General features: G+C 46.8%; 4 protein-coding genes across 8 annotated transcripts; 3 read left to right on the top strand and 1 right to left on the bottom strand.

The window, feature by feature from the left end:
* Window positions 1-18160: 18160 nt before the first annotated feature.
* LOC134492126 (zinc finger protein OZF-like) lies at window positions 18161-27539 on the bottom strand. Of its 2 annotated transcripts, none has more exons than XM_063296292.1 (5): window positions 27358-27539; window positions 25526-25642; window positions 24459-24589; window positions 21930-22029; window positions 18161-19745 (listed from the first exon to the last, which is right to left on the bottom strand). In XM_063296292.1, exons 3-5 carry the CDS (start codon window positions 24564-24566, stop codon window positions 18556-18558), a joined length of 1398 nt encoding a protein of 465 aa, XP_063152362.1. In that variant the 5' UTR covers window positions 24567-24589; window positions 25526-25642; window positions 27358-27539; the 3' UTR covers window positions 18161-18555. The 2 variants fall into 2 exon arrangements, with proteins under 2 accessions (XP_063152362.1, XP_063152363.1); XM_063296293.1 differs by having other exon boundaries at window positions 25579-25642.
* Window positions 27540-33645: 6106 nt separating this feature from the next.
* On the top strand, window positions 33646-41307 carry LOC134492069 (zinc finger protein OZF-like). 3 transcript variants are annotated; one of them, XM_063296191.1, is made up of 4 exons: window positions 33646-33729; window positions 35075-35847; window positions 38030-38159; window positions 39417-41307. In XM_063296191.1, exons 2-4 carry the CDS (start codon window positions 35098-35100, stop codon window positions 40790-40792), a joined length of 2256 nt encoding a protein of 751 aa, XP_063152261.1. In that variant the 5' UTR covers window positions 33646-33729; window positions 35075-35097; the 3' UTR covers window positions 40793-41307. The 3 variants fall into 3 exon arrangements, with proteins under 3 accessions (XP_063152261.1, XP_063152264.1, XP_063152262.1); XM_063296194.1 differs by having other exon boundaries at window positions 35075-35151; window positions 39417-41306; XM_063296192.1 differs by lacking the exons at window positions 33646-33729; window positions 35075-35847 and adding an exon at window positions 36403-36872 and having other exon boundaries at window positions 39417-41306.
* A 4295-nt stretch (window positions 41308-45602) lies between these two features.
* Window positions 45603-56639, top strand: LOC134492079 (zinc finger protein 397-like). 2 transcript variants are annotated; one of them, XM_063296213.1, is made up of 4 exons: window positions 45603-45751; window positions 49378-50123; window positions 53401-53515; window positions 55403-56639. In XM_063296213.1, the coding sequence occupies exons 1-4, from the start codon at window positions 45655-45657 to the stop codon at window positions 56515-56517; spliced, it is 2073 nt and encodes a 690-aa protein (XP_063152283.1). In that variant the 5' UTR covers window positions 45603-45654; the 3' UTR covers window positions 56518-56639. The 2 variants fall into 2 exon arrangements, with proteins under 2 accessions (XP_063152283.1, XP_063152284.1); XM_063296214.1 differs by having other exon boundaries at window positions 45607-45751; window positions 49383-50123.
* A 1841-nt stretch (window positions 56640-58480) lies between these two features.
* LOC134492061 (tigger transposable element-derived protein 1-like) lies at window positions 58481-66181 on the top strand. Its single transcript, XM_063296181.1, has 5 exons — window positions 58481-58539; window positions 59271-59765; window positions 60363-62274; window positions 63439-63558; window positions 65034-66181. The coding sequence occupies exons 2-4, from the start codon at window positions 59283-59285 to the stop codon at window positions 63552-63554; spliced, it is 2511 nt and encodes an 836-aa protein (XP_063152251.1). The 5' UTR covers window positions 58481-58539; window positions 59271-59282; the 3' UTR covers window positions 63555-63558; window positions 65034-66181.
* The last annotated feature ends 2585 nt before the right edge of the window (window positions 66182-68766 follow it).

Below are 68766 nucleotides of genomic sequence, written 5' to 3'. Positions count from 1 at the left end.
CAGCAAGGCCTCTATTAAGTCCAGCAAAGGACTTTAATGTCTTTTTCTATCACTCAAGTACTGCTCAAATGGCACACCGAGGAATTTGGGTCTCTCCTGCTCTATTACACTGAATAGTGACTAGTTAGATTTTTTTTTAATGATCAAGTTGGGATCTAGATTCCTTAAGGGGTTGGAAATGAAGGGGGCTTGGTAGCTTCTTAGGAAGTTTAGGAACAATTGAGAAATATTCCTTGATAAGGAAGCGCCATTCAGAATGTGTTAGCAACACTGTATGATGTAGCTGCCTTTGTTAGCCTGTGTCCTTGCCTATGTGTGTCTGCAAATCCAAATGTATTTTGGTGTTTAGGTTTTGAACAAAAAATTGTAGGGTGCCATGAGAAAATTGGGCACCTTCCCTGTAGTATGGCGACGCCCTCAGAAGGGTGCTAGGAGGCGGAGTGATCAGATGGTTTATTACTAAAAGAGTGGATATTTTATACAATGGTCGTGTTTGAATAAATGAACTCTTTGCTTATAGTAGACAATGAAGCAATTTGAAGGGAGGGCAACTTCTCTGGGGGACTGCAAGGCGAAAGAGAAGTCAAAAGTGGGAGATTCAGAGGTAACATGCGATCGCAGTCAGCACAGAGCAGGGTTTCTCTGCCAGGGTTCCGTGGCACCCTCAGGTTCCGCGGGAGGTCACTAGGGGTTCCCTGGGAGATCACGATGTATTTAAAAAAATATTTTAAATCCAGGCAAGTTCACATGAAAGAGGTAAGTTTCATTCTTTATTTTCAGTTTAAGATCACTGTTCGTGCATCTGTGCAGGCCTACCTATGAAATGAATAGAATAATTTTGCAACTTCTGGCCCATATTTGAGCCTGAATGTGCAGGGGTTCCCCGAGGCCTGAAAAAATATTTCAAGGCTTCCTCCAGGGTCAAAAGGTTGAGAAAGGCTGGCTTGGAGGATAGGACAGATAATGGGAAACCGTCAAGAGAACCAGAGCACAAAATTTAGAGATGTATGCTTGTGTCTTCCTTCAGCATCTCACTGTTAGTAGAGAGGTGTTCAGTTTTGTTTTTTTTAAGTGTAAAACAGAAGAATCCTTGATTTAGTTTCACACTCCACCCATTTGGCTCTGAGCCTTCTCCCCTCCACGGACTTCAGTTTATTTCGCCCTGATTTCAGCAGGGAAAAGGTTCATCATTTCTGGCCTAAAAGAGCCTAAACATGGTTTCTTTTTCTAAGCCTGACCTCCTGAAGGTGGAATTCAACGCACAAGTATTCCCTCTTCACAAAGTGGCTGCCGTGGGGTGTCCCAGTCGGTCCCTTTGAACCATGGTTAGACTAAACATAAAAATAATAAAGTCAATGTGTGGAACAAAGCTAGCCAAGGTGAGTTCTCAGCTGAGCCCATGTAATCTGAGCACACAGTGTGAACACGGGAAAGCTTTCTTAAACTTCCCATTCCATTAGAATTCAGTTCTAGATCAAAAGAAGAGAAACCACTAGCCACCAATAATTAGTTTTCCCGTTAAAGATGAAGGGGTTATGGGGAAATAGGGGAGAGAATATTTTGCACATCCATGAATAATTGTGGGATAATGCAGGGTGAGTAAGCTTGAAGTGTATGAGAGAGCTTTTGTTCTTGTTTTAAGCTATCCCTAAAAGCAAAAGGTACCGCTTCGGTGGGCAGGTAACGGCGTTCCGTTTAGTCATGCCGGCCACATGACCATGGAGGAAGTGTCTTCGGACAAACGCCGACTCTTCGGCTTTGACACAGAGATGAGCACCGCCCCCTAGAGTCGGACACGACTGGACTTAACGTCAAGGGAAACCTTTACCTAAAACCAAAATGCAGAAACTCTGAATTGTTGCAGTCAGTTTAGAATTAAAGATGTATGAGTGTGCTCATCATTTTATAAGGAAACGATAAACTAGAATTTAGATAGAATCGTAAGGTTGGAAGGGAGATCACCTATGGGCCTGAATCCTCAGACCATCCCAGACAAATGGCTGTCCAGCCTTTGCTTGGACATCTCCCGTGATGGAGCACCCTGGAGTTGCCGAAAGTTGGTTTAGAAGCTCCACTTTAGAGGGGGGGGAATCAAGCAGGGTGCATTTTCCCACTACTTTTGAATGATACTGTATTCCATAGCTCTTAGCAATTCTGGCTTATTGTAAAATCTTACTTATCCACTGTAAAAAGGCATAAAAAGCTATCTTTGTCATGAGACTAAGGAAAGGGAGTCCAACTTTCACAGCTGGGGGGATGGAGAATTCCAAAATTAAGACAAGGTCTGTGGTTCAAAGCCAGTCCCAAGATAGAATTGGTGGAGTGATGCCACCTATATTTCCCCCCAATATTTTCCTTAATGCCTTTTCCCCTAATCTTCCAGAATTTGTGGCTGTGCTCCCCTGCTTTGAATACTCAAAAGACCATCACCTACAATTTGTGGCACTTCCACACCCGCTATTATTTCCATAGCCCTGTCCTTCCCCAGGCAGATTAAAACTGACGGGTCATCTTCTGCCTATCTCAAAACACTGAACCCCATCAGCCAATCAGCACTCCCTCTCTCCCTCCAACTGGCCAGTAGTAGAGACCAAAGGATCAGCATCTCATCTTCTGAACGTCCACTGCTTCTGGAGTAATGAAACATCTCCCCCTTGATGAGGATGGCCGCCAGGAAAGTGGATAGGGCTGAAGGTCTGGATGGCTTTTTTGCCACTCTGGAACTGTGAGTGCAATGTCACTTGAATGTCACTGCTAGGGGACAACAGGGATACAGGAACGTCCTTCCCGTCCATATTTGCAAGCTCTCTGGGCACTTGGGGCCAGTTTCTGTGGGACACAGAGGACCTGATCCAGCAGAGTTCCTCTGTGGTTCTTCATCTGAAGTTTGTACTTTCAGAAACACGAGAGTCTGCCCACAGGGAAAAAATGCGAAGGGTGGGTGGGTGGAGAACCCACGTGCAGATACTGTAGGAAGCTCAACGTCAATTCAAGCTTCTCACCCATAGGGGTCTGCCTCTGAGCTAGGTATGGCCCCTGGCCCCAACAGCGGCTTTGCAGTCAGAAGCTCGCCAGGTCTGGAAACTCCTGTTCAAAAGAGCTGTAATGGCAAAGCGAGGTAACTGCAAGAAGCATAAGCTTCAGGGATCTTTCCCTTCAAGGAAACGGGGAGAGGAATATCAAGTTTGGCTTCTTCAGTGACCAGCCTCGGCCCAAATCATCTCAGGAATACGATGGAAGAAAACCCACACCTGTGTTATGCTTTTTGGGATGGGCCTGAGAAACAAATTGGTCTTTTTTACCCTTGATAGACTCATTTTAGCAAAACCCAGCTGGAAAATTGGAGATCACATTACTCCGCATTAGGACATCATCTTCTTCCCTATGTAAAGAAAAGTTCCAGCTCAGACTGAGTTCCCCAGCAGCAGCTTTGCTCCACTGAAAACCCTGACCCTATTCCAAGTCAATGATTGCTAATAAATGTCCTGTCTATATCTCCCATATAGACTACTGCAATGCGCTCTACATGGGGCTACCCTTGAAGAGTATCCGGAAGCTTCAGCTGGTCCAGAATGCGGCCGTGCGGGCTATTTTTGGTGCCCCTAGAAGGGCGCACATAACACCTCTGCTATGTCAGCTGTATTGGGTGCCAGTTTGCTTCCAGGTCCAATTCAAGGTGTTGGTTATCACCTTTAAAGCCCTACTTAGCACGGGTCCAGGCTACCTAAGGGACCTTCTCATCCCCGTCACATCAACCTGTCCCACCCGGTCATGCAGAGAAGGCATGCTACAGACCCCGTCTGCAAGAGAATTCCATCTGGCGGGGTCCAGGAGGCGGGCCTTCTCTGCAACAGCCCCTGCCCTTTGGAACATCCTGCCCCCGGAGGTGAGGTTAGTCCCATCGCTCCTGGCCTTCCGGAGGAAGTTGAAGACCTGGCTCTACCATCGGGCCTGGGGCAGGGAGGAGAATAGTCATACTTCGGGCTGGCTAGTGCCTTGAAGTGCCCCTCCTACGCAAGGACTGAATGAGACCACAGCCATCTGGATCTTATTAGATTTGGTAGCTCTGTGAAATTGTTTTATAGTCTATTTTATATTGGAATTTTATTATATATTTTTTGTTTTATATTGTAAACCGCCCAGAGTTCCTCCAGTCGGAGGAGATGGGTGGTGACAAATTTGATAAATAAATAAAATGTCCTGATTTTTAAAAATTATTTCCGGAGATTTCTTCTCTTAATCATCTTGATTATGTGGTATCAAGTTGGTGTCAGCCCTTAGTGACCGCGTAGAGAGACTTTCTCCAGGACAAGCTGTCCCCAACCTCATCTTTCAGATCTTCCAGTGGCCTTAATCACCTTGACTGATGGTTGGATTATGTGCCAACAGGTCAGTGTTGCCACCTCACAATGTAGATAGATTATCTCCATGATTTCTGCCCCCAACCTGGTCCTTCAGCTCTTCCAACAGTGCCCCCATCACCACCGTAACTGAGTCCAACCACCTTGCTGCTGGTCGTCCTCCTCTTCTCTTTCCTTCCACCTTTGCCAGCATTAGAGCCTCCTCCAGAGAGCGGGGTCTTCGCATCATTGTCCAAAGTGTGATAATTTGAAGTCAGTCTCTAAAAGACTTTAGAAAAAAAAAAGATGGATTGGATTGGAATTATATAGCTGCCCATCTCACATAACTGCCCAGAGTCCCTCTTTTGGGGGAGATGGGCGATAGCAAAATTTGAATAATAAATAAATAATAAATAAGTTCTAGTTTAGTTTTGTTCTGCAAAGAGCAGCACGCTGAATCCAATTTGATGTGTTACAACCAACCAACCCTGTTTTCACTTAGTGTGTTGTGCAAACTCTAGGTCAGTATTTCTCAACCTCAGCAACTTTAAGATATGTGGACTTCAACTCCCAGAATTCCCTAGCAGCATGGTGGCTAAGGAATTCTGGGAGTTGAAGTCCACATCTCTTAAAGTTGCTGCGGCCGAGCACCACTGCTCTAGGCCATCTTGACTTCCCTCAGATATTACTCGTGCTAAAAGCCCAGCATCAGCTCTTATCCCCACCACAAACTAAAACCAACTCAACTATGTTATGGTTAACATGTTGCACCATCTCTGCCACTGTGTTTTGTAAGCCATGGGGCACAGCTTGTACCAATTATAGCTTATGCCTTGCATGACATCAAGATACCACCATCCCACCTATACAGCCAATGAAAATGAGGCAAAAGTCCCAACAGAGTCACTCTTGGTCACCCAAAGGACTTGTCCATGTTAATTATAAACACTGGGAGGGAATTATATCCTACCTGCCCTGCACCCTCACCCAAATTCTCCTTTCCAGCACTTAATTTCCTCCTACATTTGCACGCTGACTCTTGACCATTCTGCTCCCATTCGGATGTTCTGGACTAGAAATCATCTCAGCTTCCCCCATCAGGACGACCTTCTCCTGCATCACTGTGCCCCCCATCCCCGCCCTGCTACAGGAGGGGGAGACCACTCTGGCTGGAAATTGGGAAGAGCTGCTTTTGCCCAAAAGACACAATTTGCTCTCGGGTTGACTATGTACCGGGAGCCTCGGCCATGCTGGAGATGCTGGGGAAATCCTGCCCTGGTGCCTGGAGGCCGTGATAGTGGGGAAAGTTGAACCCAAGTAAGGCTGAGCTACTGTTTCTTCATTGCAGCTCTTGGTCTCTGATGGGGAAGCCCGACCTCTGAAGGAGCAGTGTTGCCCCTGAGATCCTGCTGGACTCACGGCTCTGCTTAAGCAGTGGGTGGGGGCCACGGCCAGGGGAGCCTTTCCCCAGCTTTCACTGGTGCACCAGTTGTGGCCCTACCTGGGGCAGGAGAGCTCACCACAGTGGCTCCTACCCTGTTTGGACTACTGTAACCCAGTTGACTTGGGGCTGCCCTTCAAAATCCCATGGAAGCTGCAAATGGTTCAGAACTACTGGAGTCTGAGTGGGCTAACGCTACAGTGACCATATGTCCTTTATTATAAAGGGCAATTCTTTATTTCAGAAAGCTGTCCTTTATTAAAATACAGGTAGTCCTCGATTTACGACCATTCATTTCGCTACCATTCAAAGTTACGATGGTGCTGAACAAAGTGACTTGCGACCAGCCCTCACACTTGTGACCATCGCAGCATCCCTGCGGTCATGCAATCAAAATTCAGGCACTTGGCAACCACCATGTATTTATGACAGTTGCAGTGTCCCAGGGTCACATGATCGCCATTTGCGACCTTCCCAGCCAACTTCCGACAAGCAAAATCAATGAGGGAAGCTGGATTTGCTTAATGACTATGTGATTCACTTAATGACCATGGTAATTTGCTTAATGGCTGTGGCAAAAATGGTCGAAAAATCGAGTGTGACTCACTTAATGACCGCCTCACCTAGCAATGGAAGTTTTAGTCCCAATTGCGGTCGTAAGCTGAGGACTACCTGTGTTTTTGTAAAGTTTTTCTTGGTTTTGCTCTTGAATTTTCCTTTGTAAAGCAAAATTATAACCATAAGCAATTAAAATGTTTTATCCTTATGAACCTCTTTCAGATGTGCCCCTTTTTCAGGTTTCTCCTTTATTTTTTCCAAGAAAATATTGTCACCGTAGCTAACACCCATTTGCTTCAACAAGTTTCCAAATGCAATTTAAAGTTCTGGTTTTAATCTATTACTTGGAACCAGGTTTCTTTCAGGAATTAATTCTCCAGCTTCACAATTCTTCCAGGAGAAACAGGTCTTGGTTTGTCACCATCAGGAGGTGACTGGGCCGAGGCCAGGTGACACCTCCTTGGGGCCAGCACTGGCCCTTTGGAATGGCTTCCCAGCTGAAATTTGATTGGCTGCCTCTCTAACTACCTTCCAGAAAAAACTTGTGTGTGGAGACTAACATTTTCTATTATTTCATTGTTTTTTTCGACTGTGATTTTATTTTTTAATTTTTATCATGGACATTTTCACTGTATATGTCTGTGCTTTGTGAATTGCTAAGAGTCCTTAGCAGATGATATTGCAGATGGCTATGAAAGTAATAAATAAATAAACAAAATAGTGGCTCTCAGCTGTTTTCTGTGTGAGTATATGAGACAAAACCTCTGGCTTTGTGTATACAGGCCAATATTTCTGGGACCTGAGAATTAAATGTGAAAGCAAACACTCCCCCCTCCCCTAATTCTAATTCAGAGCACTTAAACAAACTTAGCTTCTGTAAATTTAAAATCTGTAAGGGTTATTCATCGAAACTTTCTATGCAACCAATCTCATCTAATCCAGGCAGGGACTAGCAGGGTTGTTTTAAAGAGCAAGAAAAAGATAAAATTGTTCAAAAGTTATGCAATAATTTTAATAATTGTATACCTTCCAGAAGATTGGAAACAGCATTTCAAATTCTTTTGTTATCAATGGCATGCTGGCTGGGGAATTCTGGGAGTTGAAGTCCACCCGTCTTAAAATTGCCAAGGTTGAGAAACACCAATGTAGAGGTAGCTCAAACCAAAGTGTGCGCTGCTATCCCTAGAAATAGGGTGGGGAACATGTTCCCACTTGGGAGCCAACCGGACTCCCACTTCCATCAGCCCCAGCCCAAATGAGAGGAGAGGAGCTGCAGTACAGCAACATCTGAAAGCCATTACGTTGCCACAAGGCAGGCTAAAAAATATTGCCGTTTCTATCAAAAACATGGAGGGCTTTCCTTTTCTTGTGTTGTTTATTTGTTTAGTCGCTTCCGACTCTTCGTGACTTCATGGACCAGCCCACGCCAGAGCTCCCTGTCGGTCGTCAACACCCCCAGCTCCCCCAGGGACGAGTCCGTCACCTCTAGAATATCATCCATCCACCTTGCCCTTGGTCGGCCCCTCTTCCTTTTGCCCTCCACTCCCTAGCATCAACATCTTCTCCGGGCTGTCCTGTCTTCTCATTATGTGGCCAAAGTGTTTCAGTTTTGCCTTTAATATCATTCCCTCAAGTGAGCAGTCTGGCTTTATTTCCTGGAGGATGGACTGGTTTGATCTTCTGGCAGTCCAAGGCACTCTCAGAATTTTCCTCCAACACCACAGTTCCAAAGCATCGATCTTCCTTCTCTCAGCCTTCCTTATGGTCCAGCTCTCGCAGCCATATGTTACTCCGGGGAACACCATTGCTTTAACTATGCGGACCTTTGTTGTCAGTGCGATGTCTCTGCTCTTAACTATTTTATCGAGATTTGTCATTGCTCTTCTCCCAAGGATTAAGCGTCTTCTGATTTCCTGACTGCAGTCAGCATCTGCAGTAATATTTGCACCTAGAAATGCAAAGTCTTTGACTGCTTCTACATTTTCTCCGTCTATTTGCCAGTTATCAATCAGGCTGGTTGCCATAATCTTGGTTTTTTTGAGGTTTAGCTGCAAGCCAGCTTTTGCACTTTCTTCTTTCACCTTCATCATAAGGCTCCTCAGTTCCTCTTCGCTTTCAGCCATCAAAGTGGCCTCATCTGCATATCTGAGATTGTTAATGTTTCTTCCAGCGATTTTAACTCCAGCCTTGGATTCCTCAAGCCCAGCATGTCGCATGATGTGTTCTGCATAGAAGTTGAATAGGTAGGGTGAGAGTATACAGCCCTGCCGTACTCCTTTCCCAATCTTAAACCAGTCCGTTGTTCCGTGGTCTGTTCTTACTGTTGCTACTTGGTCGTTATACAGATTCCTCAGGAGGCAGACAAGATGACTTGGTATCCCCATACTGCTAAGAACTTGCCACAATTTGTTATGGTCCACACAGTCAAAGTCTTTAGAATAGTCAATAAAACAGAAATAGATCTTTTTCTGAAACTCCCTGGCTTTTTCCATTATCCAGCAGATATTGGCAATTTGGTCCCTAGTTCCTCTGCCTTTTCTAAACCCAGCTTGCACATCTGGCAATTCTCGCTCCATGAATTGCTGAAGTCTACCTTGCAGGATCTTGAACATTACCTTACTGGCATGTGAAATGAGTGCCGCTGTTCAATAGTTTGAACATTCTTGAGTGTTTACCTTTTTTGGTATGGTGTCATGCGCTGCCTACCTCCGAGTAACACACAGACACTGATTCCGTTGAAGCAGGCTCTGGTTTATTCGTAGTGTAGATACAGTGGTAGAAAAAAGCTGAGAGTGACAGGAGCGCGCCGGTCAGCGCCCCCTCACTCGCGGTTACGTCACCCCCCCTTTGTCCAACATGCTGTCTTGCCGGTAGGTGAGGGGTTGCGAGGCCCCGCTGGCGCTCCGGGATCGCCCATCATCGGTTTCCCTATTCCTCCGGTGATTGCTGTCAGCTGGGCGATCTCCGTTGCGTTAGCGCTAACAGCTTGGGTGTGCCTCGCGACCCGCTTAGCCATTGTATCTTGTTCTTTAGTCTTTGTAAGTTGATGGCTACTTATCTTGAGCCCCTTCCCCTGTTTCCTTGTTATTGTCATGTGTGCCATTGCGCTGATGTCTTCAGCTCAACGGCACTCATGACATACTGCCCCCTGTCCGAATAGTGCCCCCCCCCGGCTTTCTGGTTTTTTGTTTTTTTTTTCAGGAGAGCTGTCAAAATGGTTTTTTTTTTTTTTTTTGAATTTCCCGCCGGAGTGTTTTCGCCCCTCCCTTTGTTCCGCCCTCTCCCACGTGTCCCTCTAGGGTGTGTTCTTAGTGCGCATGCCCTGGTCACACCCTGGGCGTGCGCATGCTCCGGCCACACCCTGTTTGTTTGGCTCAGTTCGACGAGGAGAGAGGCGTGGCTGGTCGGGTGCGTATCAGCTCCAGGTAGGGCCCTTATTTTTATTCTAAGTGCGTCGCCTTTGTTATGTGTGCTCCTGGGCGTTGCCCCCAGGATGCACTGTTGACTTGATTGCCACTCCCCCGTGGGCCCGGGGCGGGGGGAGGGTGCTGGCGACCGCTTGTCACTGCCTCGTGGGCCCGGGGCGGGGGGGGGGTGAGTCCCGGGGGGGGGAGGTCCACCCAAGTCGCGGGCTTGGGGGGGCCCTTTCCCTTGGGGCACGGTAGGCGGGGGGGGCCGCGGGGGAGGGGTTATGCAGGTGTTGGTTTGCTAGTCTTGCTTTAGGCTTGTCGGGGTACGCCCGGTGAAAAGCCCGGGTCAGGTCAGGCGCGTTAACGTTGTGCGCCGCCACCCATTCTGGGTGGGGGAAGTGTTTCCACCTGACCAAATAGTGTAAAGTTCCCCGTTGCCTGCGGGAGTCGAGTATGTCCCTTACGTCAAAGTGATGTTGGCCGTCGATCATCACCGGTGAGGGCAGTGGCGTGCTTGGGTGCCATCGAGAGGTGGTTGCCGGTTTCAGGAGGCTGGTGTGGAATACCGGGTGGAGTCTCCGTAGGTTGTGTGGCAGGTCCAAGCGTATTGCCACTGGGTTCACTATCTGCGTGACTCGGAACGGCCCGATGTACTTAGGCCCCAGTTTTTTCGAGGGTTGGGGCGACTTTAGGAATTTGGTGGATAGGTAGACCATATCCCCCGCCTGGAACGTCGGTTGTTGGCGCCGGTGCTTGTCGGCCTGCTCTTTGTAGGCCGCCTGTGCTTCCTTCAGCGCTGCCGTGATTATTGGCCACGATTCCGCAATCTTCCGTCCCCAGTCGCTAGCGTCCACCTGGGGTTCCGGGGGTTGTGGTAGCTCCGGTATGGGAATGAAGTCGCGCCCCGAGACTACCTCGAACGGAGTTTTCCCCGTGCTCGTGTGAACGGCGTTGTTGTATGCGACTTCGGCGAACGGGAGCAGTTCGGCCCAGTCGTCTTGATGGTAGTTGGTGTATGAGCGTATGAATTGTTCTAGGGTGGCATTGAGGACCTCTGTGGCTCCGTCCGTCTGGGGGTGCCAGGCAGTGGATAGGGCCTGTTGGGTCCCCGTCAGCTTTAGGAAGGCCCGCCGGAATTTAGAAGTGAATTGTGTGCCCCTGTCGGTCACCACACGTGCGGGACATCCGTGTAACCTGTACACGTGGATGAGAAAGAGTTTGGCTAGTTGTTGTGCGGACGGGACCGATGTGCAGGGGATGAAGTGGGCCTGTTTCGAAAAATAGTCTTTCACCACCCAAATGGCCGTTTTCTTCTGGCTGGGTGGGAGGTCCACTATAAAATCCATGGAGATTTCCTCCCATGGGCAGGAGGGTTCTGCCACCTGTTGTAAAAGCCCCGCGGGTTTGCCTGGTGCCCGTTTGGCTCTGGCGCACGTTGGGCAGGACGCTACGTAAGCTTTCACGTCCCGTCTTAGCGCGGGCCACCAGAATTGACACCTTGTTAGGTGCAGGGTCTTGAGGAACCCAAAGTGTCCCGCTTGCTTGGTGTCGTGGGATCTATGCAAGATCACTTGGCGTTGCGAGTCCGGGACATAGATTCTGCCTTCCCCCCATGCCAGGTCCTGTGCCATCGTTACCTTGTCGGGGTTTGCCAGGAACCAGGGGTCGGTTTTGAGGGCGGCGGCTAGGTCCGTGCGTATCCCCCCTGGTAGTTGCGGTTGGCATCGTCTGGTCACAGGTTGTCCCGCCGTCGGCTGCGCCGTAGAGTCGAGCTGCCTCCGAGCGCCGCTCCGGGTGGTCACGGCCATCCCCAGTTGAGAAGCGGATAGGACCGTCCCAATGGTGTCTGGGGCGGGCTCTTCGTCTTGGGGCAGTTGGGAAAGGGCGTCAGCCAGGAAGTTCTTTTTACCCGGCATGAACTTCAGCTGGAAGTTGAAGCGGCTGAAGAATTGGGCCCATCGGACCTGTTTTGGGCTGAGGCGTCTGGGCGTTCGGAGGGCCTCGAGGTTCCGGTGGTCGGTCCAGACCTCGAATGGTTGGGCGGCTCCTTCGAGTAGGTGTCTCCATGTTTCCAGCGCCGATTTTACCGCGAAGGCTTCCTTCTCCCAGACGTGCCATCGCCTTTCTGTCTCGGAGAATTTCCTCGACAGGTAGGCGCATGGTTTCAGGAGTCCTGTGGGGTCCTTTTGGAGTAGGATGGCCCCCAGGGAGAAGTCTGAGGCGTCGGCTTGGACCACGAACGGCCGTTCTGGGTCCGGGTGCGCGAGGATTGGCTCTGTGGTGAACAGCGCTTTCAACTTATTGAATGCGGTCTGGCACGCGGGAGTCCAATTCAATACTGTGCCCGGGTTCTTGGCGCGTCGGGTGTCCCCCACCCCTTTGGTTTTGAGGAGGTCCGTTAGGGGGAGGGCTATCTCTGCGAACCCCCAGGCGAATGATCTGTAAAAATTCGCGAAGCCGAGGAAGCTCTGGAGTTGGCGTCTGTTGCGGGGGTGTTCCCAGTTCAGCACCGTCTCGACTTTTGCGGGGTCCATTTCTATGCCGTCTCCGGAGATTCGGTACCCCAGGTAGTCTAGGCGCGCTTTATGGAATTCGCACTTTGCGGGTTTGGCATAGAGCTGCGCCCTTCTGAGCTTATCGAGGACTTGTCTGACTAGGGTCACATGTTCCTCGTGCGTTTTAGTGTAGATAAGGACGTCGTCTATGTAGACGAGGACCCCTTTGAACAGGTGTTCATGCAGGACCTCATTGATGAGCTGCATAAACACCCCTGGGGCCCCCGCGAGTCCGAACGGCAGCACTTTGTACTGGAAGGCGCCTAGGGGGCAGTTGAACGCAGTCTTCCATTCGTCCCCCTCCCTGATTCGGATGCGGTAGTATGCCTCGCGAAGGTCCAGCTTGGAGAAGACCTTGCCCGTGGACAGGTGGGCGAGCATATCTTTCACCAGGGGTAAGGGGTATTTGTTGGACAGGGAAGCCGCGTTTAGGCCCCGGTAGTCGGTGCAGAGCCGTAGGGTGCCGTCTTTCTTCTCCCGGAATAAGACGGGGGCTCCGACCGGTGAGCATGCTGGCTCTATAAATCCCCTCTCTAGGTTTTTATCGATGAACTCCCGGAGGGTTGCCATCTCCTTCGGGGTCATCGAGTAGATCTTCGGTCTAGGTAAGGGGACGTCGGGCAGCAGGTCAATCCGACAGTCCGTCTTGCGGTGGGGGGGTAGTTGGTCAGCTTCCGCCTCTCCGAAGACCTCGGAGAAGTCGGCGTATTGTTCCGGTAGGTCTGCTGTGGTAGCTGCGTTGTCCTGTGTAGTCGCCTCTGCTCGTCCCACAGTGGGGTTGGCTCTGCCCGCCGGAACTGGCGCCCGGTACTCGCCGTCGCCAAATGTGAAGGTGCGGGTCTCCCAGTCGATGCGCGGGTTGTTTGTCGCGAGCCATGGCATTCCCAAGACTGCAATGGGTCGTCCGATGTGGGTGACAATGAACAATGTGCGTTCGGTGTGAGTGCCCATTTGCAGGGTGACCGGCTCGGTCTGCATCGTGGCTGGTTTCCCTCCCGCTGTTGAGCCGTCCAGCTGGTGGAATGCCAGCGGCGTGGGGAGGGGGGAGCAGCGGAGGTCGAGTTTGGCGACTAAGTCGGGGTGGATGAGGTTTTTCGAGCACCCCGAGTCCACTAGTGCCGCGGCCGTGGTGGCTCCGTTGCCGGCAGAAAGTTTGATTGCCGCCATTATAACGGAGCTTTCGCCGTTCCGTCGAGGTGGTCCGCGCTGCTGTCCCACCACCTGCCTCGCAACGCGTTTCAGGGCAGGCGGGGAGCGTTTCCCGCCGGCTGGTCTGGGTCTACGGCGTCCTCTTCCCCCCAGTAGGCGTCCCAGCCTTCCTCTGGTGTCGCTGTGGCTCCGGTCATTCGGCGGTGAGGGGGCGGCGGCGGGTTAGGTGGTTTTAGGCTAGTTTTCGGGGCGGGTTTAGGCACACTGGCCAGCGGTTGGTTGGCGAAGCAATCTGCCGTCTTGTGCCCCAGTTTTCCACACCTCCCGCAGGGCCCGCGATTAAATTTCTTCCTTGGGTATGTGGGACCGGCCGTTCCCACGTGTGGTGCGGGTACCTTTTGGCAGGTGTTGGTCATGTCTTCCGTAGTTGTCATGAGGAAGGTGCGGTGCGCGTGTTCTGCTTTCCCCGCGAGGTGGATCCACCCGTGTAGAGTCTCTGGGTCGTCGCGGTAGAGGGCCCATTGAAGTACGTCGCGGTTGAGCCCCCTTTTGAACATTTCCAGCAGGGTGGTCTCAGACCAGTCGTTGACCTTCCCCGCGAGGGCTTTGAACTCGAGGGCGTAGTCCGGGACAGTGCGTGCGCCCTGTTTAAGTCTTTGGAGTGCGCTTTTCGCCCTCACTTTGGCTAGTGGGTCCTCAAAGTAGCTCTTCATCTCGTTGATGAAGGCGGGGAAGTTGGCGAGGGCAGGGGAGCTGGACTCGTACAGTTGGACGTACCAGTCCGCCGCCCGGTCTTGTAGTTTGATCGCCACGGCTGCGATCTTGTCCACTTCGGAGTCATAGGAGTGTCCGTGCCTCCCCATGAACTCCCTGGCGTTCGTGATGAAGAACGACAGTTTCGCGGGGTTTCCATCAAAGAAGATGGGGAAGTCCTTTGGGGCCCGGGCGTTTTGTGAGCCCCTTCCTCTCACTTCCCGGCCTGTGGCGTCGTCCGCCTGAGCCGTTTGTTGGCCGTCATCTGGCCCGTGTGAGTTCGGCGCCTCGCTCGGGGTGTGGACCTGTGCGGGGACGTCGTTGGGAGGCGCGGGGGACATCAACGACTGAAGCATGGTCCGGAGTTCCTTCAGTTGGGTCTCCATGGCCGCGAGTCTAGCTTGTGCGTCCCCGTCCGCGATCCGCGCCGCCGCTGGGGCCGGTTCCATCGGTGTGTCGGCGGGGGTGGGTCGCCGGTGGGGTTCAGGCCCTCCCGACCGTTGGTCCACTTCCTCTGCCGTCGGCTGGGTTGCTTCTTCGTCCTCCCCCGTGCTTACCGCCGTTGGGCTGCCGCTCCACGCCCGTGGCTGGGGTGCGATGTGGGGCGCGGGGTTCTCCGCTGGTCTCGGGAGGTATGTTGCTCCCTCACGTGGCTGGGTTGCCTCCGTCGCCATCTCCCCTTGGGGTTGGAGCTGAGGCTCAGGTTGGGCCGGGTGGGCGTCCATGGCTCCGGGAGTCCGCGGTGCCTCTGGCCTCGATCAGTCCTCCTCTGCTTCTTGCCGTGCGGCTCGCCCCCCTTGTCCGCATCGCGCCAGCCTCATGGTTCCTGGTCTTCTCGCCGTCTACTCCTCCCGCGGCTCGTTGTCGTCCGGTGGGGCTCGGCGAAGCTGAGTTTATGACTCTCAGCTTTATGTCATGTGCTGCCTACCTCCGAGTAACACACAGACACTGATTCCGTTGAAGCAGGCTCTGGTTTATTCGTAGTGTAGATACAGTGGTAGAAAAAAGCTGAGAGTGACAGGAGCGCGCCGGTGCGGGGTTTAAATACCCCACGCCGGTCAGCGCCCCCTCACTCACGGTTACGTCACCCCCCCTTTGTCCAACATGCTGTCTTGCTGGTAGGTGAGGGGTTGCGAGGCCCCGCTGGCGCTCCGGGATCGCCCATCATCGGTTTCCCTATTCCTCCGGTGATTGCTGTCAGCTGGGCGATCTCCGTTGCGTTAGCGCTAACAGCTTGGGTGTGCCTCGCGATCCGCTTAGCCATTGTATCTTGTTCTTTAGTCTTTGTAAGTTGATGGCTACTTATCTTGAGCCCCTTCCCCTGTTTCCTTGTTATTGTCATGTGTGCCATTGCGCTGATGTCTTCAGCTCAACGGCACTCATGACATATGGGGATATAAGTTGATTTTTTCCAGTCTGATGGCCATTCTTGTCTTTTCTAAATTTGCTGGCATATAGCATGCATTTTCTTGTAAACTGCCACTTTCTTTCTATTGTTTTTATTTATTTATTTGTTTGTTTGTTTGTTTGATTGGGCTTATAGGCAGTGTCATTTGCAAACAGCTGAGCAGCCTCCATCCCCATCATCACCAATGGGGTTAACAACAACGCAACCACCAGAAAACAAATCTCTTTGGATGGCCTTGTCAAAAAAGTAATAATAATAATTCCCTCCCCAACCTCCAACCCCTGCTTTTTTAGACTGCCAAACTAGAGTTGGTTTTACTTCTGAGGAAACATGCATAGGGTTGCATAAATATTCCAAATAATGTAATTTTATATCCTGGCTAAATGAGGTGGATTTTATAACAAGAAAACATTTATTGCTTATTGTTTCAAATTTTCCCAAATTTTCCGTGCCCACTCCAAATCTGCTTATTTTCCCCTTTCGTGTGGTAATTTCCAAATTTTTAAAAAACTTTAAAAACTAGCCTAAGGGTCTAAATCAGCCTTTCTCAACCTTTTGACCCTGGAGGAACCCTTGAAGTATTTTTCAGGCTTCAGGGAACCCCTGCATATTCAGGCTCAAACATAGGCCTGAAGTTACAAAATTATTCTATTTGTTTCAAGTGTGGGCCTGTATAGATGCATTCACAGTGTTCTTGAACTAAACATAAAGAATGAAACTTTCCTCTTTAATGTGAAGTTGCCAGAATTCGAAATATTTTTTAAATAAATTGCAATCTCCCAAGGAACCCCGGAACCCTGGTTGAGAAACCCTGGTCTAAATGGGATGGTTAGATTATGTTTCTCCTTGAATATTCCTCAGTTAGCCTGTAGTCTTTTGCATGATGCTCCCTAGCCAGCTGTCAAGAGATATTCACGGATACTGGATCACAAGGGCTTGCCTCCCCAAACTGGCGCACAGGGCAGAAATGTGCAGTTCACACAAGCTCAAACACACAATTCTTGGCCTGAAAAGGGAGAAGCAGGTTACAGCTCAGTTTCTTTGCAGTCTTTATTTTTGATGGTGTGGGAGCAGGCAAGTACATATTCTTTTTTGAAGTTCAGGGTTTATTTTCCATCTGGGACATCCCGAAGAGAATTATATTCCATGGAAACCTTCAACCAAGGGATCTCCATATGGCCAAATTAAAAAAAAACACCTGTACAAGTTCTTTCTTGTTGTTGTATGTCCCAAGAAACCTGACTGAGTGCATGTAAGCCACACTCCTGAGCATCTAGGCCCCTTCAGGCCGAGCGTTTAGTAGTGCCAAGAAAAGTTGACGTCCTAAAATTTCCTGCTAAGGTAGCGCAAGCTTTTAGCAGACTTGTTCAGCATATTATTTACAGGTGGGGATATGTATATACATGGCCTATAGATTGTGTGTGTGTGTGTGTGTGTGTACAGGTAGCCCTCGTTTAGCGACCACAGTTCGGACTGGCAACTCGGCTATTAAGTGAAGCAGTTGTTAAGTGAAATGACTGCTTACAATCTTACTTCAGCTTTCCTTTGCTTTACAGACCCATGAAGGCCGTAAACACGAGGATTGGTTGTAAAGTTACTTTTTCATCACTGTTGTAAGTGTGAACAGTCACTAAATGAGGACTACCTGTGTGTCTGTGTGTGGGTGTGGGTGTGTATAGGTAGGCCTCTGCTTATGATGGTAATCAGGACCCGAATTTCCATTGCTAAGCAACGCGGTCGTAAAGTGTGATGTCACGTGACTGTGCCACTTAGCAACAGCAGTTCTGGTTGCCATTGTTAAACTGATCCTGCGCCATCATTAACTGCAACTTCACATGGCTGCCACTTGCGACCTCCTGCCAGCTTCCCCACGGACTTTGCTTGTTGGAAACTGGAAGTGAAGGTCGCAGCTGGTGATCATGTCACGGCGGGATGCCGCAACATTGTAATTGCGAGCCAGTCGCCAAGTGACCAGATTGTAATCACATGACTGCGGGGACGCTGCAACGGCCACAACTCTGAGGACTGGTCGTAATTACCCCTCATTCAGTGCCGTCATAAGTTTGAATGTTCCCTGAATGAGTGGTCATCAAGCAAGAACCACCTGTATGTCCTTCAAGTCAGTCGTGACTCCTAGCAAATGCCTGGAACAAGTCGATGAAGTTTTTTTGGCAATATTTTGGAAGTGGTATGCCCTTGCTGCCTCTTTCCTATGGCTGAGAAAGGGACCGGGCCAAAGTCACCCAGCCGGCTTTGTGCCTAAGGCAGGACTAGAACTCAGGGTCTCCCGGTTTCCAGCCTGGTGCCTCTCTGGCACTTTCTCTCTCCCGCCCACCCCCCTCCCACAGACCTCCAAATATAATACTGTCAGGTCAATAATTTGGTCATTTTTCACCTCCAAGTATTCCAGGAAACAGTGTCCCAAGAATATTAGGAATGCTAAGCTTGTGGCTGGGATATATATATAATGAAATTCCTTCACTATTGGTATTAAAATACACTGCATCCTCAACTTTACTACTCTAGGTTTTCAATATAATTTTTTTAAAAAGCACCTTTGGCTGCACAAGAAGGGTTAGATAATACCAGGGATCGCTAATTCTAGAATCCTGCTATCATTTTTGCAATGGAACCAGATTTTTTAACCTGGTTAAAGAATTTAACCATGGAGAATTACAAATGGAGCCTTCCAGGTAGGTCAGACAGCCCCAACGTTATTTCTCCAAAGTAGATTTTTTAACTGCCAATAATATATGACTTAATCCTGATGCTGCTCCAGCAATTAGGAAAACTTTTCTGCCTCTGGAGATTTTCTCCAACCATTTTATTTACTGCCCTGTGATCAGAGTGAGTTATGATTGTAGCTAATTTCTCATGATCAACACATTTGGCATGGCAGCCTTCCATTGCGTAGAACCTCTTGCATTTGAAGAGCTTTTACTCAAACTGCACATTTATAAGTTTTCACCCTTGTGTGGATTCTCTCGTGTTTAATGAGGTTCGACCGCCAGCTGAAACACTTCCCGCAATAAGCGCATTTGTACGGTTTCTCCCCCGTGTGGATCTGCTGATGCTGGAGGAGATCTGAGCCCCGTCCGAAACTTTTCCCACACTCGGAGCATTTATACGGCTTCCCTCTTTTAAGGATTCTCTGGTGCCTGAGAAGGTCTGAGCGGTGCCCAAAACTTTTCCCACAGTCTGAGCATTTGTAGGGTTTCTCCCCCGTGTGGGTGCGCTCATGCGCCAAAAGACCCGAGCTCTGGCTGAAACTTTTTCCACACACGGCACAAGTGTATGGTTTTTCCCCGGTGTGAATTCTCAGATGTCTCACGAGGGCTGTGCGCTCGCAGAAGCTTTTCCCACACTCAGTGCACCGGTATGGTTTCTCGCCTGTGTGGGTCCGTTCGTGGGCCAAAAGTCCTGAACTCTGGCTAAAACTTTTCCCACACTCAGTGCACCGGTACGGTTTCTCCCCCGTGTGGGTCCTCTCATGGGCCGAAAGGCCTGACCGCCGGTGGAAGTTCTTCCCGCAATCCAGGCATGTAAATGGCTTCTCACCAGTGTGGGATCTTTCATGCGCCACAAGGGCCGAACTCTGGCTGAAACATTTCCCGCACTCCCCACACTTGTAGGGTTTTTCCCCCGTGTGGATCCTCTCATGCGTGGTGAGGTGTGATTTCCGGCTGAAGCTCTTGCCACACTCTGTGCAGTCGTAAGGCTTCTCCCCTGTGTGAGTCCGCTCGTGCGCAATAAGATGCGACTTCCGGCTGAAGCTTTTACCACACTCGGCACAGCCATAGGGCTTCTCCCCTGTGTGGAGTCTCCGGTGTCTATACAGGCTGGAGCTCTGCTTAAAGGTTTTCCCACAGTCCATGCACATCTTCACAGCCCCACAGTTGTAGATCCTGGGCCCTTTCAAGCGCCAGTGGCCTTCATCATAAGCTGGAATGGGAGGACCCGTTCTCCTCCCCTCTTTAATATCCGAGGTCTGATGACTTCTAGAAGTTTCTCCCACGTCACGCAGATGAGAATTGCTCCAGGAGGCATCTCCTCCTGGAGATGCCCCATTGGGCCGAGAATCTTCTGGCTGAAGGGCCTCCTCTTCCTCATTCTCACTCTCCTGGGCATCACCTGCTCAGAAAAACAGAGTCTTGGCATAAGGAAGCTCTGGAGTTGCTAGAGGTTGAAGGGAAGGGCCTTCTGATAGCCTCCCTTTCTTTCATCTAGCCAGTTTTCACTGCTGGCAGAGGGAGTATTGACAGCAACCTCTTTCTTCTCCTTCCACCTCCACACCAGAACGTGTCAAAAAAGCATTAGTTGGCCAACTGGCACTGCAAGAGCTGCCATTTTATAATGAAAACATCTGGCCATGTAACCAGCAGACAGGGGAACCAATTAGAGCCTGGCTTTCAGGGTACACAGCCAGTGAGAGCTGTCCTAACAGTCAGGAAACCACGCTGAGACAAGGAATAGGTCTCTAGTGTTTTATTACTGCTACATTAGACAGAAAATCCTAACAAACTGAAGAAGCGTGGGAAAAACCCAGACAGATAAACCCCAAAAGTCAAGGCGGGTCTGTTCTGTGTCTCTTTGAATGGCTGCTCAACTCCTCAGTACTACGCATGCGTTTTCCTCCCTGGATAGGGGCCCCCTCCTGCTCACCATCAGTGCTCATGACAAGAGCCCAGGACTGGCAAAGAGATGAGCTCATCATTGCTCCAATAGCCTCACTGGCTGTACACCTCCACAGGAATCGTTTGATTGGTTCAGCTGCTGTTTAAATTTTAGGAAATCTTTATTTCTGAGTGGGTGGCCATGCAACAACAGCCCATCACACCTCCACCCTCTAAAGCAATGATCCCCAAACTTTTTTGATTGCACTCCTTTATTACTCAAACATTTTTGAGCCTGTCCCTCAAATTCTGTATGCATATATATATATATATATATATATATATATATATATATGCATGCGTGTGTGTATATATATATATATCCCCAACATATATTATATTTTGTATATTCTGTATATTAAGTATCAGTATAGTTTAATTCCTTATTTATTTTTAGATAATAAATAAATAAATAGAAATGGACATTCTAGGATCTTCTTCCTACATCCCAGAGGATCATCTTGTGTACCCCACTTTGAAGACCATTGCTTTAGAGATTTATTTATATTTCAAATTTCCACCACCGCCCATCTCCCCCGAAAAGGGGACTAGATTGTTTAGGAGTCCCTCTAGGCTGTGGGTACCCAGGACAATGCCCACCTGGTCCAGCCCTAGTGATGCCCCTGGGATGGGAGGATTTGCCAGTGAGGAATTCACCAAGAATTGACTAATGTGTTGATCAAGATAGCCAAAACCCTAGATAGTTTTGGGAATGGGAAGAGACAGATATGGAAGTTAAGCGATCATTGGCCACATCAACTCTAACTTAGAGGCAATAGGTCTTGAACGCGAATCCCTAGGGCCTGCTATGGGTGGCAAAGCAAAGCCCACATTTGGGATTAACCAAACGCCATCTCGCATTCATCTCCCAGTAATTCCCAGACAAAACAGTTTTATACCAAATTGCTACTATCAGTTACAAATCAAGATACAACAAGGAGCGTTGCCTTCTATGGTCAGAATAACTGATCATACTCAGTGATAACTGAAATTACCACATTTCTATATTACCTGTATTTTGAATCATTTATTCAGTTATGGACCCTAATAATAGTTAGATTTGATTTGAGATGATAGACTAAGTTTTGGTCTGATCTAAGCCTTTGGTCTGATAAGGCTCTTTCTACTTTTAGGTACAATTCTATCTAGATTGGCTTTCCCTGTCTTCTGCTCTACAGAAATGTTGGACAACCACTTCTATTATCCACAGCCAACATAGCCAATGTTCTTTGCATAAGACGAAAGCAATGTGGATACAGGTAGTGCTCACTTAAAGACCACAACTGGGACCAGAATTTCGGTTGCTAAGTGAAGTGGTCATTAATCAAATCCAACCAGAGTTTACAACCTTTTTTGCGGCGGTAGTTAAGCGAATTACATGGTTCCCCATTGATTTTGTTTGCTGGAAGCTGGCTGGGAAGGTTGAAAACGGCAATCATATGACCGCGGGGATGCTGAGATGGTCATAAGTCCGAGGACCGGTCATAAGTCAGTTTTTTCAGCACCGTCATAAGTCTGAACTGTTGCTAAACAAATGGTGATTAAGTGAGGACTACCTGTAATCCAATGAGGATTGCTTTGTACCCAATGGCACAGTGCTTTCAGTTTGGCCTAAAGAAATCTCCAACGTCTGCAATCTTACCAAGGGAGATGGGATTGTTATGGTTCTCCGGCTTAAAGGGCCGCTCCTGGTCAGGGTCCAAGTGGGCCTGCTTGGTGTCAGGAAGGTCTGTCCCAGTAGCCTATTGTAGTTGGACACACAAGTCAGTAAACAGCGGCAAGGAGTGGAAATGTTAATTCTAAAGAAAACTTCTCCAGTAGGAACAGGGACCTGCAGAGATGCCTCTGCCTTAACCATAGGTAAAGGTAAAGGTTTCCCTTGACGTAAAGTCCAGTCGTGTCCGACTCTAGGGGGCGGTGCTCATCTCCGTTTCAAAGCCTTGGAGCCGGCGTTGTCATAGACACTTCCGGGTCATGTGGCCAGTATGACTCACGGAACGCCGTTACCTTCCCGCCGAAGCGGTACCAATTAATCTACTCACATTTGCATGTTTTCGAACTGCTTGGTGTGCAGAAGCTGGGACGAGCAACGGGAGCTCACCCCGCCGCGCGGTTTCGAACCGCCGACCTTCCGATCGACAGCTCAGCGGTTTAACCCGCAGCGCCACCGCGTCCCTTAACCATAGTTCAACATATATTTGGAAACCAAACTGTAAAGTAGAGGCTCAACAGCTACAGCCCTACAGCGTGCTGAACCTGATCACCAAATTAACCGGTTATTCTGGATTTATACAATAAACAGGATGGTGAACTAAACCAAAGGGTTGAAGTCATGGAGCACGCTAAGACAGCCTTTCTCAACCTTTTTACCCTGGAGGAACTCTTGAAATAATTTTCAGGCTTCAGGGAAGCCCTGCATAAAAGTGATTGTATCTGCATAAATTGCATCTGCATAAAAATGATTGTACCTACAATTCATGTGACCAGTGAGTTGTAGATGTGTTTATTTTTTTCCCCCCAATCATGATTATATCTACAGCTCATGGTCTATTAGCGTGACCAGTAAGTTGTAGGGTTTCTTTTTCAATCACAATTATATCTATAGCTCACGGTACATTAGCATGACCAGTAAGTTGTAAATATGGTGGGGGTGGGGGTTTCCAATCACGATCTCTTACAGGACCCCTGTTGACAAAGGCTGCACTAAACTATCAAGATTAAAACTAACCAAGCTTAGGATGTTGTGAGATGAGGTTCTTGTCAGACCTTGTTAAGTAGGTCATGTGAACCCAACCATAACAGTTATTAAGCATGATGGCTCTGGGTCAGAGGCAGCCTAGCTTTGAATTCCCAACTATGTTAGTTGTTAGTTTATCTATTCCCGGTAGATCCAGAATTTTAACACAGCAGTGGGCTATGGATATTTGGATGCTTTTAGACTACATTTCCTATGTGACCATGTGGCCAATAATGGGTGGTAATGGGAAATTGCCACCTGACATCTGATATCTGGATACAATCTAAGGGCCACAGGCTTCCTGCCCCATTTTAATAGTGGAATTGGCAGAATCATATGCATGTGGAAGAGAAGTACCATAAGGGAATGAGCTACAAGATGGCAAATGCCAAGTTCAGACCTTGCCTTCACTAAACAAACAAACAAACAACAATTGTTAGGGATGAGAACTTTTGAATGGCCTCCAGTTTCTTCTAGTTCTAATGCTTTCCCTGTAAACATGGTAGAAAACTGGACCACCCTGTTTGGGGGCATCATATGGTGGAGATGAGATCTGGGGGGCCCCTGGGAGATGTGCTCCCCAGGCTGAAGATTGCCCTTCCCTGTCGTAGACACAGACATACTTCAGTATAGAAAATAATCTCAGCTCTGTTAGTCCCTGAAAAGAAACTCAAAATCTACAGCTGTCCAATAATTTTTTTAGGAGGAACCAGAATGATGCTAAATGAGCTACACGTTCTTGAGTTATCCAGAGCTCTGTCAGGTGAGAAAAATCAGAACACCATAAAAAAGTATCCTGCATTCAGCCCACAAACTGCTCCTGCCTTCTTGCCTGCCATTTACCTCCACATCAATCTGGAAGGATTTTAGCATTTCCAGCTTGGAAGGAACTGCAGATCTCATGGCTCAGATATCTAGCTTACTGCTTGAACTTCCTTGTTTCTTCCCTAACTCCTGTTCCTTTTGCAGGATGAAGAGAATTCAAAACTTTGCACAATTTTTTTTGCATGGCACCTTGGACCTTTATATTATGGAAAATGGTCCAGAGAAGACTTCTGCCAGTAGAATGCCAAAATGCTTCCAAATACGATTTCAAAGGCCGGATAATTGTGTGGAGAAAAAGGCAATTCTTCAGACAACCAATCTCCAGCCCACGTCATAGAGCACATAAAAGGTTTTGAGTTTGAAATGGGTTGTTCTGATCTTACTGGAAGTGTTCTAGGCATGAAATAGCCCTCTGTTCCAGCTTAGAACTCACTTCATCCGGTTGGAAAATGTTAGAACTCTTCCAGTATGGTGGGAACAATTATTCCAAGCTTGAAACCCTTCAAGCTTCCAATTCAAAATGTTTTGTGGAGCGTGGCCATGTTGGACTTTCCAAAAGACGTCCAGGATGTTGAAGTGCCCCAGTCTATAGACCAGGAAAAGTCTTACCCGTCGCTCCCATCTTTCCTTCTCTCGCTGCCTCAACAAAAAATCCTTTGCCAAGGCCACCACTTGGGCACAGATCTCTGATCCCCGCTTTTGAGCCCAGGTCTCCATATTGGAGGGAAAGAGTCACTGTTCTGGAACAAAAAATGTTGGAAAAAAAAAAGAATGATATACAGATATGTCTATAAAGCAATAGATACACACACATATTTTATTTGTTTGTTTGTTTGTTTGTTTGTTTATCAAACTTTATCATCGCCCATCTCCGCCACCTGGGGGGACTGTATATATATAAAGGTTGGTTAGTAGACAAACACATACATGCACATCCAAGTGGTTTAAACTGTTCGGTGTATCCTCAACAAATCTGCAAGGTTATTAAGTCATTAAGAAGTACTTCTCCTTTAAATAAGAAATGTATATGTAGGACAATGAGGGTGGGGGAAGTTTTTTTACTCTTTTGAAGTAAAGGGGAGAAGACTTGGCACTCTTGTGAAAGAGAGCCGGAATGCCTCTGCCTGTTGTTTTGGACACAGATACTAGACTTCTTATCAATCTAGAACCAGCTCTTCCCTTAATTTTGCTTGGGCTTCACAGCTAAGCAGTTGGTTAGGTGCTCTAGGCTAGACCAGGAAGTTGAAAAAAAAAAGTCCTGGAAGAAGGAATACATCCATGTATTTGCAGAAGTCAAGGGTAAACTAAGGGAGCCTTTACTTAAACCAAGCCACCATTCCCTTTAAAGGACCTGCAAGTGCAGCTGAACCTTACAAGCCAGGAATAGATGGGAGGTAAGAATTCCTTCCAATGGAGAAAGAGACCAACACAAGCAGAAACCCTCACACACTTCCAAGTAGCTTATACTGTTCAGTTTATTCTCACAACAAATTTGCAAGGTTATTAAGTTCACAAAAATGAGTTGCTAGATGAGATCAAGGGCATATCTAATCAAACATCCTATTTCTCACTGATTGCATTTGGGAACTCCTCAAACATGACCCTTGAGAGAAGTCAGCGTAGGATAGCAATAAAAAGACCAGATTTGAGAAACCAGAATTGAAGTCTTTACTTACCCATTCAGGTGGCTGGATGACTTGGGGACAGTTCCTCACTCAGACCAACCTACCTCGCTGGACAAGTGCTGCGACGATAAAATGAAGGAAGACCACCATGTCCACCCCTTGGAGCTCCTAGGGGAGAGGTAGAATGTAAATAAAGATCCTGCAGGGGGCATCTTGTCATTGTGAGTTACACCCACCAATTGCCAAGCCCTGTGGCAGTTTGCCTCCATTGGTGCCCAATAGCCTCACCACTTGTGGGAACGAGTTCCAAATTTAGCCACACGCTGACAGAATGGGGGTGTCCGCAGGTGGCCATGGTGCAATTGAAGTTCTGCCCGTTTTTATGCACATAGGCAGAGTTATGGTTGCACAGCTGCAGCCACCATCTTGACTCTTCGACCATGCATGCACTGAAAGCAACCCTGTGAGGGAATTATTTTAATTTTTTTTATAATAAAGTACAATAAAAATAATTATAATTATTTTTGTGCAACGTAGATTTTCCACCATTCAGCTTCATTAGATGGGCCAAGAATAGCAAAGGGAAGTCATTTACCCCCAAATCATTTGGGGAGTTCCATGGATGATGTAGCTATGCTGGCTAGGAATTCTGGGAGCTGTAGTTCTAACACGTCTGAGGGTGCCAGGCTGGGAAAGCAGAAAACTGGGTGTTGAACCAAATGGAGCTACAGTCTTTCCATCCAATAACTCCCTTGCTTTTTTTATTTCTGCAATAGGAAGGCAGGAAGGTTCACATGGTACACCAAGCTATAATGTCATTGTATAAACCCAGATAAATCTGGTTTATTCCTTAACAAGCTTAAACATGCCTTGGCTTAGCCTGATGTCCAAAATAAATCTTTCTGTTGCTGCTTTTGTAAAACAGGAATCAGAAACCCCTCCCAATCTACTGCAAATCACCAATAGCATGTTCTGTGACATGCCGAACCACTACAAGAATTTTTCCAATGTGCTACAAGAAGCTCAAAGGACTGAGTAGGGACAAGCCATCTGGAGAAATGTCTATCTATATCAGTGTTTCTCAACCTTGGCAACTTGAAGTTGTGTGGACTCCAACTCCCAGAATTCCCCAGCCAGTGTGCTGGGTGGGGAATTCTGGGAGTTGAAGTCTACACATCTTCAAGTTGCCAAGGTTGAGAAACACTGATCTATATGGTGGTTAAGAGGCAACACCATCTTGATGGCACATAATCAATCAATCAGTCAAAGTTGGTGATTCAACATGTCACGGGAAACCCAGCCATCATCTTAACTTGTGTGCAGCAGCCCATCACAGTAAACCATCCTATGTTTTATTTGTTTAACAGGTCATGGGAGCAGAACCGCTGCATTTTGTCAACTTGGGTTAAGGATTATACGAATTGTGTGAACCCAGCCAATATACCCTGTATGTTTTGTTAGGAGGAGCATTCAGCGTAATTTCCTTAAAAGGAACCGCAGGATGCGAAAAGGATTGCTAAGGGATCAAACCAGCCTGATGGCCCTTTATTTCACTGACTCCTCCTGGTCTGCGTTTAACGTTCAACCTGCCCCGGCGTTTTTAGTGCCAGGAGCTTTTAGCAACAGGAAGAAATTAGTTTCACCCCTTGATGGAGCGGCTGTTTTAAAAAAGCAGAAGGCGGGCCAGCAAGGAAGTTGGCAGTCCTCGATGGAACCGCACAGTGACTCAGGGACGATCTTGGTGAAAAGGTGCCACTGAATTCTTTGCGGGTCGTGGCCCGTCCTGCCCCTGTCCGTGTGCCCTTTGCACAGTGCTCCTTCCTTCCCCCAAGACAAAGATGCTCAGCTTTTCTCAAGCCACCCTCCTTCTCGCATCAGCTCACCTTTCTCAGCAGCCACGGAAAAGCAGCCACTGCAGCCTTTGGAATCCACAGCCTTTGCTGGCCACAGCTGTAATCGCAGCTGGCCAGAGGTTAGGGATTTAAAAAAGGGGGATCTGGGAGGAAGGGATCCCCACAAAGCATCCCATTTCCCAGCCAGTACAGGAAAACGCCGCCAGCAGCCTTTCGCTTCCTTCTCAAATAGCAAAGCCGCTCTGTGAAACCTCAGCTTGGTTGATTTAACCCTTGGGAGAGCTGGGCAAGCAAAGAGGACGCAAGACCTTTGTGTGTGTCGCCTATTCCGTCAGGCAGTGGCTGCTGTTCCGTTGCGGTCCTTGCCCCCCCAAACCACAGCAGGATGCAGGGCAGTGGAAGGTTTCTGGCTTGGGGAAAAGCCAGTGCAGTGGCCTCAGCCACAGAAACAATCTGGGTGGACTTGCGGCAGTCCATCCCTTTCAGTCTGGGAGGGAAGGTGCCAGACCAGGAGTGGGGAGACCCAGATTCTGGTCCCCGCTCCCACCCCTGTGTTCCCTCTCTCTTTTCCTCTGGATCTACAAGAGCCAGGGTGGGGAGATGGTGAAGATGCTGGATTAGGAGCCAGGAGGCCCAGGTTCTGGCCCTCCTTCAACCATGGAAGCTGCTTCTCCCAGCTCCTTCTTCCCAACCTACCTCACAGGGTTGTTGTTGTGGGGAAAGACAGAAAGGACAGTACATAGCTTTGAGCACCCAAGAAGGAAAGGTGGGAGTGAAATCTAACCAATAAAGTTGAAAAGAAGCCAGGGGCGTGGGAATCTCCTTGGGGCATTCTGGATATTGAAAATGTTCTGGCAAGACTGTCTGCCTGCTCCTCCATTTTCCTGCATGCCCTACACCACCTCCCAGGGAAAGCAGAACCTCTCTTCCCTTTTAAAAATCACAGCTGGTCCACAATGATTTTGAAGGCGCCAGGCCTCTAATCAATCACTGTCTTCTGCACTAGAGTTGTGGGAAACAGGTTTCTGGGCCTCCTGGTACATTTCTGGGTGATTTGCCGTAGATCCTAAGGGTTTCTGATGATTGAATATTTACCCATTACATAATGATTTTTAGTTTACTAAAGATGGGGGGAAAAGTGAGTTTAGTGGTTAAAGCCATGTTTCCCAACCTCAGCAACTTTAAGATCTGTAGACTTCAACTCCCATGGCTGTCTGGGGAATTCTGGGAGTTGAAGTCCACACATCTTAAAGTTGCTGAGGTTGAGAAACACTGGTTTAAAGGCACCAGGTTAGAATCCAGGAGACTGTGAGTTCTAGTCCTGTCTTTGGCACAAAACCAGCTGGGTGATTTTGGACCAGTTGCTTTCTCTTAATCCTAGGAAGAAAATTCTGGCAAGATCACTTCTGAAAATCTTGCCAATAAAGTTTGTGGACTTATCCATGATAGTTGCCAGAAGTCAAGACTGACTGTAAAACACATGCCCAAAGGGGGGTGGGGATGGATGGATGGATGGATGGAGAAATGTAAATGTTGGTAGAAAGTTAGTGAGTAATATGTGACTGGAATGTGTGATGAATGACTGTATATAAGAGTGCATTTGTGCCCACTTAATTCTATGGAAGTGAGAATTGGGTCTGTCAAAAGACACATCAACATAACTTGAATGGGGTACTTTAAAAGTACTTCAAAAGTATGTCTGAAAAGAGAAAAGAGAGTCAAGAATGGATGGATGCCATCAGAAAGAAAGAATGGATGAGTTTTGAATTGCAAAAGCAGACAAATTAACAAATTAATAGGTTGAGAGAAAAGTGAGATTTTTAAAGAATAAACTGATGAAGTGAAATATAACAAAGCTACCACAGGGCTGGGAAGACGAGGGTCAAAAGTTCTTGAACATCATCCGATTCTCACATTCCAAGTCAAAAGGATCACTGCTCCTTCGGTCCCAATCCAGAGAGAGAATTTAGAAGCTATAGTTGATGTCACCCATTGGCCCAAAGATGGATGTGCACTCGAAACCCAAGAGACACACATAAAAAGTGACATTTCCCTTGAATGCTTGGAACCAGCTGCCTGGTTTCCAAGCCATCATTCCTCCTATATTACAAATTCTATGGAGAGCTGGGAATGTAGCATCTCATGACATCAAACTGCCCTGTTGGCTGAAATGGGGAGATGGGGCAGTAAGTCCTGAGCAGAAATTGGAAGCCATTGTAAGAATACTTAATCATTGTCATTGCTTTCATTCCTGTAAGCAAATCCTTTCACTGTTCACTCCCTCTAAAAAGGGGTGGGTGGAAGAAATAGCTCCCCCCACAGGACCACAACTAGGAACTGTGTCACCTGGGGCAAACATGGATTCCATACCCATTTTGGCACCCCCCCCAGCACTCATTTTGGCACCCCACCAGCACTCATTTTGGCGCCCCCCCAGCACTCATTTTGGCACCCCACCAGTGCAGTGCCCAGGGCACATGCCCCGGTTGCCCCCCCTAGTTGCGGCCCTGTCCCCCCCTTCAGCATAATGCTTTGTGGGCCTACTCCTTCTCTGCCCAAGAGAAAGGGGACAAAGATCTCTTGCCAATTTTGATCCTCTTTCAAAGTAAAAAACCCAAACTGTCAGACTTCTCCTGGACTGGAAATGGTTAATTCCAAGAACAATTCTCTCAGAGCTCTAAGTGGTAAGATTAGTAGGAAGGCTAAATTCACAACATAAGTACTTCTCCTTTAAATGAGAAATAGGTCAAAGGGGAGGGTGGGGGGTCTTTTTCTCATAGTCTTTTGAAGTAAAGAGGAAAAGACTTGGCACTCTTGTGAGAGAGCCAGAATGCCCCTGCCAATTGTTTCGGACACAGCTACTAGACAGCTAAGCAGGCTTGTGCCTGGTTAGGTGCTCTAGGCTAGACCAGGAAGTTGGGGAAAAAAAGTCCTGGAAGAAGGAATACATCCAGGTATTTGCAGAAATCAAGGGTAAACTAAGGGAGGCTTTACTTAAACCAAGCCACCATTCCCTTTAAAGGACCTGCAAGTGCAGCTGAACCTTACAAGCCAGGAATAGGTGATAGATAAGAATTCTTTACAATGGAGAAAGAGAACAACACAAGCAGAAACCCTTTCAAGTAACTTGCAGTCCTCTAGCTGTAGCAACTGTAAGACGTCTGGACTTCAAATCCCAGCATGCTGGCTAGGGAATTCTGGGAGTTGAAGTCTAGATGTCTTAAAGTTGCCAAGCTTGAGAAACACTGCTGTAGATAACCCAGACCCAGTGTGAGTGGGGGGGGGGGCAAGGTAAAGAAAAACCCCTGTACATGCCTCAAACTCATGAGAGAAAAAAGGGAGTTAGCCACAGATGGGTGAACAGACCCTGAACACTGATAAAATTGCTTAGGTTAAGAATTTGTAGCTGATTGTGTGTAGGATGGCTGGCCAATAGAAATATGTGTTTGAGTAGAGATAGACCTTGAAACAAGGATGGGAAAGGATCTGCAAAAATCATCCCACAGACCCATAAATTTAATAGCTAGTTCAGGAATGTATGAGATAATGCTGAATGTCTGGGGAAACAGGAAGATTGTGAGCTGAGCCCTCGGAGGAGGGGGAGGACAGGTAGGGTATAAAAACTTTGAGCTAGCTTTGTTCTTGGTTCCTTCTTGCATGGAGGGACCCGCCTTTGCAAACGCGTGAATAAATCCTTTTCTCTGAATCATCGAACCGTGTGGATTGGAATTCTTTTGGGAGGTTTTCCCGCTGACACCGGTTTGAGACCTCCTGAAACCATCAAAAGTTGTTTTAAAATATATATACTAGCATGTGGCAGTAATAATGCTTTTTATCCTTTGTATGAAAACTGGAATATTAAAACATATCTTTGTTTTTATTAATATTTTGGAGGGTCTGCCAAAAAACCTCCAGGTACTGATATTTCCAGCCTCTTGTGGAAAAAAAGGATTTAGGAAGCTAGTTAAGAAACAGCCAGCAACTCATATTTCCTATCTGCACACACAAAAGAACAAGTGTCATGTTCATCGTTTCAATGTTCGGTTAACATCGTAACGTTTCTCATGTCAAACCTGTCAAACCTCTAATCCGTGTATTACATGCTTGCACGTTTGCGGGTATTTTCCATTTCTGCTGTGTTCTTTATCTTGCTACTTCGGAATGTATGTTTGGGTTAGTGACTCCTTTCAAGGTTGTGAGCTGAGCCCTCAGAGGAGGGGGAGGACAGGTAGGGTGTAACGCTTGCTAGCACCTGGGGGGGGGTTGCTAACGAGCATTGGGGGCGGGACCGGTTCGGACGCAAGGCTTTTAAGTTTGTATTTGGCGCGCTTTTGCTCATTCTCAGCTTTCTCGGTATTTGCATACTATTCCTTTAATAAATCAGTTATCTTTAAGCCCGGGCTTGTGAGACTGAGTATTTGGGATTAGGCAACCATTACATAAAGCTGAGAACTTGACCACAACAAGTTGGAGTGAAGAACACTTTTGCACCATGTGGTTTTGTGTTGACACTTTAAAAAATATAGCTAAATATTTATTTTATTTCATTATCTTAGAAAATATAGCCAAGTAAATCAGGACCCCGTATTTAATGATATTTTCTTTTCAGAGAAGCTTTAATGGAGGACTTTGTATGGACAAGTATAATGAAACGTGGGACTCATTTATACAAATTACAGTAGGTTAAAAAAATGATAGTTATATAAATGTTTTAGAAAGAAATATATATGAACTTGAATTTTATATATATATATAAATCCGTTCAATCGTGTTTGCTTCTTGGAGACTGCCTGGACAAATCCCTGCAGTTTTCTTGGCAAAGTTTTTTAGAAGTGGTTTGCCATTGCCTCCTTCCTAGGGCTGAGAGAGAGTGACTGGCCCAAGTCAACCAGCTGGCTTTGTGCCTAAGGCCGGACTAGAACTCAAGGTCTCCCAGTTTCTAGCCTGGTGCCTTAAACACTACACCAAACTGGCTCTCAATGTATACCTTAGATAAGTATATTTCTCTCTTGGATTTTATTTATTTATTGTGTTTTATCATAATTGTTTTATGTGATTTTAATGTTTATGTTTTATGTGGGATTTTATTATAAACCGCCCAGAGTCCCTCTTCTGGAGGATATGGGCGGTGGCTAAATTTGAGTAATAAATAATAAATAAATAAATATATAGAATTGTAACAGTTAACTGCTATAACGATATCATATATTTTGTTCTTTTTTTCCCCATTTTTCGGCTGTACATTTTTCACTTCTTTTAAAGCACTTTTTATGTGCTTTTGTTTTTGAGAATGTAAGTAAATATAATGCAAATGCAAATGCATTATAATTATTTTTGTGTCTTGTTTATATTTATTTATTTTTCAAATTTATTTATATTTCAAATTTAGTCGCCCCTCCCCCGTCTCACTCAAAGCGCGACTCTGGGCAGTTTACAGTCAAACAAGAATAAATAGTCATTAAAATACAGTAAAAACAATGTTCTTAAATAAAAAAATATATAATATACAGATATTTAAAAAGTTCTTAATTCACGGGAGCATCTTCAGGGTGCTAACCACCCGTAGAGTTGGTTGGTTCCTGTTCTTTTTCTGTTATTATTTTAAATACAATGATGATAGATAGATAGATAGATAGATAGATAGATAGATAGATAGATAGATAGATAGATAGATTAGATAGATAGATAGATAGATAGATAGATAGATAGATAGATAGATAGATAGATAGATTAGATAGATAGATAGATTAGATAGATTAGATAGATAGATAGCCTGGATGAAGATCATACAAGGTCACATTCCACCCTAAATGGAATGTTGCAAGAAAGGAAGTTTAAATGCTTTGAAACACCTCTGTGCATGCATCATTTGGGGCTGAACAGTGAATCCAGTCCTGTTATGCTGGAGGACAGTTCCCATCATCCTTGGTTACAGGCCTTTTTGGCTGGAAGTTGGAATCCACAATACTTTGTGGATTCGCTTGGAGAGGGGTGGCACAGAAATGTGAGAAACAAACAAACAAACAACTATTTTTAGCTATTGTTTATTTATTTAAGGTAGGCTGCTAGATAGGCCTGCCTTCAGCCCATGCAAGAGAGCGGCTCTGGCTGGGGAGCATGGGCAGTGAAGTCCAACTTGCCGCCTTAAAGGCGGTCACCTAATTGAACTACGTTCTTCCCCTCGTGTCGTTTGTCTCAGAGATTCAAGGGGTTAAAATGACAGAGCGCAGCCTCCTAGATGGAGTCAGATTTTTTTATTTCCCCCCAAAGCTGCGAGCCAATTCCTCTTCCTGTCCCTCCTCCTGGGTGGCTGGGTTGGAAGAAGAAAACCACCTTTTGCTGCCCCTGCTTTTTTTTGCATTTTCTATTGCAGATTTCCAGGACTGCCACACAGCTGGGGAAGTGAGTCAAGGAAAAGGATGGAGAATTTGGGGGGGAAGGCAGATGGGGGGAGCGTGAGGCCCCTACAGGCAGCAGCACAAAAGAAGAGGGCATTGGGGGGTGGGGTGCTGCAGAGTCAAAGAGGGAGGCTGGGAAGCTGATGGGATCCACCTCCTCCCTCCCTGCCCCCCCCCCGCTTCTTTTTGGGTAGAAAGATGCAAGAAAAATGCTAAAGGGTCAAAGTGAGAGAGAGCCCAAGGAAGCAGCAAAAAGGGAAAACTTGATTTTAAAAAATGGTGGTGCGGCTTTTTTATATAAGCCAAACCACAAAGCCTGCTGCAGTTAATAATCCTCTGTGTAATGCACTCAGCGTTTCAAAGCACGGGGAGCGTTTTTAAAAACCGGCACACTTCTTTCCATAGCTTTCCCCAACCTGGTTTCCTCCAGTTGGACTTCAGCTCCCATAATCCCTAGAGAGCAGCACAGGGAAAGACTCATTTTAGGCTAAGGGTTGCAGAGCAGAAGGCTGCTTTCCTTATCTAAATGAGATCTCTTGTCCAGCTAACTCACTTCTCTCTACACCAGTGTTTCTCAATCTTGGCAACTTTAAGATGTGTGGACTTCAACTCCCAGAATTCCCTAGCCAACATGGCTGGCTGGGGAATTCTGGGAGTTGAAGTCCACGCGCCTTAAAGTTGCCAAGGTTGAGAAACAGGGCTCTACATCTTCTCAACCTGGTACTTTCCAAGCATGCTGGGTTAGTGCTCCCATCTTCCCCAACCAGCATGGTTAGTGCTGAGAATTGTAGTCCAGCTCTTTGGGATGGCACACCAGTTGTTGATGGTTTTGGGGACAAGCATTCACCAAGGTGAGTCTCCTGTTGCAGAGTGAACAGAAGTCCAGCCTACAGTTTCAGCCCATCTAAAGTATCTGAGAAGAACTGAGCCAATGTATCTTTAGGAGGACCACAGATGATGCTCTGAGGAAGCCATGTAGCTGTGTTGTAATCACAACAGTGGAGCCACAAAGGGACCTATTTTGCAAAGTTAAGCAACTATGGATTTTAGTTTCACCTGGGTTTTTTTGCTTCACTTTCTTTGCCTTATTTTTAGTCCTCTGGCAAGAACAGGCTCGTTCTCCAGCACCTCCTGGGTGCCCTGCCTGTGCTCATGTAGGCCCCACCCATCACTGGTTTGGGCTGGGCCCTCAATTAGTACATAATTTCCTGTTGAAGTTCCCCTGAGAAAATGTTACCTTGGACAAGAAAAAAAGTTCTTCACTTCTCTAATGGCCTGGTAGAACATGGTTGAGAAATTGTGTGTTATCGTGGTTATTAACCCTGGTTCTGTATATATTTTTCTCCCAGAGGGGCAGCCAAAACTTTAAAAAATGGAGGAACAAGACCTGGCAGGACCCACACAGTCTGAGAGGAGATTGGAAGAGGTAGGAAGAGGCCATGATGTCACCTGCGTTGAGAGCAGCGTGAAGCTTGTGGCTAAGGCAACTCCACCACTTATGAAACAGGAGCTAGCAGAAGGGCTCCGACAGGGCTGGGAAGGCCAGTGGTCAGATTTCTCGAGTGCCCCGCCATCTCCCCATCCAAGATGGAAGAATCGGATATCCAGATCAGGGCCTAGCAGTCAAGAATGCCCATCCTCCTTGGAAGTGGCTGAGGGTTATCGGCGGCCTAGAAAAGAATTTGCTGCTCAAGCTGGGACAGGTTTCTGTGGCAAAGCCTACAAGGCCTCTGCAAGCCTGAACTTTCCTGTGAAAGTGAAGGAGGAGATTCTGGATGAGGACAGCCTTGATTCGGAGAGGCAGTGCCAACGGTTCAGGCGGTTCTGCTACCACCAGGCCGAGGGCCCTCAGGAGGCTGCCAGCCAACTCCGGGAGCTCTGCCACCAGTGGCTGAAGCCGGAGCGACACACCAAGCAGCAGATCCTGGAGATGGTGGTCCTGGAGCAGTTCCTGGCCATCCTGCCCCCGGAGATGCAGAGCTGGGTCCGGGAAAGCAGTCCTGAGACCTGTCCTGAGGCAGTGGCCCTGGCTGAGGACTTTTTAGCAAGGCAACCCGAGGGACCCCAGGCGAGCTCTCCAGAGAGAGACCAAGGACATGAAGGCTGCCGGTCTCCTTGGAATGTTTGTGTGGGAACTGGATTGTGCTCTCCAATATGATTTGTAGGGTGGGAAGGGAATGGGGAGATGACGCATCGAGTCCTGGGCTCAGATTCTGGCTTATCTAATGTCAAGACACCGAGGATTGGGAAAGACTTTTAGAAATCTGTTGCTAGCCAGAGCAGGCAGCGTTGGACAATTGGGCTGATATAATATAAAGCAAGAACTTAGAATAGCCTTTCCCTACCCTGGGTCCTTGTAGGACACTCCCAGAATTGTTGCCAGTTGCAATGTTTGATGCAACAGAAAACTTGTTAAACCCATGGGGAATACCGGTAGTTGTTGTATTTTAACTGGAAGTAATTGTGAATAAATCAACCCCATGTAGATTTTGTCCTATTCCCACCAATTTTCTGTAGCGCAGCCCTTGTGCATGCCTGAAAATGGGTTCTTGGCTAAAAGAAGGTTGCGTGCCACTTTAGTCTAGACCAGGGTTTCTCAACCTTAACAACTTTAAGACGTGTGGACTTCAACTCCCAGAATTCCCCAGCCAGCATAGCTGGCTGGGGAATTCTGGGAGTTGAAGTCCACACGTCTTAAAGTTGCTAAGGTTGAGAAGCCCTGGTCCAGATGCTCTGGGTATCTCTATAATTGAACGGAGCTGCAGTTCCCAGCAGCCAGAAGGACCCAGGCAAGGAAAGGGGTTCATGGTCCAAGAACATTTCCTGGTAAGAGGAAAGAGGGCTAGAATAGAGAGAGCAACTATCTGCCCCAGTGCTAGGCAACTTGTAGTAGAACAAGTACATTCATAGAATTCTAGGGTTGGAAGGAACCCTGGAGAACCTCTACTCTAAGATAGGAATCTTCACACCATCCCAGACAAATAGTTGCCCAACTTTTGTCTGAAAAACTCCAGTGATGGAGCCTCCATGACTCCAGAAGGCAGGTTGATCCACAGCTCCATAGCAATCATGGACAGCAAATTCCTCATTTTGAATGTGGATCTTCTGGAAAGCTTCCACCACTGGTTATTGTCCTACCCTCAGAAGGTACAGAGAATAAATCCATACCCTCTTTCCCTCTGACTGCACCTCAAGTGTTAGAAGACTGCTGTTGTGTTTCCCTTTAGCCTCTCCATCTTTAGGCTAAATAGAATGTTGAACTTGTTCGTTTAGCCTCCAAGCCCCTCACCATCTCGGTTACTCTTCTCTGCCCCTTTTTTCACTTCCTCCACATCCTTATGTTGTTGTAATCCTGGACACAGGACTGATCTTTCATAGTCATCTCTGATTGGCTTGGGCATGGGGTGAAACCCTTCCAAGGAGAGAGGACCCGGTTTTCTTTGAAGTGGATTATTTTATTGGCGGTTGGGAGGGAAAATATGGGGCCTGCCAAACTATACTGAATCACAGCTCCCATCATCTCTGACCATTGGCTGTGCTGGCTAAGACTGATGGGTGTTGTCAGGGTCAGCCTCGCTCCGAATAAGACACGGACTCACTTAATAGGGATTAAGGATTTCCGGTTTATTGGAACGGAATGCTTGACAGAATGAAAAATGGGAATGGAGGCGTGGTGGCATGGTGTCCTGTTTATACCCCCTTGCCGGACCCCGTGCTCCTCCACCCTCCATTGTCCCCATTCCCCTGACCGGACGGGAGATTTAGATGTTGATGGGATTTGTGATGGTTGTTTGGGCGTTTTCCCGGCTGCCGTCTTTGTCCTATTGGTGCAGGTGCGTCCTCCGGGGCACAAGGCGTGAGTCCTTCTGTGTCATCGATGCTTATCTGAATTACCTTGTGATGTCCTTCTATTAAGCTGTAGATCAGTTCATGGGTGTGGTTGCTTGGGTGATTAGTTGAGCATTGATTTGATTGTATCCTTCCTCTCTTTCCTGATGATCATGATCCACGTTGTGAGGCTCTTGTGTGCCTTGCAACGGGGTCATGACAGGTGTGGGCATCCCAGTGATGGTTTTGTCATTCTGCAATGGAACGATGCAGTGATGCAGTGCAAGTAGAGGTCAGAAACGATGTTGGGACTGCATCTGATGCCCTGAAAGTTTCCCTTCTTGGTCTTACTCTACAAGGCGGGTGCTGTCAGGACTGCTTAAATGAAAAATGCGACATTTTCACCAGAAACTCTGGCCTTCACCTTGACCAGGTCCTGTTTGTATCTTCATTTGATATCCTTACTTCGCTTTCAGATGCCAGGGCCTTTGGGAAACGTGCCCGCTAACTGCCCAGTCTCAGAGCAGCTGCTGTCTGATGGGCCAGTGAAGGCGCAACCAGCCAGTGGTGGCAAGACAACGAGGGATAAGGAAACCTCCTTGTTGGGTACGTCTTAGCTCCCAAAGGCACCACCATATCTCTAATCCTAATAGGAACCTTAGTGTTCCTAGGGCCTTTTGCTACATGTCTAAGACTCTTGACCAGGCAGGTTCCTGTGTGGGTAATATAGAAGGGGCTGTATTATCTGTGATGAAAAAGAAGTGGAGAAAATGATGTTTCCCAAGATCCTGGGAAATCAGTGAAAGATGTGGCTGAATCTTGACATCTTGCCCAAAGTGGAAGAATGATGAAACGTGGTCACAGCCTGCCAGCCCTTTGAAGTAAGCCAGGTTCCAGACTCCACAGGGAGTCTTTACTAAGATAGGCTAGACTTTCCCCCTCCTCTTATATTGTTTCTCAACCTTAGCCACTTTCAGATGTGTGGACTTCAACTCCCAGAATTCCCCAACCAGCATGGCTGGGGAATTCTGGGAGTTGAAGTCCATACATCTTCAAGTTGCCATATTTGAGGAACACTGCTCTAGTGAATCAGTCAGATTAACCTTGTTTCTCACACTTTCTTTGTTTCCCAAGCTTAAGTGTGTTTTTGCAACCATCATCTGTGCCGAGTTACTCCAAGGTCATCGTGGTTCTCTACACCGCCACTGAAATGGAACTCCTCCAAAGATACAAATGTTTGTGTCCGTGTGTGTGTGTACCTTTGAGTCAGTCTTGAGACTAGTCCCTGAGATTTCCTTGGCAAGATTTCAGAAGTGGTTTGCCATTGCATCCTTCCTAGGGCTGAGAGAGCGGGGCTGGCCCAAGGTCACCCAGCTGGCTTTGTGCCCACGGCAGGACTAGAACTCAGGGTCTCCCAGTTTCTAGCCTGGTGCCTTCACCACTACACCAAACTGGCTCTCAAAATTTAAAATTTTTTAAATTAAAATTTTACTCTGACCTGTATTTTAAACCTGAGAATCCTTTTGCAAAGGCATGGAGGATTTTGAAGCTAAATTTGGCCTTCCAAAATTAGATTCCCCTTCCACCAAAAATTATTACTCCTTTTACTATAGATGAAATCAAAGACGTGATTTTGACTTTCTGTGATGGGAACGCCCCAGGACGGGGTGAATTTCCTCTTTCGCCTTTAATGAAACACTTTTTTCCCTAAACCTGATGAATTACACAATCGAATGTTTGCATTTGGCATCTTTTCTTCTTCATTTAATGAAGCGTCAATCACAATTATACCCAAACTTTTTAAAGATGGATTCTCTGTGCTAAGATGGGCTGTGATTCACAAGTCTCTGTTGATCCCTGCAGGTTGCGATGAAACGAAGGCCAAAGTAGATGGAATCGTTCAGCTGGAAACACCCTTGGCCAAAGGAAAGCTCTCCCCATTTGGTGACAGGAAAGAGGCTGAGCCTGGGAATCAGCCGGAACGACAGAGCTTCCAGGAAGACCACCCCGAGAAGGCCCCGCTTTGCCGAGAAAGCGACAGAAGCGTTGTGAAAGAAGACCAAGTCCAGAACAAGAGGAAATGCACAGAGTGTGGACATCTCTGCGAGGTTGATGACCTTCCTGCCAATCAGAAAATGGACCCTGAAGAATTTTACATCTGCCCCCAATGCGGGAAGACCTTCAAGAACGGGGCGCCCCTTGCGTCCAGCCAGGGAACTGCGACTGGAGCCAAACCCCACCCGTGCTCGGAGTGCAGCAAGAGCTTTGGCACGAAGGCGGCCCTCCTGAAGCACAGAGCTACCCACACGGGGGAGAAGCCCTACGTGTGCTCCGAATGCGGGAAGTGCTTCACCACCAGCTCCAACCTCATCTACCACAACATCGTCCACACAGGGGAGAAGCCGCACAAGTGCGCCGACTGCGGCAAAGGCTTCCACTGGAAGTCGTCCCTGATCACCCACGAGAGAACCCACACGGGGGAGAAGCCCTACGCGTGTCCTGAGTGCGGGAAAAGCTTTGGGAACAGCTCCCAGCTGCTGAGGCACAAGAGGGTGCACACGGGGGAGAAGCCGTACCATTGCTCCGATTGCGGCCGGAGCTTCAACCAGATAGCCTCCCTCATTGCGCACAAGCGGATCCACACGGGGGAGAAGCCGTACGAGTGCTCCGAGTGCGGGAAGGGTTTTGGCACACGGACGAACCTGATGATGCACCGGCGGGTGCACACGGGGGAGAGGCCGTACAAGTGCTCCTACTGCGGGCAGAGCTTCAGCCAGAGGACGCACCTCATCATCCATGAGAGGACCCACACAGGGGAGAAGCCATATGAGTGCTCCGAGTGCGGGAAGAGCTTCAACGCCAAAGCGCCCCTGATCACACACAAGAGGATCCACACAGGGGAGAACCTCTACCAGTGCTTCCAGTGCGGGAAACGCTTCAGCACCAGCTCTAACCTCCTGAACCACAACATCATCCACACGGGGGAGAAGCCCCATAAGTGCTCGGACTGCGGCAAATGCTTCAATCGGAAGTCATCCCTCATTACCCACCAGAGGACCCACACCGGGGAGAAACCCTATGCCTGCTTTGAGTGCGGGAAGTGTTTCATTTCGAGCTCGGATCTCACCAAACATAAAAAAGTTCACAGGGGGAAGCGGGCTGGCTGTCCCGAAAATTTAGCGTATAGCCCAGTGCTGGCAGATTCGGAGAGCGTACATCCAGGACACCCTCCTTGTTAAAGCCTGATGTTTGGCCTCAGTCCTATAATAAGTGGGTCCTGGAGGCAATTCGGTCAAAGTATCATGGTTGACAGATCTCCATCCATCTAACCAGGGATTAACTCTCTGCAGTATTCGCTTTGCTATTTCTTTCTCCACTTGGGAGAAAACATGGGGTGGGTCTACTGAAAGCCTTTTATCCCCTGCGATATTCAGCCTCCCAGTTTGCTGACGTTCTCCTGCTTTTTTCAAAAGGGGGGAATAGATGGGGGAGGGGTCACAAACGTTCTTTCCCACCCATTTCTTTCTTCTTCAGAAATGTGCCGAATGGGGAGAAGATTCACTGCAGTTAGGAAGAAGCTGAGAAGGCCACTTATGATGCAATGTGATTCATTGCTTGCCACGTAGGTTGCCCCTCATCCCCAAGGCATTTTTCCCTAAAGCAAAACAACCATGGAATTTTTATCTCCTGCCCCAGGTTTTTCTCTCCATCTTCTGTGCTTTTAGTGTTTTTTAATTATCTGGGGGGAAAAAGAACGGTGGGGAGGTGCAGACTGCGTGAAAGGGGAGCCACAAGCAGGGGATAGTTTAAAAGCATATTTTTCCCCCATGTCGTGGAAATGAGCACTATAAAGAACTGCAAGTGATAAGAGGGTTTAAAGCCACCTTCCCTAACCTGGAGTCCTCCAGATGTGGTGGACTCCAGATCTCATAATAATTCAGCCAGCAGAGTTGCTGGTTTAGAACACCGTTGGTCTTAAAGATGGACAACCACTTAAGAGATGGCCCTGGAAATATTTTTCTCATGATGGGGCAGATCTATATTTCAGGGGGCAGGTTTACCACCATTATGACGAATTTCAGGGCTGGAATTTAAACGTTTCTTCTTGTCTCTGCTTCACCTGCATCGGAAAACTCACCTGGGCCTCAAAATGCAATGTCGCTGCTGCCTCTTGGAAGAAAGGTGGGGAATGAATCCTGCATAGAAAATGTAGAGCAGTGGATTTGAGCTGGGCAAATTGTTCCAGTTTCACAGCTGTGTGATGTGAAAGGTCCCCTGTGCAAGCACCAGGTCATGTCTGACCCTTGGGGGGGACGCCGTTTTCGCGATGTTTTCTTGGCAGACTATATCGGGGTGGTTTGCTAAATGAACAGGCGTTCTGCAATTTGGAAGGAATGTGGCGAGTACGGGCTGAAGCCTTCCTGGAGCTTTTGAAGCGTATCTTCGTCTAAAGCAGTGTTTCTCAACCTTGGCAGCTTGCAGATGTGTGGACTTCAACTCCCAGAATTCCCCAGCCAGCCCATGCAAACAACCAAGCTCAGAGAGCACCAAGGACTCCACAGATTAGTGTTTCTCAGTCTTGGCAAGGGAACTCTGGGAGTTGAAGTCCACACATCTGAAAGCTGCCAAGGTTAGGCAACATTGTCTAAAGGCTTTTGGATGCTTGCTCAATCTTCAGTGCCACCATTTGGGATGCAGCAAAAATGCATTTTGTGTGGACAGTGAAAACAGACCCCTTCCCCCATAATCACATCTGGCATGCTTTTTGATACGGCTCTTTTATACATGTATTCTTTTTGGGTCAAGGCTCTGGTCTGAGTTTGTGGTTTGGGAATTGCTAGGACAGTTCCATACATGTATTAGCTGTAGATTCTAAATGAAATCTTTGCAAACATTTCATGTTCCATTTATTGTCTCTCTTTGGATACACTTTTGGCCAGTTTTCATAATGGGTCTGTCAGCTTCTTTTCTTTTCTTTTCTTTTCTTTTCCTTTCCTTTCCTTCTTTTACTTTTGGACCACTTTTAACACTGGCGCGCTTTTCTCTTCCTTTTAAAGCCGTTTTCTTCCATCGTTCTTGATCGTTCTTTTTTATAACCTATTACGTCTCTTGAAATTTGTGACTTTCTTAGTATGCAAAAAGGGAATACAACTTATGTTTTGTGATGTACTTATTAAACAATGCCTTGTGGATTTTTGTCATTCCTGGAACTCTTGGACTATTAACTAAACAAAGGCAGAAAACCTGAAAAATCTATACATAGATAATGCGGAGAACTGGAGATTAAACGCAATTCAAAATCCCTGCAGACAGAACATTAGTGTGTCAGAAGTTGTAACAGAAGCTTTGGGTATCTGAAAAGCAGTTATAAAAGAAAGGAGTTATTTTCTGCTGCCAGAGAGGTCAGGACTTGAATCATTTAATTGGAATTGCAAAATTTTTGCCTCAATATTAAGAGTAATATGGTAGTATGCAGTAAAGGAAGCATTTAAGGCAAAAGATCTCAAATAGACACATTTGAAAAGGTGAGGTTGCACGATGGAGGCTCATTTGAAATGACACAGTTCCTCTCATAAAATGGCTCCCAAAGGGGACATAACCACTTGCAAAACACCCGTTTGCCGGCATGTTACCTGCCATGCTTTCTAGCTGGCTCCTTTAGGATGCTCAGTCCTATTCCTGCTTAATCAACTCATGGATTACTCCATGGTTTAGTGAGTTGTTTGAATTGCAGTAATGGGTGGGTTAGTAGTTTATGCAAACAGCCAATGTAAGAAGCACAGGAGATCCATGACACAATTTCCCAATGTAGACAATCCCCCCCCAAAAAGGATGGGTTTCTGGTGTGTGGTCAAAAAAGTCAAGATAGGATCCTAAATGTCAATAGCATTGGGTGCAATCAAAGCCCCACCTGTTTTATGTGTGCTCCATGCATCTAAAAGGCAGAACTTTCATTACACTGTGGTGGCCACCATCTTGACATTTTTGACCACACTTTGTGGACACCCCTGATGAGAAGACGCCATGTCTCTTAAAACACGTAGGGAACTGAAGGGGAGATGAAACATAATTCCTGGACCCTCGGACTGAAAAGCCTTCCACTGCAGCTTTGGCTGGGCTTTCTCAACACGGCTAAACTAAAACCTGGTTGACCAGTTCATGTATCTTGGGGTTAACCCAACCCAGCCTGGTGGGGTAATTGCACAATCCATGGGAACTGGGTTCATGTGTCCTGCAAACATAATTGGTATTATTTATAATTTTGTTGAACTTTAAGTTGTTTTTACTGTGAACAGCCCAGGGTCTCCCATGTGGGGGAGGTGAGCGGTGATAAAAATATGATAAATAAATAAACATTCACACCACATGTAGAAGCTAGGTGATGTGGTGGTTAAGGCAAGGATCAGAGAGATCAAGGCAGAAGTCAAACCTCAGCCATGCAGACTGTCTCTTCGCCCAGCCTTCTTTACAAGGAAAAACCGCAGGAAGGAACAGGCTGGATGGGTTTGGCACATGCTTGCCTACGCTTGAGTGTCAGTTGGCTGGATTTTCCATCTTGGGCACTGATTTCCATGCACTTTTTCACTTGTTTTTTTTTACATTGGGAGCCACCCCATATTGATCTGGAGTTGGGCGCTGCCGAAATCAAATGACAGAAGTGCATAAGGTCCAGCAGGAAGGGCCTGTCAGGTCCAGTCTGCTAAAGGGTTCCACTGGGCTGGACCCAGCAGGTGGGCCTTTCTGCAGTGGCCCTGCCCTGTGGAACATCATCCCGCTCCCAAGGGAGATTAGCCCCAACCCTATTCACATTTAGGAAATCTCTTAAATCCTGGTTCTTTCGACAAGCGTGCACATCCCAGGGACAAAGGGAGCCCGCGAGATAGATACACTGTGTGTAGGCTCTTGGTCCATTCTCCCGTGGCCTTATTTATATCTATGTTTGAACTGTTTTAAAATTTTTAAATGGTTGTAACGGTCTAGTTTGGTCTAATGGTTGAGGCACCAGGCTAGAAACCAGGAGGCAGTGAGTTCTAGTCCCGCCTGAGGCATGAAAGCCAGCTGGGTGACCTTGGGCCAGTCCCTCCTTCTCAGCCCAACCCACCTCACAGGGTTGTTGTTGTGGGGAAAATAGGAGGAGGAAGGATTAGTAGGTATGTTTGCCACCTTGAATTATTTATAAAAATAATAAAGGCAGGATAGAAAATAAATAAAAAATTAAAAAAACAAATTTACCTATACCTGTTAGAAAGCCAGTTTGGTCTAGTGGTTAAGGTGCTGGGAGAGACTGTGAGTTTTAGTCCCGCCTTGGGCTTGAAAGCCAGCTGGGTGACCTTGGGCCGCCCCTCTCTCTCAGCCCAACCCACCTCACAGGGTTGTTGTTGTGGAGGAAATAGGAGGAAGAAGGAGTATTTAGGTATGTTCGCCCCTTTGAATTATTTATAAAAATAATTAAGGGTGGGATAGAAAATAAATAAATAAATTTAAATACCATGCAGTAAAATACAATAAAATACAGTACATAGTTTATTTGTTTTATTGTACTCCACCCAGAGTCACGTACGTGAGATGGGTGGCTATTAAATACAACACAATAACAGTACAGTACAGTACAATACAATACTGCCCATAGTCACATATGTGGGATGGGCGGCTATATAAATTTGATAAATAAGTAATAACTAAATGACGCCGCCTTGAGCTCTTGGGGAAAGGCGGCGTATCAACAACGACAACAACGCCAACAACAGTAACATCCTGGGCTGCCACGGCTGAGTCGCAGGCAATGCCCAGCGGCCAGACAAGGCTCCCCAGGCCGGCTGAACCAGCCGCCCTCCGGAAACGCGGCCGCGGGCCGCCCAGGCCAGCCCCGCGCCCGCGCCACCCGGGCACGCGCGCGGCCTTCGGGTCGCGCGCCCCCGGCCCCCGCTCCGCCGCCCCCGGCGCGCGCGCCTGCGCAGGTCCCTCTTCGCAAAGGTTAAAGGCACCGAGCTCTCCTGCCTAGAAAGGTCCAGATTGGTGGCGGGGGAAATGGGTGGGGAGGGTCGCCGCCTCCTTCCTGTCCTGCACGGGTCCTTCCTCTCGGTGAGAAACTGCCCTTTGTATGCGGCTCCGTCCCGGGTGCCATGGGGAGGGTGACCCGTTCCTGAAAGTTGGGATGCGGCGGCGGGGAGGCGCGATGCAGCGGCTGCAGAGGGAAGGTGAGTCCCAGCCGGGAGGGGAATCCCGGGCTGGGGAGGCGGGAAGGGTTCTTGGGGAAGAGGGGCTGGCTGGGCATGATAGGAGTTGTAGTCCGTCCAGCCGCTCCAGAGGGCGGCACGCTGGAGGCGGCGGCGGCGATCCTGCCCGTGGGAGTCCCGCTCCTGGAAGTCAGCGGGGGTGACTCCTGAGTAGGCGGGTTGCAAGTTAGATTTTGTGCCTTTTTCGGAGTAAGGACGATTTTTCTCGCTGGCCCTCCTGTGATTGCGATTTTATTGATTTATTTATTTTCTATCCCGCCTTTATTATTACTATTTTTTTTTATAAATAACCCAAGGCGGCGAAAGTCCCCCTCCAAAGAGAAAGTAAGGAACTTAGACCTGGGATCATTGATCAGGAAATAAGGACGCGCTAAAAGAAATAGCTAAAGTTCAGTTCTGCCCTTGGCTGTTCAGAAGAAGTTCTGCTAAGTTCCATAATGATTAAGGTTGATGATAAAAACAGCCCTGCTTCTGATCTGCTCAGTAATCAGAGTTCGGTAAGCCGATTACTTAGCCGTTAAGGAGTGAAAAATGATAAAAGAAAAAAACATTAAAATACAATTTAAGCACAGGAAAGGTATTATAAACCATGCAAAAGCTGCGATCCCAGAATATTTCTAAATCAGCCTTAGCTTTTAATTTGGAATGCATAACTTTATTCAAAATATAAAATGAATCAGAATAAAATTAATTTTAAGCATGCATCCAGTATAACATTCAAAATAAAGACAGCTATAATTAAATCATACAGAACTCAATAATGAGAAGTGCCAGGAATATAGTTTTTACCATTGTATTAAAGAGTTTTTATTAATGTTACAACCTGGTAACATTTTATCCAGCCCCATCCAGCAGATAGTAGGAATGACCTAATGCATTTTTAAGAAAAGTTACTAAAAGTTAACTACTATTAAAACTTCAGAGATCTATTGCCCAAACCCTGTCCTAAAAGAAGGAAAAAGAAAAGGGAAAAACCCTAAAATTGGAGCAATGAATCAAATATTTAAAAAGATCTGGAATTTTAAAATTCTCTACCAAATGTCTTAGACATTTCTAATAAATTGCTGATTCTAAGTTCAGTATGTGGGGGAATATTTCAAGTGTATTTGTCATTTTATTTACTAAAACTTGCTTTCTGCTAAGTAGAGCTTGGTACAAAATTAACTTACTTTAGTTACTCAGTATATATTCTACCTCTCCAAATGGTGGCTTGGAGGATTGATCGATAGAGAATCCTACTCTGGACTAACCTTGGCGTTCATATAGTGCAGGGATAGGCAATCCACGCCCTATCCAGCTATTTTTTTTTTTGGCAACTTCTGGAGCTTCCCAAGATAGCTTTTAACATAGTTTCCTAAAGGCCTGACACAGCCATTTGATTCTTTTGTAAAAATCTCCAAACTTGTAAGAAACAAAAGAACAAATGCCTGCAGCCAGACTGATGTAAAAATAAAAATTAAAAAAAATTGTGACTCCTGGTTCCAAAATAATTCTCACCTTGTTGTAGAAATGACAGATCCAACATTAATTTTGAAAGAGAATGATTTTTTTTTTTTTGCAATTGCTTTGGTTAAACAATCAGGAATCTGGCACATGCATATTTTTAAACACAAGCCTTGTTTTTTCCCTCTCATCCTTTTTTCCCTGGATTTTTATTTCTGTTGCCCAGTGAAGAATCTTGGAAACTTGCTAAGTATTTTGGAAATTTTCAGTTGGCCTAATAAAGCAGAAGTGGGGAGCCTGCAGCCTTCCAGGTTACTGTGCTACAACATTCAGGATCCCTCAGGGTGGGTGTGGTTGGGAATTGTAGCAGAACAGCTTTCAGAGGTCTGCTGATTCTTCACCTCTGCAGTAAAGGTATCATGGGAATTTGGATCAACAGGGCTGGCTTTTTGTTCCTTAAGTAGCAATTGGAGACCCCTGCTGATCTATTCAAACCTATCCAGTAGTGGAATAATCGATCCTAATCTACTTTTTACCCACCCCTGTCTACAGTGCTTATACAGTGATGAGGGACAAACTGGGGGGTGAGGTTCTTTTTTTTCCTGAGTTACCCCAAGGTCATCTAATCAGAGATCCACTTTAATTTTTACTAGAACCTCTGGGCCCATCACGATACAGTAAAGCTGTGTTCTTGCAGCTGTCCGTCAGATTACCCGTGCCACACAACCACAGAACTAAATTAGAACTAGTGTGAAGATGGGATTAGTTTTAGCCCCAAACAGCTCCAGGATTCTACGAGGTTATACTAAACATCAGCCAGTCAGCCTGCTAGTTATACCAAGCAAATTGGGACAAGAGTATTAACAGCAGATTAATTTCTTCTTCCTGCTGCCAATGCAGAGATTGACCTGGAATGGCCCTGCAAAACCAGGACCACTGCGATCTAGGACCTTTGTCTTTGTTCCTTTTTTGCACAAACACAAACTGCATGGGAATGGAGGAGAACAAAATGAAAGAAATAGGGTTGGCAAGTTTTTCCCAGTTCTCTCCTCTTGATCTGGGACTGCAGTAGAAAGAAGGCAGAAGATACGGCGTCCCAGGCACTTCTGCGGGAGGTGGAAAGCTGCCCTGCTTGAGGGTGTTGGCTGATAGCTCACAGCGGCAAATATTTTCTCTGAGACAATAACTGGCTTGGTTGGGCATATTATGCAGCTATAATCTAAGAATTAAAAGCCAGGGTGCTTCTGATCCCATTTATAAATAATAAATAAATAAATAAATCTCGAGTACAAGAATTTGTTTCCAGTGTCAGAAAAATCTTGAAGTCATAGTTGTTCCTTCCTAAAACCTGTTCCTGATTTTGTTTGCACAGATCTTTTCAGTGCTCTAAATTGAGAGATGAAAGGTTGTTTTGTTGTTGCTCTGGCTAAAGCAACAGGGGTAATAACAAGGGGTCAGAATTTGGAATAGATTGGTCGATAGATCTTACTTGCTTTCTGTCGATCCCTAATTGGAGACACCTAGAAGGCTCTGCCTGCAAGGAAAATCATAGAGTTGGGAAGGTCCAAGCTCCCTTCCTGTGCAGGAATCTGAATTAAAACTGATATAGATGACTGCCTAATATATATCTGACTGCTGAAGTAGAAACAAAGTCGCTGCAAGGGGAGGCCCAGCGCTAACCAGGTGAGAAAAATAGGTATAAGAATTCAGAATCAGGTTTTTGTGCACTGATTTTTTTTCTTCCCTTTAGCAGAGTAATGAAAATTGTCCCAGAAGAGAAGGGGAAAAAATCTGAAACATTTTTTTAAAAATAAATATTTAGAACTCAGGATTCCTGTGGGATTTTGCCTTCTTCTCAACCGGCCACAAACGAGGCACTCTTGCTTACTTGTACAAAGGGATAGAAAGGAGTTGCATTCCCACAATCTCAACACCCCAATTGAGAGGATCCTGCTTCTCATAGTCCTAATCTTACTTATAGCCTGAGGACAAAAAGCAGAGCCTCTGAGGTCAATCCGCCTGACGCGTTGGCCGCTCCCTAAAGCATTTAGGTCATTTTAAAAGCCGCATCCAGGACAGCATAGGGTCAAAATGCATAGCGGGCATCAAGATGCATTCATCATTAGGGAATTTTCTTTTTCCAGTTCAGATTGTCCAGCCGGCGACTAAAATGGCATCGTGTGACCTGTGGGGGCCGAAGCCCCGCGTGAGCCAAGTGGAAAGAAACTCTCGTGTTCTCCGAGGGGAAACTGCCAAGAACATCCTGATGGGGGCAGCTCTACTGCAGAGCAGGCAGGGACTGGACACAGGTCTGGAAGGGGGCCAGAAATCTCAACAGCAGAAAGAGGGACTGGCAGCGGTGCCTTCTCTTTACTCCGTTTGGAGGCCGTCGCGGTTGTTCGAGCCTGTATCCGAGGAGGATATGATGGCGTTCAAGGCTTCCTATCGGATGAAACAGCCCAACCAGTTGTCCAGGGAAGGACGTGGAATGTGGAGGCCTACCTTGCAGGGCCTCAGCAGGGAAACACAGAAAGCCTGTGAGAACTTGGACAGTTTGGGGCCTTTGAAAGCACAGGCCTTGGCTGAGGTTGACCTTGACAGCTTGGAGATAAAGCGTCAACATTTCCGGCATTTCTGCTACCAGGAAATCGAGGGCCCTCGCGCGGTCCTGAACGAACTCCAGGAGCTTTGTCGCCAGTGGCTTCTGCCAGAGCGGCGCACCAAGGAACAGATTGTGGATCTGGTGATCCTGGAGCAGTTCCTGACCATCCTGCCGCTGGAGATGCAGATCTGGGTCTGCAAAAGTGGCCCGGCCACGTGTTCTCAGGCCTTGGCCCTGGCAGAAAAGTTCCTCCTTCGGCTGCAAGAGGCGGAGTCTTGTGAACAAAAGGTAGGTGTGTTCTTCGAAGGCCGCCAAAATAGGGAAACCACGTGCTCTTCCAAAGTCATGATTTTGAGATGGGACTTCGGAACATGGCCCTCTGCCGAAGCCTACAAGATGTAGCCAGGTATTCTAGCTGGGCTTTATCGTTTAGCAACCAAATGTGGTCCAAACTCTGCCAGGCTTGTGGGCCTTAATTTCTAAAGTAGGATGTCCGTTGTCTGCAATGGCTGCAAAAAAGCCAAATAGAGCTTGAGGTTGCAGCAGTAGGAATATTGTTTCGACATCATGTGAATTAATACAGTAGTTTCGATCTACTCTGCATTGGGTAAAAGGTAAAGGTAAAGGTTTCCCTTGACGTAAAGTCCAGTCGAATCCGACTCCAGGGGGCGGTGCTCATCTCCGTTTCCAAGCCTTGGAGCCGGCGTTGTCATAGACACTTCCGGGTCATGACGACTCGGAACGCCGTTACCTTCCCGCCAAAGTGGTACCTATTGATCTACTCACATTGGCATGTTTTCGAACTGCTAGGTGAGCAGGAGCTGGGACTGGCAACGGGAGCTCACCCCGCCGCGCGGTTTCGAACCGCCAACCTTCCGATCGGCAGCTCATCGGTTTAACCCGCAGCGCCACCGCGTCCCTCTGCACTGGGGAGGTCCCTTATGGGTTGGGCCCACACACAGCATGCTCAGGTTGGTTTCTGTATTAGTCCACGCCCCGGATTCTGTCTAGGTTCACACAACAGTAGTTGTATGAACGCAGCATGCTTAAGTAAGTTGTGTGAACACAGCTACTGAGCCTATCCTTGAAGGCTTATTCAGAGAAACCGGAATTCGTTCAGAGGAGGGCAACGAGGTTGATCAGGGTGAGAAACCAAGTCATATGAGGAGAGAATAAGGGAACTGGGTATGTTTAACCCAGTGTTTCTCAACCTTGGCAGCTTTAAGATGCATGGACCTCAATTCCCAGAATTCCCCAACCAGCATGCTTGTTAAATCTTAAAACTTGAAGTTGCCAAGGTTGAGAAACGCTGGGTTAACCTAAAGAAGAGAAGCCTTAGGAGTGATGTGCTGATACTCCTAAGGTACAGCAAAACTTTGATTTAACAGACACCCATTTAGTGGGCTTCAGAGACAATAGACCAAATTCCTATCCAGATATCCCACATGAATCCCGCATGCAGTCTGTGCATCCCCCTGAGATAGCAAACAAATCTGGGCAAAGCACTTAAATTTATGTTAATATTACAACATCTGTGGTGGTTTACACCATTTTCGTGCTGACATAGGTGGGCAAGTGTCGTAAACCTCTGCAATATGTCCTTTCGTGTTTAATGGACACCTGGGAGCCTCAAAAATCCATCCCCTAAAAATAGTCTGTTAGCACAAAGTTTCACTGAACTTGAAAGGATGTCAGGCAAAGGAAAGTTGACCCAGAGTGTGGAATATCGAAGAATAATCTTTACATTATGGAAAGACAGATTCTGGTTATAAGTGAGAATAATAGAGAGCCAGTTTGGTCTAGTGGTTAAGGTTCTGGGCTAGAAACCAGGAGGCTGTGAGTTCTAGTCCCGCCTTAGGCATGAAAGCCGGCTGGGTGACCTTGGGCCAGTCCCTCCCTCTCAGCCCAACTCAGTGCAATGTAGACTAGCCTCCTCATGGTGCACCCCGGGCAACGTGACTTGGGCAACATGACTTGTCACGGCTAAATAGTCTACACATCTGGCTGCCTGACCTCACTGGGATTTCCCAGCAAGAAAAAAAAGCAGCATGAACACCAAACTGCTATGCTGTACAATTAAAAAAAAAAGGAAAAAAAAAAGGAAAACAGATGCTTGGGAAGGGAGTGGGCTCTACAGTGTTAGAAGTTTCCAAGGGAAGTTGGACTGTCCTTCGTCTGGAATGTTTTTGGGCTGAACCCAAAGGACAGAGCGCCCCTTCCAAATCCCCAATTCAGGGATCTCTGCTATGCAAAGCACTGGACTTTGAGTAAGTCCAAATGAGTAAATTCCTACGGCACACTTAGCCATAAGGCATAGCTTACCAACTACAGTGGCTAGGCTTCCACAAGGCATTCGGCCAAAACTATCCCATTGTGGCTTAGCACAAGGCATGGACCTTGCCAAAGTGGAAAAAAAATTGCTTCCTGCCATTCTCCATGTCCCCCTCCCCCCAAAAAAGCAGGCTTTGCCAGCCTGTTGGGGAGTAAGAATTGCCTTGGGAACCGAAATGATCCCTTTTCTTTCTCTGATCCTCTGTATCTTTTTAATAACTTTTATTTACAAATTACAAGAAAAAATGGGCAAAACACCCAAATATACTAAAAAGCCTCCCTGCATGATGAACAAAAGAATCTTCTCTGTTTTTGGATGGACCTCGAGGTCAGTTTGCAACACTTCAACTATATCATAGTTGAGAAATTTGGGTGTGTGGTTTTTTTTTTAGAGATCTGGGGTGTGCCAACAGAAATGGAGACAGAGCATTGAGGACTGGATCTACCAACATTTTTAGGGCACCTCCAAGCCTTGCAGCACTATGCAGCAATTGTTTGTTTTGATTTAGGTGTCATTTGGCCACAAACCAACTCAGAGCAGCTCACAATATAATGAACAATCAAAAGAGAAACAAGATGGGATCCAGTTGTTTAATACAAAAACAGATGCAAAAAGTACATACAACAATAGTAGATATGGGCTTGATCTTGCGTAGCAGCTACCCAATGTTACTTGGGAAAGTAAAAGAGAAAACTGGGTGATAAGAAATAGAATATTTCCAGTGGAATGATTTATAGAAATAATGTGGTTTTGGTTTAATATACAGTAAGAGACCGATCATGGAAAATTTTTGTAAATCCTTGCTGTTAAAAGTTGGAAGTCGCACCTTTTTGTAACTTTGAAAAAAAAAAATCTCTGGTTATTTCACATCTTGTTAGTTTTTCTTTTTTCTTTTGTAGTTTTTTGTAGCTTTTGTCTTTCTCTTGAAACTTAGTAAAATTCTTACTAAAAAAGAAAGAAAGAGAATATCTCCTTCAAGTGGTATTCTGATGTGTTGGGCAAGCAGCCTGGTTGTGACGATGGTGATTCAGTCCAAAACATTGGAGGAGATAAGTAGGGGAAGACTGAGTTACATGACCTTCCACCTTTTTTCCATTGTAGATCTCCAAGGAAGGTTCCTTGATTCTCTTCTTCCAAGCAAACCTGCTTAGTTTTGTTAAGGTTACTCCCTTCATATCAAAGCCCTGTGATACCTTGGCTTATTATGCTCTCTTGGTGTCTCTTGTTCTTCAGGCGCCTGGACTACTAGAGGAATTTGTGAATTCTCCCACATCTGAGCATGATCCCTCAGACACTGTGGAAAGCTGCATCTCCACAGATACAGAGGAGGAAGAGGAAGCCATCTTGGGTAAGCCTGAAGCTCTGGGTCAAGGATGAACATCCTCTTCAGGAGACCAGGTCCAAGAAAGACCAAGGGAAGGGCCAACCTGCAGAGAACCTAGTTAAAATACAGAATTTGCCACTACAGTGTAAGTTGCAGGTTCATTCTCTGTGGATTTGTTAGTCTCTTTCGCTCAGTAGTGAAGTTCAATATTTAGACCAGCCTCTGAACATCTGGGGAAGATTAATCTGATCTCTTGTGATGGCATAATTAAGAGGAAGACTTTCCGTGGAGCACGGATATATTCTTCTTCTTCTTCTTTGGAATTGTGCACACTAACAAACTCGGTTTCTTTCCCCTGGCAGAAACTGGCTCAGGGCTTTGTGATGTTGGACTTGCTGTATACACGCGTACCTGTTACTTTTCTTCAAGAGACCTCATAATATCTCCCAACGGTGCACATAGGGCTGTAGGGTTAAACAGGCCTATAGAACATCTTTCTCCAGCCTTTCGCCCTCGCGATGTGTTGATGGCAATTTCTAGGTTAGATAGCCAGCGTGCTGGATACATCTGTAATGCAACCGACTGGAGAAAGAACCCGGTTAGTTTTCAGAGCAAAAAATAGCCAGCAAAACAGGAAGGTATCAGCTGGCTTGGGAGGGTGTTTAATGCCTGCAGCTGCACTCCCTACCCACCTCAAAATACTGCTGGAAAATTCTTTAGCAGCAGTATAGACTGGAAGTAGTGAACAGGGAGAGAAATAATAAAGTTGTGGGGAAATTGTAGAACATGGGGTTAAATTGGAAATGGAATGGATTGTCTTGGAAAAGCATGGGTGGCTGAAATGCTAGAGGAAACACTTAACGTCTTTACAGCCCCAATTGTGGCACTAATAACCATTTCATATAAAAATATCAGAATGAATATTAGCAGAATGCTAGCAACCTTTAGCGTGACTTACAAAAGTTGCTCATAGGAATAAGATGTTTCAATATGCATTTTAGGCCATCGTGTTTAATAAATAAAGTTACATTTATTGCTGACAAGACAGGGTGAGGTTGGATTCTCATGTTACTTTTTAAAGATTATTATTAAAATTTTAAAAAACGTTAACTGCCCAGTACCTGAAGCTCTCCGGCAAGATACCCTGCAGCACTAAAATGCGAACAAATGCAGTCATTGCAATGCATAAATCATGCTTTAAAGTTTGACCAGGCAACCTTTGTGCAGTTCAGCTTCCAAAGACTGGATTTTCAGCTGTCCTGAATCTTTTAGGAGCTGGAAGACTTTGTATTCTTTAGTAGAAAAGATCGTGGGGCTCGCTGTGAATATAACAAGAATATTCTGCTATTTTTTTATTTCCGAGTTTGGCAGGAGGTCAACCTTGGGAGCCTCCAGAAGCCTGGGTAGATCTGCTGCATGGGAGTTATCTGTCTGTACAGCTTAGCTTAGGGTGAAGCAGGTCCTTTGACTTGTTCAGCAAGTTCGGGCCCCAGAGAGAGGCTTAACACGATGTGTGAATCTAGCCGCTGAATGTCAGCCCACCCAAGTGAACCAGACAGGAAACATGACCAGATGAGCTACTTTGACTTTATGGCTAGCCTACATTAACGGAATCTTGCAAGTCCAATTGTTGAGTCACTTGTTGAGATGGGCAGCTATAGAAATCGAATAAATAAAATAAGTCTGAAAGTACAAGCCTCCCACCATCCCTATTTACCACCTATCCAGGTAGGGCCGGTCCTTCCTAAACGTCTTTCTCTACCCGTTACTCAGCTGGGGACTCCTCCCTCTTTTATCAATTTGTTCCCTAGGCAGCATCTCTTCCCCCCGCCTTCCAAGGTCATTTTCACATTCCACTATGCTGAATGACCTCGTAATGGATTTTCACAATTGTTTGCTTGCTTGTTTCAGGACCCACGGGGCCCGTCCAGCACACCCAGAAGCAAGACGCCCTTCTGCTAGGAATATCCGAGCCAATGGAATGGGGCATCCCCTTAGAAAAAATCATGGGAAAGTTGACCTCCAATCCTGAGCTAGAAGAGATTCATGGGAGTCACCAGGAACACTATCCAGGGAAGAGTACAAAACAGGCTCGCTGTTTGGCTGAAAGCGAGAGAAGTCTCCACAAACGGAGCTCTCAGGAGGGACCCGTCAGTCAGAAGAAGAAGACCACCAAGGCCGGTGCCGAAAACGGCCTCTGTCCAACCTCGGGTTTCCTTAAGAATCGGAAGGTACAGACTGAGAAAATGCAGCGGTGCACCCCTTGCGGGGAACACTTTTACACAGGGTCAGGCTCGGGGACGCAGGAGAAAGCTGGTGCAGGAGAGCAGCCGCGTAAGGGCTGGCCGCGTGGGAGCGACTTGCCCAAGCGTGGCGCCGCCCTGAGACGGGATGAAGCGGGGCCCGAAAACCAAGGGGTGATCTGCAGGTGTAAGGCGAAGAGGCGGAGCCCAGAGGGCAGACTCGCGCCCCAGCCCAGCCCAGCTCACTCAGGAGGGCAGAAGGCAGCGAAGCCACCCAAAGGCACGCCCTGCCGGGAGAGACTCATCTGGGAGCCTCCTTTTCCGAGCCCTGAAAAAACTGACCCGGGAGGAAAACCGCACCAGTGCTTTGAGTGCGGCAAGAGTTTTAGCCAGAAGGGCAACCTCAACATCCACAAGAAATCCCACACGGGCGAGAAGCCGTACCCCTGCCTGGAGTGCGGGAAGCGCTTCGTGACGAACTCTCGGCTGCTGACCCACAAGCGGGTGCACACGGGCGAGAAGCCGTACAGCTGCTCATACTGCGGCAACAACTTCAGCCAGCTGGCGCACCTGGTACAGCACCAGCGGAGGCACACTGGGGAGAAGCCGTACAGCTGCCCCTACTGCGGGAAGAGCTTCAGCGTCAAAGCCAACCTGATCACGCACCAGCGCACCCACACGGGGGAGAAGCCCTACGAGTGCTCCGAGTGCCCCAAAAGTTTCGTTTCCAGCTCTGATCTTAAAAAACATAAAAAGGTGCACACCGGGCAGGGGTGTACATGAGCAGACCTGAGAATGGTCACCGTCATTCCCCTCCGTTTAGTCGGCGGGGACCCCCTCGAGTATCTTTAGTGCACTGTGAGGATTAAAAAAATAAAGTCTCCTTTTTAAAAAAGAAAAAGGTGGATCCAGCTTGTGCATTGTACATCTTTGCTCTTATCTCTCCTCCAAGGTGTGTTTGTAGCAATTCCATGGGGGTGGGGGGGTTGTCTTCCTTTGACTAGACTGAGAAGGAGTGACTTTAAGAATACATAATTAAGTGGAATTTGGAAACTCGCCAGCATGAACAGAAGGGCCATAAATCTCTTCTCTTGGGATTCCCCAACAGCTGGTATTTAAGAGAGGCTGCCAGGGATTCAGAAAGTAGCAGAGCCATAATGCAGCTGCTGATAACCAGACCCCCCAGGAATTTGTCCAGCCACCTTTAAAGCTGCCTACGCTGATGGCCATCACTGCATTTGATGGTACCAAATTCCAGTTGATGATGCATTTTTACATTACTTTGACCACTGCGTGATATAGAATGCTGGGCTAGTCCCCTGATTATTTATATTTATTAAACATATTTCTACACTGCGGCAATCCAAAAGATTCTTGACTGCTTACACAGAATTAGATTTACATTAGACTTATTTATCTGGTCCAGCAGGACACATCTCCACAGCTAGCCTGACCAACTTCTGGGACCTGAAATCGACACATCTACTAGTTACCTAAGTTGGGACTCAATGGTCTACACCAGGGTTTCTCAACCTGGGCAACTTTAAGATGTGTGGACTTCAACTCCCAGAATTCTCCAGCCAGCCGTTCCCCATGCTGGTTGGGTGTTCTGGGAGTTGAAGTCCACAAGTTTTAAAGTCACCAAAGTTGAGAAACCCTGGCCTACACAATTCATTTCCTTCAAGAGCTCTTTAAGGTATTACTAGATTTCAGTTCCCATCAGCCACGCCCAGCTTTTAAGAGCATGTTGGGAGTGCAACTGGCCAGGCCCATTCTGGCAGCCATTTTGCAAGAGTATGTGCAAGGCGAGCCAGAGGTTGCCTGCTCCTCAATTAGGGGCAGAGTGGGGCAAACTACTTTCTGGAGCAAGCAGAATGCATTCACATTCCTAGATTTAGGGATTTGGAAAGGGAAGGAAAATTACATCACTTGGAGAGTTTGGCGCTCAACCTGCTTTCAGAAGCTGAGACAATGAGCATTGGGGAGAGATTTCTTTCCTAGACAGGAAGGAGGGCCAAAAGTACTTGGTCTTGCCTTCTGGATCAAAAGTAAGGAAAACTCCAGGCGGTACTGTAGCAGAGGATCTTTCCCAGTGGCCGAGTCTCCACTGAATCCCAAATGGCATCATTGCCCAGCACTTTGTATGTAAAATTACGCTTTGCAAACCCCAAAAATCAGTTTGAGTTCATTATAGTTTAATATAAATCTGGGGAGGTAGGTTGTGTGAAATCTCCACAACCACACTGGGACACATTTTGTGCATTTTCCGCTGGCTGAACTCCTTCGATGGGATGCAGCAGACCTTGGAATCCTAATTTTTTTTTAAAGCATTCATTATTTTTATACCCTTGGAACTCAGGGCAAAGTATCTAGCGTCCCCTCTTCAATTTTTCTCCACCGTCCCAACCCTGTTGGGCAGAAAACGAACAGCCCAAAGTACCATCCGGAGCTCCTGCGCCTGAAATCGGAGTCCAATGGCTGTGTTCACACAACCCACTCAACGTGGTTAACTGGATCTTCCGGGTTTCTCCACTACGCTGAATTGCAATCCAGCGAAACGGGCTCAGTTCGCACCACACGGAGTGCCCCCCGACGCCCCCCGCCCCGCCTCTGACTCTAACCAAGCTTAACTTGTGCAAAGGCAGCCCCGAGTTCTTCGTCGCCCGGCTGAGGAGCGCCAGTGGGCCAAGCCAGCGAAAGAGTTAAAGCCATAGAGCTCCGCCTGCTAGAGAGGCCGCACCGAAGAGGCGCCGCTGGCCTCTCCCCGAAAAGGATCGCCCGCGACGCTGCAGCCTCGACTCGCAGGTAGGCGCGTGGCGAAAGCACCAAATCGTAATAATACTAAAAATAAGAGTGGCAGGACAGGAATAATGACCCAGCATTGCCCTGATGCAAAGAAAAGCAAACAGCAGCACCCCCGCCTACGTTTATTACAAATCAGTAAAACAAAAAAAAGTAGTGCGGAACAAGTGAACGAATATTAAAGCCGCTACAACGCTGCCTATATCTATATCTTTATTTCGGTAAAGTGATTTAACTTGGGTGTCAACTGTCAGCTGCACAAGAGTGGGGTGGAATGAGCGGTCCCTAAACTAAACCACTCGTGAAAGAAAGAAAGAAAGAAAAAAGCTTTGATACCCCTTTGGAAGGCCAGATTTCCCCAGAGACAAAGGGAGGTGATTCCAGGCTCGCAGCACGTTGTATCTCAAGGCCCCAACCCTGAGCATGGCAGGCCCTGAGGATCATAGGGAGAGAGAGAGGCCAAAGAACACTGGAGGGGGTTGGGGGGTTGAAGCACCAACACCCCTGGCTTCAGCTGAACTCCCTTCCTTCCTTACCTTGTATTAGGGAGCTGCTCAGCATCACCTAAGAATCCCACAGCAGGGAATTGTCTTTATTCCGGGAGATAATATTTTGCAAATCTTGAAGAGGTAAGGAATATTAGAGACGCAGAAGAGCGTCTTTTTATTCCTTCCAGATTGTGTGTCCTTATTAACGGTTCCTTCTTCCTTTCCTTCCCCCTCCTGGAACTGTAGGGAGGAACAACTATGGAGGAACAGAGGCTTGTGGTACCCAAAGAAGAGGGAACTGAGAGAGGAGAAGGAGAGCCTCTCGTTGTCCAAGTGAGGACCGTTGAGGACTTTCTGGCCAGGGACGGCCCATCCCACATTAAGCCGGATTCAGAGGAAGAAACGCACCGATACTGGGACTCTGAATGGCAGGACTTCCTGAAAAGTGTGGCATGGCTTTCCCCGACCCCGTCTCCGCCTCCAACAGAGAAAGATGCCAAGGACTTCCAGGTCCCCTTGGGGAGAGTCAAGGAAGGTCCCCAGGAGGAGAGTTCTGGAGGGGCCAGAGGGGAGGCTGTGCTCCAAGGAGATCCGAACGTCGGTGGGAAAGCCTGGCTGGGCAGGGAAGAGCTGGATTCCTGCGTGATAGTGAAGGTGGAAGAGGAGGAGGTTGATCTGGAAACACAGTGGCCCCTGCACCTCAGGCAGCTCACCGCCCAGGATGCCTATGAGCACCAGGAGGTATCCAGCCACCAACGGCTGAACGAGGGGAAAGGTGGGAGGGGCAAATATGGGGGCAGCTGCAGAAAGCCATCAAAATTACTAACCTGTGAAATGTGTTACTAGCCAGCTGTAGTAGCAGAGGTAAGAATTTGTGTTTAAATTTTGGGTGAAGTGCACCCGTTGGTCGGAAAATGATTTTTTCCACCATTTATTACCATTGTATTTGTGAATGGTTGCTGACCGAGGTAGCCGCTAAATGAGGAGTGGCTGTATTGTGTCTTGTGAAACCAGGGTTAGGCTTATGTTGTGAGAAGCCAGCCAAACATTTGTAAGCAAGGAAAGCAGGGTTAGGCTTATGTTGTGATCTGCTGTCTCTGCAGTAAATTGCCCAAAATGAGGTACAGCCACTCCTTGTTCAGTGACTACCTCAATTAGTGACGGTTCGCAAATGCAAAAGTAATAAAACATTAGTTTTGCGACCAATGTGTGCATTTATGACTTTTGCAGCATCTTTTGCAGTAACATCTTCTCTATTACAGTTAGTGTTGCGTGTAACCTGCTGTTATTTTCACTTGCTTATTTACTTGTTTACGCGCATTTGTATCCCATACCAAGATGTCTTCAAAGAGAAAGAACCCCAGTTCAGCCGAAGGAAGTAGCAAGAAGCAAAGGAAAGCCATCGATCTCGATTTGAAGATGAAGATCATCAAAGCATACGAGGCCGGGAAGAAGGTGACTAAAATAGCACAAGAAGAAGGCCTGGCCCATTCCACCATTTCTGCTATTTTGAAGGATAAGGCAAGAATCAGAGAGGCGATGAAAGGATCAGCAGGAATGAATGCAAGTATAACAAGGCAGCGAAAAGGCCTCATCCATGAAATGGAAAAACTCCTAATACTTTGGATCGAAGATCAGATACAGAAGAGGATGCCGGTCAGCCTTCTTCTCATCCAGGCTAAGGCACGCAGCATTTTCACGATGCTGAAGGAACGAGCAGGTGAGGAGTGCACCGAAACATTTACTGCCAGCCGTGGCTGGTTTATGCGGTTTCAGCAACGATTCCATTACCAGAAAACACACACGTCCGGGGAAGCTAAAAGTGCTGACGAGGCAGTTACCAAACGTTTTCTGGACGAACTTGATGATACCATAGCAGAAGGGAACTATTTGCCCGAACACATATTCAATGTGGAGGAAACTGGGTTGTACTGGAAAAGAATGCCGGAGCAGACCTACATACACAAAGAGGCCCAAGCAACGCCTGGACGTAAAGCGTTGAAGGATAGAGTAAGCTTACTATTGGGTGGAAATGTCGCCGGATTGAAGCTGAAGCCATTTCTGATCCACAAATCAGATCACCCCTCTGTGCTCCAAAACATAAGCAAGGACACCCTGCCCGTTTATTACCGATCCAATTGGAAGGCCTGGATGACACAAGTCCTGTTCGAGGATTGGTTTACGAATTGCTTCATTCCCCAAGTAATGGAATATTGCTGGGAAAAGGGAATTCCTTTTAAAATTCTGCTGCTCCTGGACAACGCACCGGGACATCCCCCGCATCTCGACAGCCTCCACCCCGATGTGAAGGTTGTTTATCTACCCAAAAACAGCAGCCCTCTCCTACAGCCGATGGACCAGGGGGCCATCTCGGCATTCAAGGCGTACTATTTGCATGCAACGTTTGCCAAAGCCGTAGCCGCAACGCAGGATGATGGGGTAACGTTGCGCGAGTTTTGGGAAGGCTACAATATCCTCCATTGTATTGAAAACATCGCAGCAGCGTGGCAGGAGGTTAGTGTGAAATGCATGCAAGGGATTTGGACCAAGTGTTTAAAACGTTTTGCTGCTCGTGTAAATAATTTTGAAGGATTGGACCAAAATGAACATTTGGATGAAATAAATACGAAAATTCTGACACTCACGAAATCCCTCAATTTGGAGGTTGATGCTGAAGATGTGAAAAATTTGATAGCCTACACTGAGGGAGAGCTTTCAAATGAAGATTTAATTGAACTGAAAGAAGAATTGGAAGCACAGATGGTTGAGGAAGAAGAAGAAGAAAAAGAGAAAGAAAAAGAGAAAGAGAAAGAGAAAGAAAAAGAGAAAGAGAAAGAAAAAATAGTAGAAAAACAAATTGTAGAAGTTGAGCCCAAAACATTCAGTGTGAAAAGATTGGCTGGTGTTTTTGCGGGTGTTAACAAAATTTTATCAGAATTAGAAAGTATGGATCCAAATGTAGAACGTTTTAGAAAGGTACATTGGGAAATGCGTGAAATCTTGAAGTGTTACCGTGAAATATATGAAGAAAAAAAGAAAAAAATCGTGGAAACCAAGCAGAGTGGGTTCTATAAGAAAGTTACTCCTTCCCCAGCTCCGCTTCCCCCCCTATTGCCCTCCCCATCCACAGGAGTAGAACTCCCCGACGATCCTCAGCCATCAACCAGCTATGCCAGCGTATCCGACGTTTCTGAAAACACAGAAAAAAATGAATCTTTCGATGGATTTATATCCAATTTGATTTTTACAGGTATTTTAATTCTAAATCTGACTTTGTACTCTTTTTTTATTTGGTAACACAGCTTTTTTTCTTTCAGTGCTTTCAAGTCATTGTTGACTGATGGGAACTGCCTGGACTAGTCCCTGCAGTTTTCTTGGCAAGATTTCTTAAGAGGTTTGCCACTTGCTGCTTCCTAGGGCTGAGAGAAAGTGACTGGCCCAAAGTCAGCCAGCTGGCTTCATGCCTAAGGTGGAGCTGGAACTCAGTCTCTTGATTTTTTACCCAGTGCCTTAGCCGCTAGAGGTGGTCCTTGGATTACAACCACCCGTTAAATGACCATTCAAACTTTTGATGGTGCTGAAAGAGGGGACTTAAGGCTGGTCGTCGGACTTCCGGCCATCGCAGTGTCCCCACAGTCATGTGCTCACCCTTTCTGACCTTCCCTACCACCTTCCTCCAAGCAAAGTCAGTGGGGAAGTGGGAAGGAAGTTGGAAGTTGCGGTCACATGAGGTCCTCACTTAATGATGGCAAACAGGACTGACGGCATTGCCGTTGCTAAGCAGTGCGATCACATGACATCTGGTCCAAATTGCCATGGTAACCTGAGGACTACCTGTACACCAAACTGGCTCTCAACACAATATTATTATGCCTAAATTTTGTACTTACATAATAAACCAACTTTTTGTACATTGTGTTTCCATTTAACCTTTTTAAACTGCACAAAGTCCCCTTCTCTAACCGGCACCTCTGGTGGAGTCGGGAAGAGTCTTTTGGTCGTTATGCTTCGTTGCTGGAGCCAGTGGTCTGCTGTACCTCTCTGCCCGTTCATCCACATCTCAGTTCAGAATTGCGGCCCAGAAGAATCTCGAGCTGCCAGCCATCTGGATGTAGATGCCTGAAGCTGCTTCCTTTCCTTTGCCGTGTTAGGTGTGGAGGAAATAAAGTCTCTTAATCAAAGGCGTGCAAATTGTATCTAATCCAATTCTGACTTATCCTGTGATTTGATTTGGGAATTCAGGCTTCAGAATTGGCTGAAGAAAAGTGGTTTTTGCGCATTAAATCTCCAAATTGGATCCCATCTCCTGCAACTGGTTTGAATGTTATTCATCTTGGAGGGAATGGAGAGGAAGCCTTGTGCATAACTCTTCCAGGATGTATTTTTGAACCAACTTTCCTTTTTCTTTTTTCAGGTAACCCAAAGGATATGAGGCTAAAATCTCCCAAATTGGAGGAGGAGCCCTTGGAAATTGTGAAGGTGAAGCTTCCCCTGGAGATGAAGCAAGAGAATGATGGGGAAGCCAACTAATTAGGTAAGGAAGCAAAATGTCAATAATTTCAAGTGTTTCTGGGGTGCTTTGAGCCAAGATGGTTCTCTGCTTCCATTTTGATACCCAGAGAAGCGCCAGCATCTTGCAGAATGAGTTGATTGTGCAGTCCTTCATGTCTGATGGTCCACCAAGCCAAATGCCATTTTCTGGGGAAGGAGATGGTCCCAGTTTCCATCACAGAATCTTTGGGGTTCACAGAATCTTTGGCTGAAAGGAGTAGGTTGCAGAGGATGGGGAAGACTTGACTGCTATAAAACCTAGAGACCTGCTGCCAGTTGCGCGTGTAATATTGGGCTAGCTCTCCCCTATGTTCGCAACGTCTGTCAGGTGGACCCATAACATGATGGACTGATTATGCACCATGAAGTCAATGTTGACTATTAGCAACCACATAGATAGATTTCCTCCATGACGAGATCCCTAACTTTGTGCTACAGATGATAGAATCCTACATTGGGGGAGGCCAGCAAATCCAGACTCAGGGTGGGAATCCAAATTCAGCCATCGCCAGCACAGGTATCTAGTTTCTGCCTGGCCAGGAGGAAGGGGAGCCTACCACCTTTCTGGACCATTGCTTTATCTGTCCACTTGAGAGACTGATTGGGAATTTCCAGTAGGATTTGATGGGAAAGGGTTTTTCTCTCTGCCTGAACATTTATAATGATGTTGCCAAGCAAAGTCAATATAAGGCTTAATGGAGCAAATTTCAAACCCTTGCCACAACTCCAAAAACCCAAAAGAATCCCCCCATATACATCCCATTCTATCCTAGCTGCATTTTATGGAATATGGAGTGCGTTCAAACAGATACCTTTTTAACAGGGTTTTAAGCTTTGAAGGAACACCGGAAACGACAGGGTGTTGAAGGGGAAACGAAGGACGTTTTGCAAGGATCAATACATATGATTCCCTTCCTTTCAGTATATATTAAGGGCTGTTGTCTAATAGAGGGCAAAGGCACATTGGTTGAATTCACACCTTGTTCTATTGGTTCTTTGGAGAAGTAGACTTCCGTCTGAAGGATTCTGGGAACTGAAGTGTGGACATCTAGGGAAGGCTGAGCTAAGGTGTAAGATTTCTTTGGGTTAGAATGTTGCGTGGATCCAGCAACGATGGCTTGTAAAATGTTAGTTAGTGAGCCCATTAGTTTAAACACTAATTTACTTAAAAGAAATGAAATACTTTTAGTAAATCATTGCCTTAGTGATATGTGAACTCTGTTGCCCTGGAAGAGAGTCTTCTTGATGATGAGGTCCTCCCAAACTGGAGCCTTCTGGTAGATGCTGGAAAGCCATCCAGTGAGGATGCCTGAATTTGGGATTTCCTAGGTCAAACGGGAGGGAGAAGACTAGGTGCTTGAGGAGACCCTGCAACCCTTGAATTCATACAAGAAATTGTTTGAAATGGAATTTATTGTTGGGGGCAACGTGACGTAAACGTTTTTCTGTTTCTCTCAGAATATGACGGATATGGGCCAACCCATAAGGAGAAGACTTTCCAGGTGGGAAGATAAGAAGAAAGAGACATTTGCAAGAGTCCATTGGAATGAGTCAAATTTTTTCTGGGTTTCTGGGATTAAAGAAATCAGAATAAATCCATGGGGAGAACAAAGGCACTCAGGAAAGAAATCCAGAGAAACTTTCCTGCCCAAAGAAGGTGATCAAAACTTAAGCCAATTTTCAGTGTGGCAAAAAGTCCGGAATTAAGAGCAGCCAGAGATGGTGTCCAACCCTCAGTGTTCCAGATATTCCATGTGTGCAAGCAAAGGATCAACTGCATAAATTGAGAAAATTAACAGCAAACCTTCCCTTATTCAACAGGGGGGCGCTCCCTCAGCAAGAAAAAAGTACATTTGCTCAGACTGTGGGAAGAGTTTTGGTTGGAAAAGAAACCTCGTGAAGCACAAGAGGACCCACACAAGACAGAAGCCGCAGAAAAACTGCAGCAAATGCTTTAATGCAAAATCCACTCTGATTAAACACAAGAGGTCCCATACAGGAGGGAAGCCGTACGAGTGCACCGAATGTGGAAAAGCTTTTGGGGAAAGGGGATTCTGGTCAAGCACCTGAAGATCCACATGGGGGAAAAGCCACATAAATGCTCCGATTGTGGCCAAAGATTCACTGCGCGAGATGCCCTCATCAAACAGGAGAGGACCCACACAGGAGAGAAGCCGTACGAATGCTCCGAGTGTGGGAAAAGCTTCCGGATCAGCTGCCAGCTTAAACTCCATAAAAGGACACATGGGGTGAGAAACCGCATGGGTGCTTGGACTGTGGCAAAAGCTTCAGTGAGAAAGCATCGCTGGTGAAACACGAGAGGACCCACACGGGTGAGAAGCCGCATAAAAACTGCATCAAATGCTTTAATGCAAAATCCACTCTGATTAAACACGAGAGGTCCCATACAGGAGGGAAGCCGTACGAGTGCACCGAATGTGGAAAACCTTTGGGGGAAAGGGGATTCTGGTCAAGCACCTGAAGATCCACATGGGGGAAAAGCCACATAAATGCTCCGATTGTGGCCAAAGCTACATTGGGCCGAGACGGGAGAGAGGCTGTACAGCTGCCCTGCCTGTGGGAAGAGTGTTGTGTCTAGCTCGCATCTCAGGAAGCGCGCCATAGTGCACACGGGCGAGAAGCCCCATGAGTGCGCCTGCTGTGGGAAAAGCTTCCGTAAGAAATCCAACTTGGTGGTGCACGAGCGGATTCATACCGGAGAGATAAAGTACGGATTCTCAGTGTCTGGAAAAGGATTCTGCAGTTCTTCCATGCTTTATGGACCCATGATGACCCATCCAGGGGGGACATGCTAGAGGGCAGGGTTAGTGTCGAGGTCCAACGTGCAGTCTCGCAGCTGAGAGTCAGGCACAATGGGCGTTGGTGGCTTTTAAAACTATAGACATTAAAATGTTCTAAAGAAACGCTCGTTCCACGTTGAAGGTCTTTGCTCAATCCCTGGAATCGCAGGCAGGTTAGAAATGACCCTTTTCTGAAATCTTGGTAGTTCTGTCAGCCGGGATGGGCAGAACTGGAGAGAGTGGTGGGTCGATGTCCGTAAAGGATGCTGCTCCGTGCCATGTGGTGCCTGGCTGAAAAGGTTTCGCCTCTGAGAGGTTTCGGGAGAGGAGCTGCAGGCTCACCCAGTGAAACCTATTCAGCAGGGAGTGTTTGGGTGGCAAAGAAAAGGGGACTTTTCTCAAAGTATCCTCAGAGGTCAACACCTATTCTTCATCCTCCAAAATTCACCAGGGCCTGCTCTACTTACTATCTCCCCTGTGATTACCTACCTCCTTTTATTAATTAATGAATCTGTCAATCCCTTGATTACATTGCCACCCAGAGTCACTGAGTCAGGCAAGTCATTGAGAGTCACTTGTTGATGTTTTATGTTTGTTTATTTAAATTTATGTGGCTTCCTATCTCATAACGGTGACTTTGGGCAACAGGCAAAGAGTTAAAATGAAAACAATAACACTAAATCAATAATCCAGATCAGTATTTTAATAGCAGAGAATATCTGTAGCTGAGGGTTGGACTGTGGAGTTCTTGGTGCTCTCTGAGCTTGGCTGTTTCCTTGGAGACGTTTCATTACCCAAGTGGGTAATACCATCAAAGCACGCCCCCACCAGCACTGGCAGGGCAAGCTACTGTATGTAAGTAGGCAGGAAACCCCCCAGTCCCTCGCACTGGTGATGTGATCGAGTTGGGTGATGAAAGGTCTGCAGGCAAACAGCCAAGCTCAGAGAGCACCAAGGACTCCACAGATCGGTGTTTCTCAACCTTGGCAAGGCTGGCTGGGGAATTCTGGGAGTTGAAGTCCACACACCCTAAAATTGCCAAGGTTGAGAAACACTGATCTAGATAAGAAATGTCTGAGGTCGAGGGGATGGTAATAGTCATGGAAGGAATTTTCTGGACACATTGGATTGGGGGAAAACTGCAGTGGTGCAAACATCGGAATTGTCTGTGAAGAAAGGCGTGAGCATAACGTGTAAAAGGAAGGCTGAGTTTCCCCATCTTGCGGAAGGAAATGCCAGGTCCTTCGGGGGCAGTATAGATTATTATTTCAAAGTAACAGAGCATGAATCATGTTCCTTGACGTTCTTCCATGTTGTTTTGTTATTTATTAAATTTGTATGCCTCCCAATGACTCGGGGATCCCCATCCCCTGCAAATAGGAAAATGACACATTCCTGTGCAAAGTTCCCATCTAGCCCTTTGCCTCCTCAGCATAAGTGCCTGAATCTCCAACTGCTGAAGTCCGCTTTAGCCTCTGCTACCATGTTGTGTTAGAGGGGTTTTTCTTTAGTGTGAATGGAACCTGAATGCGCAACTTAGCAGCCTTAGGGGCTTTGTAGTAAAGCTGGAGGCATAGTTAGCAGGGGCCTGATTCCTTAATTCTGGGGAATATTCTTAAGTCTGGGGAATATCTGAAGAATGTGATACCAGCCCCTAAAGAAAATGAAATGCCGAAGTTCATAAAATAATTCGATCACTTTATATTTTTCCCTGATTGTCCCTCTGTTCTTCCCATTTTTAAGAAATCCTGGGGTCAAGGCACATGTTTATGTGTTGATCGAAATGTCACTGGAGTTCTCTTCTTTTGTTTATTAAACTTTATGAAGGTTTCAAGATAAAAAGGTAAATTTTATTGTAAACCGCCCAGAGTCCCCTTTTTGGGAAAGATGGGCAGTGATAGAAGTTTGAAAAATAAATAAATAAATAAAACCTCACAAGAAATGAAAAAAGTAAAGTAAGAAAACAAAATAGAAAAAAAGCAAAGTCAAAAGTGCAGAAAAAGAGAAAAAAGAAAAAATACAGAAAAAGAATGACTTCTGACTTTATTTGCTACAGATGTAAGTATACATTTGCATTAAACCCTTACTCTATGTTTACAACAGAGCTTTCATTAATTCTATTACCCATCATTATCTCTAATAATCAAATCCAAATATCATTTCATTTTTTTCTGTTTCACACACAAAGGCCCAAAGGGGTTTCCAGGTCCTATTAAAATTAGTCAATTTCTTTTCTCTAATCAAAGATGTCAATTTCACCATCTCAGCCAACTCCATCCACTTTCACTTCACTCCATTCTTCCCTTGTAGGTAATGTTCAATCTGTCCACCTTTGGGTGTATAAAAGCCTCACTGCTGTCAGCATGTATGGAACAAACTTCCATCTGTTC

Source organism: Candoia aspera, chromosome 2, assembly GCF_035149785.1.
Source record: "Candoia aspera isolate rCanAsp1 chromosome 2, rCanAsp1.hap2, whole genome shotgun sequence".
Lineage (NCBI taxonomy): Eukaryota > Metazoa > Chordata > Lepidosauria > Squamata > Boidae > Candoia > Candoia aspera.
This window is presented reverse-complemented; position numbering and strand designations above follow the sequence as displayed.

Excerpts from the sequence above, each read along its gene's own strand:
- LOC134492061 (XM_063296181.1), top strand. The coding sequence starts at position 59,283 with ATGGAGGAACAGAGGCTTGTGGTACCCAAAGAAGAGGGAACTGAGAGA. Across the intron at positions 59,766-60,362 it reads ATGCCTATGAGCACCAGGAG|ATGTCTTCAAAGAGAAAGAA; the intron begins GTATCCAGCCAC and ends TCCCATACCAAG. Across the intron at positions 62,275-63,438 it reads ATCCAATTTGATTTTTACAG|GTAACCCAAAGGATATGAGG; the intron begins GTATTTTAATTC and ends TTCTTTTTTCAG.
- LOC134492079 (XM_063296213.1), top strand. The coding sequence starts at position 45,655 with ATGCGGCTCCGTCCCGGGTGCCATGGGGAGGGTGACCCGTTCCTGAAA. Across the intron at positions 45,752-49,377 it reads GCAGCGGCTGCAGAGGGAAG|TTCAGATTGTCCAGCCGGCG; the intron begins GTGAGTCCCAGC and ends TTCTTTTTCCAG. Across the intron at positions 53,516-55,402 it reads GGAAGAGGAAGCCATCTTGG|GACCCACGGGGCCCGTCCAG; the intron begins GTAAGCCTGAAG and ends TGCTTGTTTCAG.
- LOC134492069 (XM_063296191.1), top strand. The coding sequence starts at position 35,098 with ATGGAGGAACAAGACCTGGCAGGACCCACACAGTCTGAGAGGAGATTG. Across the intron at positions 35,848-38,029 it reads GCTGCCGGTCTCCTTGGAAT|ATGCCAGGGCCTTTGGGAAA; the intron begins GTTTGTGTGGGA and ends CTTCGCTTTCAG. Across the intron at positions 38,160-39,416 it reads TAAGGAAACCTCCTTGTTGG|GTTGCGATGAAACGAAGGCC; the intron begins GTACGTCTTAGC and ends TGATCCCTGCAG.
- LOC134492126 (XM_063296292.1), bottom strand. The coding sequence starts at position 24,566 with ATGGAGACCTGGGCTCAAAAGCGGGGATCAGAGATCTGTGCCCAAGTG. Across the intron at positions 22,030-24,458 it reads AGGAAAGATGGGAGCGACGG|GCTACTGGGACAGACCTTCC; the intron begins GTAAGACTTTTC and ends CAACTACAATAG. Across the intron at positions 19,746-21,929 it reads TAACAATCCCATCTCCCTTG|GTGATGCCCAGGAGAGTGAG; the intron begins GTAAGATTGCAG and ends TTTTCTGAGCAG.